Source organism: Myotis myotis, unplaced genomic scaffold, assembly GCF_014108235.1.
Source record: "Myotis myotis isolate mMyoMyo1 unplaced genomic scaffold, mMyoMyo1.p scaffold_m19_p_4, whole genome shotgun sequence".
Classification (NCBI taxonomy): domain Eukaryota; kingdom Metazoa; phylum Chordata; class Mammalia; order Chiroptera; family Vespertilionidae; genus Myotis; species Myotis myotis.
In genome coordinates this window covers 100,153,398-100,225,486 of record NW_023416346.1, presented here as the reverse complement: position 1 = coordinate 100,225,486, position 72,089 = coordinate 100,153,398, and the positions used below count along the sequence as shown (strand labels likewise).

Below are 72,089 nucleotides of genomic sequence, written 5' to 3'. Positions count from 1 at the left end.
TGGAGTGTCTTCCCCCTGGTTGTCAGTGTACATCATAGCGATTAGTTGACCAGCCAACTGTCTGCCCCTGGTGGTCAATGCACATCATAAGGACTGGTCAACCAATCAACTGTCTGGTCATAGCAAGCAGTTGAGTGGCCTTAGAATATCATTAGAATATTACCTCTTGATTGGTTGAACAGCTGACTGGACACTTAGCATATTAGGTTTTTATTATATAGGATAATAAACAAATACAGTAGAGTTGCAAGATATAAAATCAATATCCAAAAATGTTGCACTTCTAATAACAATGAACTATAAGAAAGAGAAATGAAAATAAGTGTTTCATTTAAAATTGCAACAAAAAATTAAAATACCAAGGAATAAACTTAACAAGGAATGTGAAATACCTGTACATTAAAAACTATAAGACATTGTTAGGAAATTATGGAATACATACAAAAATGGAATGATATTCCATTCTTCTGGATTGGAAGAATTAACACTGTTAAAATGCTCATATTACCTAAGGCAATGTATCGATTAAATGAAATTTCTATGAAAATCCTCATGGAATTTTTCACAGGAACAGGGCAAAAAATTCTGAAATGTGTATAGGATCACAAAAAACCTTGAATATTCAAAGTAACCCTGAGAAAAAAAGACCAAAGCAGGATATATTATACTCTCTGATTTCAAACTATGCTACATAGTTTCAAAACAGTATGTGTTGGTAGAATAATAGACACACAGACCAATGAAACAGAATTAAGAGCTCAGAAGAAATGCACACATGTATGGGCAATTAATTTATGACAAAGGAGCCAAGAATATACGATGGAGAAAGAGTAGTCTCTTCAATAAATGGTGATAGGAAAACTGGACAGCCATATGCAAAAGAATGAAACTAGACCACTATCTTCCACCATTCACAAAAATGAACCCCAAATGGAATAAGATACATAAAAGAAAACCTAGGCAATAAGCTTCTGAACATGGGTCTCAGAGGTATTTTTTTTTTTTATATTTGACTCCAAAAGCAAAGGAAACAAAATAAATAAACAAATTGGGAATGCATCAAAGCAAAAAGGGTCTGCATAACAAAGGAAATCATCAACCAAACAATAAGGCAGCCAACCAAGTAAAAAAAGATATTTGCAAATAATGCTATTGACAGAGGGTTAATATCCAAAATATATAAAGAATTCATATATCTCATTAATACATTGCATAAAAACTGGTTAAAATGTAGACAGAGGTTCTTATTAGACATTTTTCCAAGGAAGATATATAGATGGCCAAAAGACAAATGAAAATCTATTTAATATCACTAATTATTAGAGTAATAAAAATCAAATCCAAAATGAGATATCACATCATATCTGTTAGAATGGCTATTATAAAAGACACATACACACTCAAACAAGAAATAACAAGTGTTATGAAGATGTGGAGAAAGGGGAACTCTCATACAGTGCTAGCGGGATTGTAAATTTGTGTAGCCACTATGTAAATCAATATGAGAGTAAATCTGCATGGCAATTATTAAAAATTTAAGATTAAAACTACCTACCAGGGAATTCAGGAACATGACAAGCAGCAGGATAGCAGGGAGGGAGAGAATGTGAGTGAATAAAGGAGTGATAGAGGAGTTTGTGGACATGTGGTGTATGTGTGGGTGGGTGAGTGAGGGACAGTTAGATCTCCCAGGAGTCTTGGGGACTGGCAGATCAGGCTCTCCCAGACATGGAGCCCCTGCTACTCCCACAGGCACTCCCAGGCTGGGACTGGCTTTGACAAGGAGCCTATGACATCTTGTAGAGGGGAGCAGTGAAAGCAAGGAGCACAGCCACACCAACACCCAGACTGGCCTCAAACACCACTGCAGATCCACTAGCCAGCCATAACCCATGTGTGACCACCACTGTTCCCCAGTAGTAATTACCATGGTACCTCAAGTGAGCTCCCAGAAGTCTTCAGGGAGTGCTCACCAGACAGACCTCCCACACTGTGCCTCTTTGCCAGCCTGAAAGGACCCAGCATCACAGGATCCTGTTCCAGGACCCCACTGTGAGTGCAAGCCAGAGGGACCCCCACACCCTGTCTCCACCTCAGGCCCCAGAAATGTGCTGCCAGTCTGACCAAGAGCCACCTGGAGCCTGCTCTACCCCAGGGCCAGGAAAGTCTGTAGAGGATACTTGTAGAAACATAGTGTGTTCCCCTCTTGGGGCCACAGTTGAGCAGTCCCTTTGCAACCCAGGACAATCTGGCACCCATTCCACCCCAAGAGGTGAGATGGTGCTTCTGGGGTGACCCAGAGCAACCCAGCATGCTCCCACTCAGACCACAGGAGAGCAGTGACTTTGCAACCCAGAGCAACCTGTGTCCGCTCTACCACAACCCTAGAACAGTGCTTTCAAGACAACTCAGAGCAACTTGGCATGTTCCCCACTCCAGGCCACAGGACAGCACTGCTGGAATGACCCTGAGCAATCCAGTGCACCCAACCAGGGGCCACAGGACTGCATTGCAAGTACACTGCAAGAGGGACATAACACACCACCCTGCTGTGGGTGCTGGGGCTACACATCAAATTACATGCCACAGGACTCTGGGTCCTCACAGAAATTTGCACACCAGAGGAACTGTACATGCACTCCAGCCACCACAAGCATCTGAAGCAGACAACTGAGGGACTAGATCTGTGAGAAAAGGGGATACAACTCAAAACACAGACAATAAAAGCATGAGACTGAAGGCAGACCTAGCCTCTGGGCTAAATATTTCCATACCACTGGACTGCTAGGAGCTTCAAACTCTCAGACCAGATGCAGGATGCCCAGTGTCAAAAAGGAACAGCAAAAATGGGGAGACAAAGAAACAACTCCCTAAGGAAAGAAAAGGAGGAATCACCAGAAAAGGAACTAAATGAAATTAAGGCAAGCGATATGCCAGAGAAAGAATTCATGGTAATGGTTATCAGGATGCACAATCATCTGGATGATAAATTCACCAACATGTGTGAGAATCAAGAAAAAATGAAGAATAACATAACTGCAATAAGGAAAATACTGGAAGGTTTCAAAAGTAGACTAGAAGAAGCTGAAAACCAACTCAGCAAGTTGGAAAACAGGGTGGAAAATACACATTCTAAATAGCAATTGGAGAAAAAAAACTAGAAAGCAGGAGGAGAGCCCAAGGGAAATTTGGGACAACATGAAATGAAGCAACAGCCACATAATAGGAGTGCCAGAAGGTGAAGAAAAGGAGCAAGAAATAGAAACCTCTTTGAAGAAATAATGAAATAAAACTGATCTGACTCAGGGAAAAGAAAAAGGCACATAAGCACAGAGAGTCTCAGAAAAGATGAACAAAAAAAGAACCAAAAAAAGATGTGTCATAATTACAATGGCAAATGTTAATGACAAAGAAAGAATCACAAGGGCTGAAACAGAGAGCCAGAAAATTGCCACAAAGGATCTCCCATTAGACTGAGCTGATCTCTCAACATAAACATATAAGGCCAGGAGAGAGTGGAATGAATTATACAAGGGACTGAATCCAAGAATAATCTATCTAACAAGGTGATCATTCGAAATTAAAAGTGAAATCGGGGGCTTAAAAGAAAAAAAAAGAAAAAAGCTAAGGGATTTTATTACCACCAAGCCAGCAATGCAAGAAATGCTAAACGGACTGTTGTAAAAAGAAGAAATAGAAAGGAAAGAAGTAACACAGGCATAAAGAATTAAAATGGCTACAAACAAGTACCTATCAAGAAAAACCTTAAATGTAAATGGATTTAATGCTCCAATCAAAAGTAGAAATGAAAGAGGTAAAGTAACAACCAACAACACAGAAATACAAAGGATTGTAAAAAAAAAAAAAAAATACTATGAACAATTCTAATCCAACAAACTGGACAACCTAGGCTAAATGAACACATTCCTATAAAAACAAAATCTTCCAAAACTCAATCAGGAAGAATCAGAAAATCTGAATAGGCTGGTACTTACTGAGGAAATTGAAGCAGTAATAAAAAAAATTCCAGGAAACAAAAGACCTAGTCTGGACAGCATAACAGGGTAATTTTACCAAACATTCAAAGAACTAAAACCTATCCTCCTCAGACTATTCCAAAAACTTCAAGAGGAAGGAACACTTCCAAATTCCTTCTATGAAGCCAGCATTACCCTAATCCCCCAAACAGATAAGGATGCTACAAAGAAAGAGAATTGCAGGCCATTATTCCTGATGAACATAGATATTAAAATCCTCAATGAAATATTAGCAAAAAGGACACAAAAATACATTAAAAAGATCATACACCATGACCAAGGGGATTTTATTTCAGGGATGTAATGCTGGTACAATATCTGAAAAACAGTAAAGGTAATACATCACATAAATAAATTGAAATACAGAAATCTCATGGTCATATCAGTAGATGCAGAAAAAGCGTTCAAAAAAAGCCAACACCCTTTCCTGATAAAGACTCTCAGCAAAGTGGGAATAGAGGGACCATACCTCAACATAATAAAAGCCTTATATGACAAACCTACAGCCAACATCATACTCAATGGGCAAAAACTAAAACCATTTCCCCTAAGAACAAGCACAAGACAGGGATGCCCAATTTCAGCATTCCTGTTTGACATAGTACTGGAAGTGCTAACTGTAGCGATCAGATGAGGAGAAGAAATAAAAGGCATCTATATTAGAAGAGAAGTAAGACGGTCATTATATGTTGATGACATGATATTATACATAGAAAACCCTAAAGACTCCTTAAAATATCTACTAGACTTGAGGATCCAAGATGGTGGCCCACAGGACTGCAGGCTGCAAGATAGTGTGTGAGTAACAGAGTGAAAGGAGAGTGTGTGGACATTTGGGGAGTGTCTGTATTTGTGAGTGAGAGACAGCTATATTCCACAGGACTGTTGGGGACTAGTGAAGCAGGCTCCCCTGGCCAGGCAGCCTCTACTACTGCTGAAATCTCTTCTGGAGTGGCCAGCTCTGCCACAGAGACTGCACCATCTTCAAGGAGAGAATGGCTGTGATCGGAAGCCCAGCCATACCTTCAACCCGGGAGACCTTGGGTACATCCTGGGACCCTACACACACATTACCCAGGAACCAGATGCCTCAGTTGTGAAACCACAAACACGAAGACTCAAGCCTTCCTGGCCGTGGGTGCTTAAAAAGTTTTTCCAGGGGGAGACAAAGTGGATGGGCCCTGGGCCTTCTCACAGAGCAGATAGAAGGAACAGCAGAATCGAACAATTCACCCGGAATTGGTTAATTAAACACAGCTGGTGAGACACTTCATGGATGGAAAGGTCAGATATTGCCTAGAGAGAGCTCTGCCTCTTCAGATTCAGCTGGGAGTTTTTTTATTTTTATTTTTTTATTTTGTTTTGTTCTGGGAAGTTTGTTGTTTGCATTTTTTGGATTAGCTGTGGGGTTTTGGGAGTTTTTTCCCATATACATATATTTCCCTCCTTCTTTTTTCTTCTCTTTCTTTTCTCTCTTACATTTTTCCTTTTCTCAATATCATTTTTACACTCTTTTCTCTCCCCTAATTCTCTTTTCTCTGGTGGTGACCTTTATTTGGGGTTATAGGTATAGGTAGGTATCATGAATACATTTGTGTTTGGTGCCCTGTGCATTGTGTCTTGCAGTGTTGTATTTTGTGCCCTTAAGTCAATGCAGGAGAGAGAGCTACATAACCAGACACCCTGCGAGGAGCGAATCAATGGAGGAATCATGAGAAAAGGCAGTAAAAGAAATGGAGGAAAGCAATATGTGAGAGAAAGAATTCAGAGCAATGGTCATAAGGACTCTCAAAAGGATGGAAGACAAATTCAACAGTATGTGTAAATACCAAGAGGAAATTAAGAAGACCCAAGAAGAAATGAAAAATGATATTGCTGCAATAAAGAACACTATAGAAAGCATCAACAGTAGACTAGAAGAAGCAGAGGACCACATCAGTGAGATAGAAGACAAGGTAGGAAAAAATACCCAAGCAGCGCAGCAACTGGAAAAAAAATTAAAAAAACACGAGGAGAGCCTAAGGGAATTTTGGGACAAAACGAAATGAAAAAACATCCGCATAATAGTGGAAGCAGAAGAAGTGGAAACTGAGCAAAGAATAGAAAGCCTGTTTGAAGAAATAATCACAGAAAAATTCCCTGCTATTGGGAAGAAGAAAAAACTCACACAAGTCCAAGAAGCTCACAGAGTTAAAAACAAGATGAACCCCAAAAGACCCACACCAACATGCATTATAATTAAATTGGCAAACACCAACAACAAAGTAAGAATCTTAAAGGCTGCCAGAGAGAGACAGAAAGTTAACTACAAGGGATCCCCCATCAGACTATCAACGGATTTCTCAACAGAAACACACCAGGCCAGAAGGGAATGGAATGAAATATACAAAGTCATGCAAAGCAAGGATCTGTATCTAAGAATACTGTACCCAGCAAGGCTATCAATCAAAGTTGAGGGTGAAATTAGGATCTTCATAGACAAAAAAGGACTAAGGGAGTTTATTACCACCAAGCCAGCAATGCAAGAAATGCTGAAGGGACTGCTGTAAAAAGAAGAAATAGGAAGGAAATAAAAAAACACAGGCATAAAGAATAAAAATGGTGACAAACAAGTACCTATCAATAATAACTTTAAATGTAAATGGACTAAATGCTCCAATCAAAAGGCATAGGGTAGCTGAGTGGATAAACAAACATGACCCATATATCTGCTGTCTACAGGAGACCCACCTCAGAGCAAAGGATTTACACAGACTGATGGGGAAGGGATGGAAAAAAGGTTTTCAGTCAAAAGGAAATGAAAAAAAAAAAAAACTGGGGTAGCAATACTTATGTCTGACAAATTAGACCTCAAAGTGACGGCCATAACAAGAGATAAGGAAGGCCACTTCATAATACTAAAGGGAGCAATCCAACAAGAAGTTATAACCCTGGTAAACATATCTGCACCCAATAGAGGAGCCCCCAAATACATAAAAAAGACTTCTGGAGGATATCAAGGAAGATGTTGACAGCAATACAGTCATAGTAGGAGACTTTGATACCCCACTAACACCACTGGATATATCCTCAAAATCAGCAAGGAAACAGCAATCCTAAATGACTCACTAGATCAGATGAAATTAATTGACATCTTCTGAACATTTCACCCTAAAGCCACAGAATACATATTCTCAAGTACAAATGGGTCATTTTCAAAGATAGACCACATATTGGGACACAGGCAACATCTCTTCAAATTCAATAAGATAGAAATCATATTAAGCATCTCAGATCACAATGACATAAAATTAGAAATCAACTAAAATAAAAACAATGAAAAAAATCAATCACCTGGAGGCTAAATAGCATGCTACTAAACAATGATTGTGTTACCAAAGAGATCAAAGAAGAAATAAAAAAGCATCATGGCAAGAAACGACAATGAAAACACAACAATCCAACATCTAAGGGACACAGTGAAAGCAGTCTTGAGAGGGAAGCTCATATCTCTACAGGCCTACCTCAAAAAATAAGAAAAAAATGGTAAAAAATTATCTAACCATACAACTCAAAGAGTTAGAAAGATAACAACAAGAAAAGCCCAGCCTAAGCAGAAGGAAGGAAATGATAAAGATCCAAACAGAAATAAATCACATACAGATTTATTTCTGTACAAAACCAAGAGTTGGTTCTTTGAAAGGATAAACAAGATTGATGAACCTCTAGGCAGGCTCACCAAGAAGCAAAGAGAGAGAACCCAAATAAACAAAATCTCAAGTGAAAGAGGTGAAGTAACAACTGATCCCATAGAAATACAAATGATTATGAAAATATACTATGAAGAACTCTATTCCAATAAAATGGACATCCTAGGCAAAATGAACATATTCTTTAAAAAGTACAAACTCCCATTACTCAATAAAGAAGAATAAAAAAACCTGAATAGGCAGATAACTACTAAAGAAATTGAAGCAGTGATCAAAAATCTTCCAGCAAACAAAGCCCCTGGTCTGTATGGCTTTAAAGGGGAGTTCTACCAAGCATTCAAAGAAGAACTAAAGCTTATCCTCATCAGACTATTCCAAAACATTCAAGAGAAAGCAACATTTCCAGGTTTTTTCTATGAAGCCAGCATTACACTAATTCCAAAACCAGATAAAGACACCACAAAAAAGAGAACTACAGGCCAATATCCTTGATGAACATAGATGCTAAAATCCTCAACAAAATTCTAGCACATAGGATTCAACATCATATTAAAAAGTTCATACAGCTTGACCAGGTGGGATTTATTCCAGGGATGCAAGGATGGTACACTATCCATAAATCAATAAATGTGATACATCACATAAACAAACAGAGAGATAAAGATCACATAATTATATCAATTAATGCAGAACAAGCATTTGACAAAATCCAACACCGTTTCTTTATAAAAACTCACAGCGAAGTGGGAATAGAGGAATCAAACCTCAAAATAATAAAAGCTTTATATGACAAACCTACAGACAACATCATACTCAATGGGCAAAAACTAAACTCATTTCACCTGAGAACGGGAACAAGACAGTGATGCCCACTTTCACCACTCCTGTTCTATATAGTATTGCAAGTGCTAGCCATAGTGATCAGATGAGAAGAAATAAAAGGCATCCAAATTGGAAAAGAAAAAATAAAATTGTCCTTATTCACAGATGAGATAATACTATACATAGAAAACACTAAAGACTCCATAAAAAAACTACTAGACATAATAAATGAATTTGGCAATTTAGCAGGATTCAAAATTAACACCCAGAAATCTATGGCCTTTTTATACACCAATAATGAACTCACAGAAAGAGAAATGAAACAAAATCCCATTTATCATTATACCAAGAAAATTAAGATACCTAGGAATAAACTTAGCTAAGGAGGTAAAAGACCTGTACTTGGAAAACTACAAGACATTGAAAAAACAGATAGAGAGAGATATAAAAAAATGGAAGAACATACCATGTCCATGGATTGGTAGAATCAACATCATTAAAATATCCATACTACCCAAAGCAATCTACAGATTCAATGCAATTCCCATTAAAATACCTATGACATACTTCAAAGATCTAGAACAAACTCTCCAAAAATTCATCTGGAATGAAAAAAGACCCCAAATAGCCACAGCAATCCTGAGAAAGAAGAACAAAGTTGAAGGGAATAACAATACCAGATATCAAGCTATATTACCAAGCCACATTTCTCAAAACTGCCTGGTACTGGCACCAGAACAGACATATAGACCAATGGAACAGAACATAGAACCCCAAAATCAACCCAAGCCATTACGCTCAATTAATATTTAAGAAACGAGGCAATAGCATACCACGTTAAGATAGTCTCTTCAATAAATGGTGTTGGGAAATTTGGTCAGATACATGCAAAAAAATGAAAATAGATCACCAACCTACACCATACACAAAAACAAACTCAAAATGGCTAAAGGTCTTAAATGTAAGACAGGAAACCATAAAAATCCAGGAAACTCCATAGGCAGGCAGCAAAATAGCAGACATATGTCATAGCAATATCTTTACAGAAACAGCGCCTAGGGCAATGGAGACTAAGGAGAAAATGAACAAATGGGATTACATCAAAATAAAAAGCTTCTGCACTGCAAAAGAAAACATCAACAAAACAACAAGAAAGCCCACTGCATGGGAGAATATATTTGCCAATGATATTTCAGATAAGGGTTTAATCTCGAACATTTACAGAGAACTCATACAACCTAACAAAAGGAAGATAAATGATCCAATCCAAAAATGGGCATAAGACCTAAATAGACACTTTTCAAAAAAGAACATACAGAAGGCCAAGAGACATATGAAAAGATGCTCAAAGTCACTAATCATCCAAGAGGTGCAAATCAGAACAGCAGTGAGATATCCTCACACACTTGTCAGAATGGCTACCATCAACAAATCAGCAAACAACAAGTGCTGGAGAGGATATGGAGAATAAAGGAACCCTCCTGCACTGCTGGTGGTAATGTAGACTGGTGCAGCCACTGTGGAAGACAGTGTGGAGTTTCCTCAAAAAGTTAAAAATGGAACTTTCATTTGACCCAGTAATCCCACTTCTAGGACTATATCCCAAGAAACCAGAAACACTAATCAGAAAGGATATATGCTCCCCTATGTTCATAGCAGCACAATTTACAATAGCTAAAATGTAGAAGCAACATAAGTCCCTATCAGCAGATGAGTGGATTAAAAACCTGTGGTATGCCCTAACTGGTTTGGCTCAGTAGATAGAGCATCAGTCTTCAGACTGAAGGGTCCCAGGTTCGATTCCAGTCAAGAGCATGTACCTGGGTTGTGGGCACATCCCCAGTGGAGGGTGTGCAGGAGGCAGCTGATCGATGTTTCTCTCTCATCGATGTTTCTAACTATCTCTCTCCCTTCCTCTCTGTAAAAAATCAATAAAATATATTAAAAATAATTGGACTTGATAATTTCTGGGAGAATTGTGGGTCCCCAGAGTAACAGAGATCAGGTGTTGGCATTTAGCTGCCAGAAGCCATCAGTGTTGGAGGGGCATTAATCTCGGCTTAACCCCAGGAGAACTGTTGAAATGGTTCCTAAAACATAGTGCTCCAAGGGGAAAAATATGTGAACAAGGGATGAGAGTGCTACTTAACATGTTGAATCAGAAAAAAAAGACAAGAATGAGAGAGAAGAATCTGAGGACTGTTGCTACCACAAAAAGTCATGATTCTTTGTACAATACTTCGATCTGAGCCAATATTCAAATCCACAATCCATTGAAAATAAGGCCATATCCATATGGCGAAAAACCCTGCAACACTGCAGGAAGTATATATTGTAAACCTTCCTTCAGTCCTTTCTCAATAAGACCTAGAGCCATTTACTTGGGTGACTGTACACTGGGAAAGAGTAATACCCACATGTTTTGAATACTATATGACACAAGATCTAGCAGGACATTGATATCAGAAAACTGACACATCAACATTCTACTATCTTTTTTAGTAAGAACTTGGAGGTGTGTTATGTTTTGAATTACATCCCCTCCAAATTCATATGTTGAATTCCTAACTGCCAATACCACAGAACATGACCTCATTTGAAGATAAGTTCTTTACCAAGTTAAAATGCAATCAGGTCTTAATGTAATATGACTTATGTTGGCATAAAAAAATTAAAAGTAGGACACAGGCCTTAACCGGTTTGGCTCAATGGATAGAGTGTCGGCCTGCGGACTCAAGGGTCCTAGGTTTGATTCCAGTCAAGGGCATGTACCTTGGTTGCGGGCACATCCCCAGGGGGGGGTGTGCAGGAGGCAGCTGATCGATGTTTCTCTCTCATCGATGTTTCTAATTCTCTATTCCTCTCCCTTCCGCTCTGTAAAAAATCAATAAAATATATATTTAAAAGTAGGACACAGAGAAATGAATAGAGGGAGAATATTATATGAACATGAAAACAACCATCTATAAGCTAAAGAAGGAACCTACTCTGTCATTACCTTGATTTTGGACTTCTGGCCTCCATGATGGTGAGAAAATAAATGTATACCATTTAAATCACTCAATTTGTGGTGGCTTAGTCACCTGCTATTTTGCTAGGCAGCCCTACAAAGTAATGAATGTGGACAAGTAATAAACAGAGTACTGGTTATAGTTCGGTTTGCAGTGGATCTAAGTAGTTTGCAATCCCACCCAGTGGTCATTTTCTCAACTCCTAGGTGTACAGATGCCAATTCCATACTTTGCAGTTAGATTAACCCTCTATTTGGTTGGTGGACTGTGGAGTAGGAGCTACTATAGCAGGGAGTTGCTATACAAATCCAAGTGTAAACTTTTGAAACTTTCCCTCTCTTCTCCAGGAAAGAAATAGAGAAAGAAATACAGCTTTCCTAGGTCGAGTAGAGAATGATTTGTATCACTTCTAAAGATATAAGTGATGCATGGGTAACAGTCCAACTCATATATCTGCTTACTTTGCTAGTCTGGCCACTGAGAAAACTGGACAGATTATTGAGAATTACTATAGACTACCACAAAGTCAACTGTATAGTATTCCTTATTGCAGCCATTCTGCTGGATGTAATATTATTGCTTGATCAGTTTAGTAAGTCCGCAGTTGCATTGGTTTAGGCAATGAATTATTTTATACCCAATACTCTTTCACATTGATAGTATCATGCTAATGAAGCAGGATAATTTTAAAAAGTATCCCAGCTGTGCTGGCATTGCTCAGTGGTTGAACATCGACCAGGAGGTCATGGTTTCATTACCAGTCAGGGAAGATGTGGGTTGAGGGCTCAATTCCCAGTGTGGGGCATCAGGAGGCAGCTGACAGTGATTCTCTCTCATCATTGATGTTTGCATTTCTCTCTCTCTCTCCCCCTTCATCTCTGAAATCAATAAAAATTTATTTTAAAAAAGTAAGTAGTGTGGTGAAAGGCTTCATAATGCACATCAATTTTAAAGAATGGAGAATAAATCCTAAAAAAATATTCAGAAATGTGAACCTTGAATAAAATGCTTACAAATCCAGTGGTCAAGGGCATGCAGAGAGAATGCCCCCTCTAAAAAAAAAAAAGAAAAATTGCATTGCTGCAGCTTGAATTCACTATTACATAGAAAGAAGCACAGTTCCTGGTAGCCTTACTTGGATTCTGAAGCAACACATTCTACACCTCAGAATATTGCTCCATTTTATTTACTGGGTAACACTAGACTGTCAGATTTCAATGAGACCTGGAAACAGAAAAGTGCTTGGCAACAAGTTCAGGTTGTGGCATCAGTACTTCTGCTGCTTGTTCCATATAATCAAGAAGACACTGTGGTTTTGGGAGTGCCAGTGGTGGGAAAAGAAGCAAGGAGGGGCTTAGGACAGGCTCCAGTGCAAGGATGTTAAAGTTGATCCCTGGAATTCTAGAGCAAGGCCAGGGCATCTATAGCAAAGAATGATTTGTCCTTTGAGAGACAGCTCCTGATTTATAACAGTGACAAAATTCTATACTGTAGGGCACCAAATGACCATGCATCCAGAATTGCCAATTATAAGACAGGGCTGTTGGATTTACCAAGTCAAAAATTCAGACAGATGCAACAGCTGTCCATCATAAAATGGAAATTATCATTTTGAAGTCAAGTCTGAGCAGAACCAGAGGGTATACATAAGCTGAATAAATAGGTAGCACAGACCTCTGTGTTATGCAATGTACTTGTATCAGCACCTTTCCTCAACTTGTATCTATCTATCTATCTATCTATCTATCTATCTATCTATCTATCTATCTAATAATAGACAAACATGGTAATTAACTGTACCTCCGACACGCTTCCCATTGGCTAATCAGGGCAATATGCAAATTAACTGCCAACCAAGATGGCGGCCAGAAGCCAGGCAGCTGAAGCAAACAGGAGGCTTGCTTGCTCTAGTGATGGAGGAAGCCAAGGTTCCCCGCTTGCCACTGCCGGCCTCTGAGCTGCAGTCTAAGAAACAATGTTGCAATTATAGAAGCTAAACAAACCCCAGAAACCTGCTTTCAGCCAGCTGGGCCTCAGAGCTGGAGTTGCAACAGTATTTCAATTATAGAAGCCAAACAAACCGAGGTCTCAGAGCTAGAGCAGAGCCTCAGAGCTAAAGCCGGCTCTCAGCTCCAGTGACAGCCATAGAAGGTAAATAAATCCAAGAATAAAAAAAAAGAAAAAAAAGGAGAGGTTGGGAGTTTCAGTCACCCACCAGCCTGAAAACGGCCCTCAGCCCCTCACCCAGACTGGCCAGGAACCCCAGTGGGGACCCCCACTCTGAAGGGGATGTGACCAGCTGCAAACAGCCATCAGCCCGTCATCCAGGCTGGCCAGGCACTCCAGTGGGGACCCCCACCCTGACGGGGGTGTGACCAGCTGCAAACAGCCATCATCCCCTCATCCAGGCTGGCCAGGCACCCAAGCAGGATCCCCATCCTGATCCGGGGCACCCTTCAGGGCAAACCAGCCAGCCCCCACCCATTCACCAGGCCTCTATCCTATATAGTAAAAGTGTAACGCGCAAACTGACCCTAACAGCAGAAGGACTGGGAATGACTGGTCACTATGCCACACACTGACCACCAGGGGGCAGATGCTCAATGCAGGAGCTGCCCTCTAGTGGTCAGGGCGCTCTCACATGGGAAGAGCTCTGTTCAGCCACAAGCCAGGCTGATGGCTGCCAGTACAGCGGTGGTGGTGGGAGCCTCTCCTGCCTCCTCAGCAGCACTAAGGATGTCCAACTGCAGTTTAGGCCTGCTCCCCGCTGGCAAGTGGACATCCCCCGAGGGCTGCCGGGCTGCCAGAGGGATGTCTGATTGCCATCTTAGGCCCAATCCCCCGAGGAGTGGGCCTAAGCCAGCAGGTAGTCATCCCCTGAGGGGTCTTAGACTGCGAGAGGGCACAGGCAGGGCTGAGGGACCCCCCTCGCCCCCCCTAGTGCACAAATTTTTGTGCACTGGGCCTCTAGTCTACACTAATAAAAGAGAAACATGGTAATTGGCATACGACCGCTACCCTTTTTATTAGCTAATCAGGGAGATATGCAAATTAACTGCCAACTAAGATGGCGGTTAATTTGCATATGTAGGCACAATGCAGGGAGGCGAAAGGGAAAGCAGGAAGAAGCCCCCTGCCACTGTCAGTGATCTGAAACTCAGGGGGGAGCTAAGAGCCAGGGGGCAGGGCAAAGGCGGCCCTGGGGGCTGCCTTTGCCCTGCCCCCCGGCCATGATCGGAGAATCGGGCGCCTTTGCTGCCCTGGCCAGTGATTGCAGGAAGTAGGGGTGGAGCCAGCGATGGGAGCTGGGCACGGTCAAAGCTGGCAGTCCCGGGAGCTAGGGGTCCCTTGCTTGGGCCTAAAGCGGAGCCCGCGATCGCGGGCCACTGCAGCTGCGGGTCCCTGCTGCCCGGGCCGGACGCCTCAGCTAGAGGCGTCCTGAGGGGGCAGGGGTGGAGCCTGCAACTGCAGGGAGCTGGGGGTCCCCTGCCCAGGCCTAATGCCTCAGCCACAGGCGTTAGGCCTGGGCAGGGGCAGAGCCTGCAACTGCGGGGAGCTGGGGGTCCCCTGCCCAGGCCTGACACCTCTGCCGGAGGCCTCAGGCCTGGGCAATCGGAGGGTGATGAGAGTCAACTCCTCTGGCCGAGGCATCAGGCCTGGACAGGGGGCAAAGCCAGCAATCGGAGAGGCGCCGGGATTGGTGGGATATGATGGTCGCCTTGCCCAGGCCTGAAGACTGGGTCAGAGGTGTCAGGCTTGGGCGCGGGGGGCGGGGGGTGGAGCAAGCGATCAGAGGGAGATGGGGGTCCCCTGCCCAGGCATGATTCCTGGGCCAGAGGCATCAGGCCTGGGCGGGGGTCAGAGCCAGTGATCAGGGGTAGATGGGGGTCCCCTGTCCAAGCCTGACACCTCTGGCGGAGGTGTCAGGCCTGGGCAAGGGGCTGATCAGGTGATCGGAGGGTGATGGGGGTCGACGCCTCTGGCCGAGGCATCAGGCCTGGGCAAGGTCAGAGCCGGTGATGGGGGGGGAGGGGGGTCCCCTGCCAAGGCCTGAATCCTGGGCCAGAGGCATTAGGCCTGGGCCAGGGGCAGAGCCAGCAATCGGAGGGGTCTGCGGGTCCCCTGCCCAGGCCTGACACCTCTGTCAGAGGCATCAGGCCTGGACAAGGGGCCGATCCTGCGATTGGAGGGTGATGGGGGTCAATGCCTGAGGGCTCCCAGTATGTGAGAGGGGGCAGGCTGGGCTGAGGGACACCCCCCCCACCCAGTGCACGAATTTTGTGCACCGGGTCCCTAGTATATATATAAAAGCCTAATAACCATTACAACCAAACAACAGGAATGGTCAACCAGTTGCTATGACATGCACTGACCACCAGGGGGAAGACACTCAACACAGGAGCTCCCCGAGGGTGGTCAGTGTGCTCCCACTGCCAACCTCCCATGCTCCCCCCACACCCTCCTGGCTGCCTGGCCAACCTCCCATGGCCCCTCCCCCCCACCTAGTCAGCCTTCCCAATCAGCCCCAATTGGGGGGCAAGCCAGCCAACCTTCTGTGGTTCCTATTCCCACCTAGCCAGGCCCCCATGACCCAATTCAGGGGCCAGCCAGCTTCCCAGGACCCCCCTGCCGGCTGGCCAACCTTCCACAGTCCCTGCCCCTGTTCGGCCAAACTCCTACAGCCCCCTGCCCCTACTGGCCAGCCAACTTCCCAGGGTTCCTCCCCTCTGCTGGCTGGTCCCCCAATAGGCCTTGATCGCTGTCCAGGCCAAGGGACCCCACCTGTGCACAAATCTGTGCACTGGGCCTCTAGTGAATATATGAAGGAGGAGAGAAAAAACAGCCTTGATTTATAAATAGGTTGGCTTGGTGGGTTCAAGCCAAAAGTGAATTGCACTTACATTACAGCAGCACATGGGTTACCTTGATGAGTGTAGTATCTGACCAGTGTATCCACTTCACAGTAAAGGATGTGTGGGAGTGGGCAGCACCTGATCATACAATTTGCTGGATATATTGCATATTGCACTCTCCAGAAGCAGTGGCCTTAAAGAAAGCTTAAATGGACATTAAATGTATGATGAGTTGCTTGGATTCAATACAGGGCAAGATTGGTTCTATCTTTTTAGATGCAATATATGCTTTAAATCAAGAGTCTTCTACAGGAAAAAAAAAAAAAAACAAAACAAACAAAAAAACAAAAAAAAAAAACCCACTTGTACCCAGAAACCTAGGGGTATGCTCAGGAGTGGCTTCACTTACCATCACTTCGAATGATTAACTGGTGGCTTGTGTTCTTATAGAATCAGTTCTGGTCACTGCAGAGATTAGATCTTGAGCCCCACAAATGGACATATTCTTGCCAGGAGATCAAGCAATAGTCCCAATGAGTATAAGTTTTGGCTACTGTCAGGACACTTTGAATTTCTAAGCCTAGAGGCTAGCTGTTATGAAGAAGAGTCACCGTCTTGAAAGGGTAATTTAACCTGATGAACAGGAGGTAGAGTTGCTTTTCACAATATGACATGGAAGGAATATCTGTGGAAGTAAAAGTAACATGATCCATGTGGGCATCTCTTGGGCACCTCTTGGTGAATGGAGTTTGAGGAGGGTATGCTTACTAAAAGATCTGACCCTTCAGAAATGAAGTTTGGAATCATACTTTCAGATAAGGCATCAACACCTGTAGATGTCAGAATGGACAGTGTAGAAGGCTGACCAATTGTGGCCCTAAAGTCAACTTCAGTAATGGAAGATAAGTTTTTTTCATTATCCTTTCTCTTTTAATTTTCTTCTAAGGAGGAGAAGTCCTTGGGAAATTTGGAGGAGTGAATATGGATAGAGAAATGGATCTGTGTAGTGACAACCATGGGAGCTTGCTGCTTAGCTCTCACTTAAAAAGAGATCCTAATGTGAGGAAAGTAATCACCTGACAGCCTCTGTATTCTGAAAATTTGAGATCCACCAGCATACAAGCTGGGGACACACTCACACTAGATTGCTCCAGGTCAATGATTGAGCATTATGCAGTACTAAGGCCAGGTTATCCCTATACAATACAGACTCCTCTAAAGAGCAATGTTTGTTCATGGCTCCTCATTGGCCTGATTGAGACTTTCTCTGAGCTGTAACATGTCTGAGGCTCTTCTTACCCAACTTTCCATTATCCTTTTTTCTTCTTTCACAGGGGTCAGAATTGCTTGGGAGTCTCAAAGCTCACCCCACGACTCTTGCTCCCGTCCTCTTTCACCCTTCACCCATGTTTTCTTTAAAAAAAGTCTTTTATATTTCTCATTATGTTTTATCTTTTGATACCTAGAGGATCCCTGGTGTTCTAGGGGAGAAAACCAGAGTGACACTTAAGACGGAGGGTGAATTGTATAGTTGCCATTTACCAACTGTTTGGGAAGTACAATTAACCATTGAACAACACAGGGGTTAGGAGACCCAAAATCCCATGCAGTTGGAAATCCACATATAACTTTTGACTCTTCCAAATCTTAACTACTAATAGCTTACTGCTGACTGGAAGCCTTACTGATAACATAAACTGTCAATTAATACATTTTTGTTATATGTATTATATATTGTATTCTTTAAAAAGTACAATAGAGAAATGAAAAAGTTATTAAGAAAATTGTAAGGAAGAGAAAGTACATTTAAATTACTGTACATATTTATTGAAAAAATCCATGTATAAGTGGACCCATGCAGTTCAAACTCATGCTGTTCAAGGATCAAGTGTATTTTATCAACCAGTACAGCTCTATCAATTCATATTGGATAAATATCAGTATCCTTCCAGAGCTTCTTTAAACAAAGACAGGATATGTGTATATATATATATATATATATATATATATATATATATATATATATGTATCCTATATAATAAAAGCACAATATGCAAATGCAAATTGACCGACAGTGGAATGACCGGTCGCTATGATGCACACTGACCACCAGGGGGCAGACGCTCAACACAGGAGCTTCCTCCTAGTGGTCTGTGCACTCCCACAAGGGGAGCACCACTCATCCTGAAGCCAGGCTTACAACTGGTGAGCCCAACAGTGGTGGAGGGAGCCTCTGCCCGCTCTGCTGCAGGTGGGTGGTAAGGAGTGAGGGGTCCCGGACTGTGAGATCCCCAGACTGCGAGAGGGGTCAGGCCTAAGCTGGCAGGCAGACATCCCCCGAGGGGTCCCAGACTGTGAGAGGGTGCAGGCCGAGCTGAGGTACTCCCCATCCAGTGCACAAATCTCATGCATAGGGCCTCTAATATATATATTATATAATAAAAGGTTAATATGCACATAGACTAGACCTAATGGAACAACTGAACAACTGGTAGCTATTACGTGTGCTGACCACCAGGGGGCATATGCGAAACATGGCAGCTGTTGGCTGTGGCAGGATGGTGGGGCAGGTGAGCAGGGGCGCCAGGCCAAGGCGGGGTGCCGGTCGCTGTCATCAGGGCAAGCCTCTGGTGGTTACTGAAAATTATTTGCTCCCATGTGCCACGGTCGTGCCTGGCTCTCTCACCTGCTGCTGGCACTGGCCCCAAGCGTTCTGTGCTGTCAATGGGTGCAAGCGTGGCCAGTGCCAACAGCACATGGGAGCGACAGCGATGGGAGCAGGGCTGCTGACAGACAGGGGACCAGGAGCTGTGGCGGGAGGGACTGGGCAGGGGTGTGGAGGATGGGCCGAGACCTGCTCCTTTTTCTACTGCAGCCTTTCAGCCCACAGTTTCTTTCAAGGTGCACAATTCATGCACTGGGCCTCTAGTCTACACTAATAAAAGAGAAACATGGTAATTGGCATACGACCGCTATCCTTTTCATTGGCTAATCAGCGAGATATGCAAATTAACTGTCAGCCAAGATGGCGGCCGGCAGCCAGGCAGCTTGAAACTAACATGAGGCTTGCTTGCCTCAGTGACGGAGGATCGTTGGAGGAAACCAACGTTCCCCGCCTCCGGCTGCAGGCCTCTGAGCGGGCAGTTTAAGAAACATTGTAACAAATACCGCTGGACTTCAGCCAGCAGATTCGCAACATTGTAAGCAAAGGCCAGAAACCAACTTTCAGCCTGGAGACCTAAGAGCTGGAGCCAAGCCTCAAGGTAAAGATGGCCCAGAATAAAAAAAAAAGAAAAAGAAAAAAAGGAGCGGTTGGGAACTTCAGTCACTCCCAGCCTGAAAACAGCCCTCAGTCCCTCACCCAGACTGGCCAGGCACCCCAGTGGGGACCCCCATCCTGATCCAGGACACCCTTCAGGGCAAACCAGCCGGCCCCACCCATGCACCAGGCCTCTACCCTATATAGTAAAAGGGTAATATGCCTCCCGGCACTGGGATCAGCATGACAGGGGGCAGTGCCCAAACCCCCTGATCACCCTGCGGCTCTGTGTGTGACAGGGGGAGGGGTCCCAACCCCCTGAGCAGCCCTGCTCTGTGCCTGATAGGGGGGAGCTCCCCAACCCCCTCCCCCCCAAGGGCCCTGCTCTGTGTGTGATGGGGTAGGGCCATAACCTCCCCATCGGCCCTGCCCTGAGTGTGAGAGTGGCACTGCCCCAAACCCCTGATGGGCCCTGCTATGTGTGTGACAGGGGGCAGCGCCCCAACCCCCTGATTGTCCCTGCTTTGCGCATGACAGGGGGTGGCACCGCAACCTCCCCATCGACCCTGCCTTGAGTGTGACAGGGAACGGTGCCCCAAACCCCAATTGGCCCTACCCTGGTCGTGACTGAGGGTGGCATCACAACCTCCCAATCTGCCCTGCTCTGTGCATGACGGGGCAGTGCCCCAACTCCCCAATCGGCCCTGCTCTAAGCCCGACCAGGGGCTGCACCTAGGGATTGGGCCTGCCCTCTGCCACCCGGGAGCAGGCCTAAGCCAGCAGGTTGTTATCTCCCCAGGGGTCCCGGACTGCGAGAGGGCACAGGCCAGGCTGAGGGACCCCCCCCCTCTCCCGAGTGCACAAATTTTTGTGCATCGGGCCTCTAGTCCTATATAATAAAAGCCTAATATGTTAAGTGTCCGGTCGTCCAGTTATCCGTTCAACCAATCAAAGTGTAATATGCCAATGATATGCTAAGGCCACTCAGCTGCTTACTATGATATGCACTGACCACCAGGGGGCAGATGCTTCGACCAGTAAGTTAACTTGCTGCTGGGGTCTGGCCAATCGGGATTGAGACAGGCCAGACACACCCTGGAGCCCTCCTGCAGTCCCTCCTGTGCTGGCCAGCCTCCTGCATCCCTCCCTGGCCCCAATTGTGCAATCTGGGACTCCTCAGGGGATATCAGAGAGCCAGTTTTGGCCTGATCCCACAGGCCAGGCTGAGGGACACCACTGGTGCACAAATTCGTTCACCAGGCTTCTAGTATATACAGTATATAAAAGTCTATGCGACTGTTACAACCAAATGACTGGAATGACAGGAACGACTGATCACTATGATGCACACTGACCACAAGGAGGCAGACGCTCAACTCAGGAGCTTCCCCCTGGTGGTCAGTGCACTCCCACAGCAAACCTCTGCCAGCCGGCCAACCTCCTGTGGTCCCTAACCCCTGGCTGGCCAATCTCTCACGGTTCCTCCCCCTGGTTGGCAGGCTCTGATCACCCAATTGGACCATGAGCTGGGATGGAGAACTGGGGGTGGGTGGTGGCAGACACAGCCCCTTTCCCAGGGGTGGTCGAGGGTCAGCTCTCTCCTCAAGGCTGGTGACCAACCTTCCATGCCCTATCTCTCCCCATGGCCAGCAGGCCCCTATTGATGCCCACCCACTGTGGTGGTGGCATGGTGGTGAGAGAAGGAGTAGAGTGGGAGGCAGGGTACCACGATGGTGGCATCGGCATCGGGCGTCCGTTCCTTCCTTGCCCAGACCATTGCCTCCTCTCTCGACCCCACTGGGGCCTTCGGGCCCCAGACTGGGTCGGGGAACCGGGGATGGGTGGTGGTGGACACAGCCCCTTTCCCAGGGGTCCAGGGCCAGCTCCCTCCTGGGGCCAGTGGCCAACCTCCCGTGGTCCCTTCCCCCATCTCTCCAGAATATATATGTTCTTCACCACCTTCATTTTTTTTAGTTAAATTTATAATGGAGGTCTTTTCATCTCACCACATAGAGAGCTTCCTTATTGTTTTTCACATTCACATGGCATTCCATTGTGGAGAATTACTATTATGTTTTCAATCAGTCACTTATTGACAGACAATTGGATTATTTTTAAACCTTTTCTACTTATAATGTTGCAATGAAAAACATTTTATTTGTAAATTAGGACATGTGTATGTGATCAAATGGGCTAGAAAAATGACACCTCTTTAAAATTGTTTCAGAAATGTAGTCATTTCTGAGAGTAATTAGATTATACCAAAAAGGCAGAAAACAGACTTGGTGAACTGAGAGGTTTTCATATTTATATCTAGCTTTGTCTCTGTATATATTATTGCTATAGATTAAATATTTATGCCCCCCCCAAATTCATATGTTAAAATCCTAATGCCCAATATGTTGGTATTAGGGCATTTGGCAAATGCTTTGAGAGGGTGCAGCCCTCATGAATTAGATTAGTGTTTCTATAAAAGAATATCCACTGAGCTCACTAGTACTTTTCTACCATGTGAGGAAACAGTGAGAAGGGCTGTGTATGAACCATGAGGTGGGTTGTCATGAGGCATTAAATCTCCTGGCTCCTTGATCTTAGAAACCCCAGGCTCCAGAATTGTGTGAAATAAATTTTTATGTTTACAAGCTATCCAGTTTATAGTACTTAGACAATAATCTATGATCTTTCTTTCTTTCCTTTTTTTTTTTAATATATTTTATTGATTTTTTACAGAGAGGAAGGGAGAGAGATAGAGAGTTAGAAACATCGATGAGAGAGAGACATCGATCAGCCGCCTCCTGCACATCTCCTACTGGGGATGTGCCCGCAACCCAGGTACATGCCCTTGACCGGAATCGAACCTAGGACCTTTCAGTCCGCAGGCCGACGCTCTATCCACTGAGCCAAACCGGTTTCGGCTCTTTCTTTCTTTCTTTCTTTCTTTCTTTCTTTCTTTCTTTCTTTCTATCTAGCTATCATCTATCTATTTATCTATCATCTATCTATCGTCTATCTATCATCTATCTATCATCATCACCTGTTATTTATCTTTCCTTCCAAAGTGCTTTCCTGATCTCAGGAAAGAATATGTCAAGCATAATCATGGAAATATGTAAAATAATTGACAAATGTCTATTATTATTTTAGGGACACTTTTAGGTTATTATTTTAAAAAGTAATAAACTAAAGGGAAATTGTCTAAATGTAAATTATTACATTGAAAACTCTGTATGTGCATATAGGAAGTGAGAACTGCTATATACATAAAACTCTATTTCTTTTTTTAATATATTTTTATTGATTTCAGAGAGAGGAAGGGAGAAAAGAGAGATAGAAACATCAGTAATGAGTGAGAATCATTGATCGGCTGCCTCCTGCATGCCCCCTATTGGAGATTGAGCCCACAACCTAGGCATGTGCCCTTGACTGGAATCGAACCTGGGACCCTTCAGTTTGCAGGCCAATGCTCAATCCATTGAGCCAAACCAGGCAGTGGTTCTCAACCTTCTGGCCCTTTAAATACAGTTCCTCATGTTGTGACCCAACCATAAAATTATTTTCGTTGCTACTTCATAACTGTAATGTTGCTACTGTTATGAATCGTAATGTAAATATCTGATATGCAGGATGGTCTTAGGCTACCCCTGTGAAAGGGTCATTCGACCGCCAAAGGGGTCGCGACCCACAGGTTGAGAACCGCTGACTAGGGCAAAAAACTCTATTTCTTTAAAGGGTATGAAAAATATGTTCACTTCCATTCTATTTACTCTTTTTTAATTGTTGTTAATCCTCACCCAAGGATATATATTTTCCATTGAATTTTAGACAGAATGGAAGGGAAGGAGGGAGGGAGGAAGGAAGGGAGGGAGGGAGGGAGGGAGGGAGGGAGGGAGGGAGGGAGGGAGGGAAAGAAGGAGGGAGGAAGAGAAGGAGAAGGAGAGAGAAACATCAATATGAGACACATTGATAGGTTGCTTCCCACAGTTACCACGACCAGGGCTGGGATCAAACCTGCAACCCTTCCGTGCATATGAGGATGCTCCACTTAGAAAAACTGTGTAGGGCTCTATTTACTCTTTTTAATAATAAATAGAAGAGAAATTTAACACAATATAAAAGGAAAATCACTAAGTTTTAACCTAAACTGAGAAACTGCTTCCAACTGGAGTTTCAGAGCATGGGGTAAAATACTGCAGTACTTTAGTTCAGATATTTAATGAATAAAGTACACACCTCTACAAAGACTTCTATAAATTACACGCAAAAAATCAGATCCTGGTACTCACAGAAGACTTGTTTTTATTTATTACAGTCCCACAGAAGTATAAATGCCCATTTGAGAGTAGCTGGGGTTTACTGTGGTAAGGTCATTCTGTGAAACCAAGCGCTCAGTTGTTTTTTAAAGCAGCTTATGAATCCACTTTGCTTCAGGCTAAGAAATAAAGTAAAAGAAAAAAAAAAGAAATGGAAAAGATAAAATGTTATTTATCTATTCATTATAGAGAGTTTCTGGTGTGTTAAGCACTTCATTAAAAAACAGAGTACCATAGGTGGAAGAGAACTTGGATATAAATTTTAGTTATTCCTAATTAAATATACAGGTCCATGGACTCCACCTCAGACCTAGCAAATTAAATTCTGAGATGGAGTTAGCAATGTGCATTTCCAACAACTTTCCTGGGTGAATCTAAAATCCACTGAAAGCAGAGAAGTACTGAAGTCTAGTCCCACCACCAGCATTTGTGTAAGAATCCAGGCCCTAGCAATATTACATTATAAATCTGAGGTCTCATAATTATTTTAATATATTAAAACTTTTGAAATTGATAGTGAACAAAACACAAAAAATACATTAAAAATAGCTGATAGTCACTCTAAATTACACCACACTAGTACAAATATGTCTATATTTGCATGCTTTTGTCTATTTTCTCCACAAATAGGCAGATTTTTGTTTAGTTGCAACATCATAGTATGAACTTTCCCCTCAAATTATCAAGGATTCATAATTATTGTTTCAATGAATACATACTACTCTGTCTTATGTTTTACTAAACCATTCTCTTAATTTTATACATTTAGTTTAAATTCAAAGATTTTTCTTATCATTTTTATGCCTAGAATTTGTTTTTCCTTCTGCTGATTTTTTCATTATATCTACATTTCTAGTAATGAGATTACTGAGTCAAATAGTACTGATCAAATTAGGACCCTTCTTACATAGTCCCATATAGGCCCAGAGGAAAGTTAAGCCAATTTATGTCATTCCTCTTCCACAGTCAGCAGTGAATAAATGTACCACTGACCCCAGAGTCTCAACAACTCTACATAAAATCTATCTATCCATCTTTATACAATATATCTTATATACTTAATACATATAAAAATTATATACACAATTTTTATATACATATTTACTGCATTATTAGATGAAAAATGATCTCATGGGTTTTATTTGATTACTGATACTACATAGTAAATATTTTTCATTATTTTCTTTTTATATTTATCTCATCCTGCATAAATTCCCTATTCTTATTTCTTTATCATTTATTATAAGGATCTTGATTTTATTCTAATATATGTGTTTTATCACTAACATTCTTGGTTCACAGTTCAATGTTCTTTCTTTTTAGATGACACTTAACAAATATTTGGATATATGGAACAAACTGACAGCTATCATAGAGAACTGATTATTACAGAAGACCATTAAAAGAGCACTTTTAAAGAAGACTATTGTATATATGAACCATTCTTTTTAACAAACCTAAAGGTAACCACACACATAAAAACACCCTGAGATACATAACTTAAAAAAAGAGGAAACAGAGGAAAATGATAGAATAGCGCCAAAAACAACAGAGAAACACAAAGGAAAAGAACCAATGGAGGCACAGAACTAGCAGAAGTAAAAAAGAGAAATGACTATTGGAAATCCTCATATACTGAATAATAACCTTAAATATAAATGGGCTGAATTCACCAATGAAGAGGCACAGAGTAGCAGATTGGATAAAAAACAAAACCCAGCCATATGTTGTCTTTAGGAGAAATATCTAAGCTGCAAATGAAAAGATAGACTCAAAATAAAAAGGTAGAAGATGATTCTCCAAGTAAATAGAATCCACAGAAATGCAGGTGTAGCCATACTTATATCTGACAAAATAGATTTCAAGAGAACAAAAGACTAGCAAATCATACACAACAATATATTAAAAAATATATCACTGTCAAGTGGATTTATTCCACGGGCACAGGGATGGTTCAATATACCCAAATCAATCAATGTGATATATCACACTAACAAAACAAAGGGTAAAATAATCTTATCAATAGATGTAGGGAAAACATTTAATAAGATATAATGTCCATTTACGATTAAAGCACTCAATAAAATGGGTATAGGAGGAAAGTACCTCCACATAATAAAAGCTATATATGACAAACCTTCAACTAATATCATACTCAATGGTGAAAACCTGAAATCTTTTCCTCTAAAATCAGGAACAAGGCCAGGATGCCCACTTTCACCACTCATTCAACATAGAACTGAAAATTCTATCCAGAGAAATCAGACAAGAAAAAGAAATACAAGGCCTCCAAATTAAGAATGAAAAAGAAAAAGTGCCACTTTTTGCAGTTGACATGATTCTTTATATAGAAAACCCGACGCCCTAACCGGTTTGGCTCAGTGGATAGAGCATCAGCCTGCGGAATGAAGGGTCCCAGGTTCGATTCCGGTCAAGAGCATGTACCTTGGTTGTGGGCACATCCCCAGTAGGGGGTGTGCAGGAGGCAGCTGATTGATGTTTCTCTCTCATTGATGTTTCTAACTCTACCCTCTCCCTTCCTCTCTATAAAAAAATAAATAAAAACATATTAAAAAATAAAAAAACCCAAAAGACTCCACCAAAAAAAAAAAAAAAAACTATTAGAAGCAATGTACAAATACAATAAAGTTGCAGGATACAAAATCAGTTTATGAAAACCCACTGCATTCCTATATTAACAATGAAATTTCAGGAAAAATAAATGAAGAAAAAGAGTTCCTTTTGAAATTGAAACAAAAAGAATAAAACACATAGGAATAAACTTAACAAAGAATGCGAAATATCTATATACTGAAAACTACAAAGCATTATTAAAAGATATTTAAAAGGACACAATGAAATAAGAAGATATTCCATGTTTATGGATTGAAAGAATCAACATAGTTAAAATGTCCATGTTACCCCAAGTGATACACAGATTTAGTGCAGTCCCCATCAAATTCCCAATGACATTATAAAAATAGTGTAAAAAAAATCATCAGATTTGTATGGAACTACAAAATACCCCAAATTGCCAAAGCAATCCTGAGCAAAAAGAACAAAATTGGAGGTATCACACTATCTGATTTCCAATTATACTACAGAGCAATGATAAACAAAACAGCATGGTATTGGCAGAAAAACAGACACACAGATTAATGGAACTGAATTGAGAGCCCAGAAATAAATTCACATGTATATGTACAAAAAATTTTTGAACAAAGGAGCAAAAACATACAATGTAGTAAGGAAAGCCTCTTCAATAAATGGTGCTAAGAAAATTGGCAGGCCACATGCAAAAGAACAAAACTAGACCACAGTTTTTTCCCCATGGAAAAATTAATTCAAAATGGATCAAAGACCTAAATATTAGATCTGAAACAATATATTATATAGAAAAAAAAACTTAAGTACTAAATGTATGGGTATTGTTCTTAGAGAAGATTTTATGAATTTGACCCCAAAGGCAAGGGAAGTAAAGATGTGGGAAACTGTTTATTGCCTTCACTATCTGATAAACATAGACAGAGAAACGCGCCCCCACCCCGCCAAGGCTGGGTGCCTTTGAAGCCCTACCAAAGGTCGGAGCTAGGCACCACCTCTGTTTGTCCAGACAGTGGTGGCTGAAACTACTCCCCCATTTATTATTATGTAAATCCTTGCTGATGGGCTAGTCTGCCTGTTGCAGGGGGTCACCTGCCTAAGGGTTATGCTATGGGTGCATCCCAGATCAATAAAAGCTTGGTGAGGCCTGAGCACGGGAGGAAGTCCTTTGGGACTTGCCGCCTGGTCCCCCAATATTGCAAAATTATCTCGTGTCTTTTTCTCTCATTTGTTGTGCAGCTCCTCTTTCAGATACCGAACCCTACTCCACGCAGAACGTGGAGGGAGTCTTAATCGACAAAAGGCAAAAATAAATGAATGAGTCTATAGCAGCCTACAAAGTTTCTGAACAAAAGAAATTGCTAACAAAACAAAAAGGCAATCAATTAAAGGGGAGAAGATATCTGCAAACAAAAGCTGCAACAAGGGGTGAATATCCAAAATATATAAAGAACTCATACAAGTCAAAACCAAACAAACATTTATCCCAAGAAGACATAAAAATGGCCTACAGATATATAATATGAAAGATACTCAAATTCACTAGCTACTAGGGAAATGCAAATCAAACTACACCTCTTAGAATGGCTATTATAAACAAGACAAGTAATATCAAGTTTTAAAGAGGTTGTGGAGAAAAAGGAACCCTTATTCACTGCTAGTGGGAATGTAAATTGGTATAGCCACTATAGAAAACAGTAAGGAGAGTTCTTAAATTTCGAGCATAAATTTACCATATGACTCAGCAATCCTTCCTGTGGGTATCCACCCAAAAATTTGAAAACATTTCTCAATGATATATATGCACCCCTATGTACATTGCAGCATTATTCATGGTGGCATCCATGAAAATGCATAACACATACAATGCCAGATACTATCCAAAGCACTATACATGCTTCAATTTCCTATAAGAAAGGTTTTATCGATGTCTTATTTTATACTTGACAAAATTAATGTCTAAATAATTTAGAAAATTCCCCAAAGATATCTGGTTGTTAAATGGTAGATTAAAAATTTAAATCAAAGTTGTCTGATTCCAAAATTGTAGATAGAAGCTACTCGATTATACAACATACATGAGGCTTTCCATTTTCAAACAAGTTATTTAGTTCTTTTGGAAGACGTTATGGGATCTCTTTTTTAAAAGAGTACAGTACAATAAAACCTTGATTATCACAATACTTGGAGTTGGGGAGTTGATTAGAGTTTATTTTTTTCTAAGGACTAGGGTTTTTTTAGGCCCTGTTGAAAACTCCACCATTCGGAATATAACTTTCACCACTGTAGAAAGCCAAGAATAAATAAAATGAATTATATGCATACTATTTAGTTATATACATTTTAAAAAATCATTGCACAACAAAGTAAATCCTGAAAAAGCCAATAGACACATGAGACTTGAAAATACAACAAAGAATATAGATGAAGTGATATCTATAATATGAAGATAATATTTTATAAATTGACAAAATATATAAATAACTCATTAGAAAAATGGATAAAAAATATAAAGACATAATTCTCAAGCAATCAAAACCAAGTGACCAAAATATTTCATAGGATATTCAAAATCACTAGTAGTAAGGGAAATGCAAATTAAAGCCTGAATGAAGTACCATTTTGCATTCATGAATAGCAAAAGGGAGATATTTAACATCTATTGCTGGCTGTGATGCATAGAAGTATGTATTATTTCATGGTCTTTAAATAACACAGTAACACAACTTCATTCTCTCTCCTGTTTTCTGCACCACTCTCGTGTGTGTGTGTGTGTGTGTGTGTGTATTTAAGGGTTTAATATGGTAAAGAAAATCTTGGAGAAAAGTATAGAATAATAAAAAGTATGTTTTTAAAAAGTGTTATGTGGGGCGAAGATAAGAGATAGCAATGGTGAGTATAGAAATGAGGAATGTTCGTTACATGTATGAGTCTATTTCTATTTTGTTTGTTATTTACCAATGTCACCCCAATAAATGTAATCCTTAAAAAAAACACAACAGGAAATGAGGAGTGGAGATACAAGCAAAAATAAAAAATAAAGTACTTATGTAAAACTAATCTAGAATGTATGGTGTCCTGTTATATGAAATTATGTGTGTGTTTTCATAAATGAGTTGGCAATAAGAACAATAGCATTAATTATATATGTACTGACTTATAAGGATGAACAGGATATTGTCAAGTGAAAAGACAAGATATAAAATACCGTCACCATGTCACAAAATGCATTTTAATTTTTTTCAAAACAAATTATCTATATGTCTATCTGCTTACATATTTTGTATGTAAGACATTATAAAAGAAAAATAGACAGCAAGCTGTTAACATTGCTTACCTCCAAAGGATAGATTTTTAGGGAAGTATGGAGAGAAGGAGTGGGTACAAGGATCTAAATAATTTTATTTACATTTTTGTATTGGTTCAGTTGTTATAAAAATTGTAACATTTGTTAGTAAAAACTACATATAGAAGTTAATTGTATAGACAAAAAAAAACTATAAGGAATCATTGTCCTTAAATTACACATTAAACCTTATAGACTTATCAAATATATACAGAAAATTCCACACACAAAAAACAAAATGCACATTACTCTCAAATGCACGTGGAACATTCTCCAAAACAAGTCATATGTTAGGCCGTAAAATAAGTGTTAGTAAATCTAAAAAGATTGAACTCATATAAAGCATCATTTCCAACCACAATAGTATGAAGATAGACATCAATTACAAGATAAAATCTGGGAAACCTAAAATTGTGTTGAGATTAAATATGCTACTGAATAACCAATGTGTCAAATAAAGAATCAAAAGGAAAATTAAACTATCACTTGAAACAAATCAAAATAGAAATACAACTTACCAAAACTTATGAAATGCAGTAAAAGCAGTTCTAAGAGAGGTTTATAGCAATAAATGTTAGCCTCAAGAAGCAACGAAATCTCAAATAAAAAAAATTAATTTTATACCATAAGGAATTATTAAAAAAAGAAGATATAAAGCTCAAAGTTTGTATAAAAGGGAAATAACAAATATCAGAGCATAAATAAATGAAATAGAGACTAAAAGGTAATAGGAAGAATAAATAAAACTACATTGAAAAAATAAAAACTGTACACTTTTGGCTACCAGTGGTTCTCAACCTTCCTAATGCCATGACCCTTTAATACAGTTCCTCATGTTGTGAGCCCCAACCATAAAATTATTTTCATTGCTACTTCATAACTGTAATTTTGCTACTGTTATGAATTATAATGTAAATATCTGATATGCAGGATGTATTATCATTGTTCGCGACCCACAAGTTGACAACCACTGGGCTAGACAGTCCAAAAAAGGAAGAAATGAAACAAATAAAAATAGAAATAAAAGAGAAAATGTTACAACTGATGCAACAGAAATACAAAGATGATAAGACAACTATGAACAATTACACAAAAACAAATTGCACATCCTGGAAGAAGTAGAAAATCTTAGAAACATACAACACAGCAAGACTGAATTGTGAAAATATAAAAAATCTGAACAAGCTGATTACTAGTAAGTAAATTGAATTAGTAACAAAAAAACACCCAACAATCAAAATTCCAGGAAAACAGGGCTGTCATATAATTTAAAATTAATAGAACAGAATAGAGAGTCCATAATTCTAGCAAACAAAAATTACTACTAATCCTTCTCAAACTCTTACAACATATTGAAGAAGAGAGAACACTTCTAAACTCATATCATGAGGCCAACATTAACCTGATAAGAAAATCAGAAAAAGACACCACACAAAAAAAACGTAGGCCAATATACCTGATAAACATAGACATAAAAATCCTCAATAAAATATTACCAAACCAGGGAGAACCAAGATGGTGGCATAGGTAAACACCTGTACTTGCTGCCTCTCACAACCACATCAAAATTACAACTAAAATACAGAACAGCTATCATCCAGAACCACGGGAAAGCTGGCTGAGTGGAAGTACTACAACCAGAGAGATGAAAAAAGTGCAATGAGACTGGTAGGAGGTGCAGAGGCGCAGAAAGGGCTGGCACCTGCGTGAGCTGCTTTTTTAATCAGGAGGTAGATACAAGCTCCCGCTTGCTCTGAACTCCAGTTCTGGGTGAGACTCTGGGGGACCCAGACACATATGGGAAGAAACTGGACTGTCTGACACTGGGGCAGGAACACGAGGGTGGCTTTCTTTCAGACAAAGGTGCTCACAGCAGTCATTGTTCCTGTGCTGGGACCTCTCCAGTGCAAGGCTGACTGACAGCCACTGTTGTTTGCTTCGCCCTGGTGATTCCCTTAGACCTCACCCATCCAATTTACAACCCCACTCAAGCTGTGTGCAGTGGCATTTGCATATGACTGGCCTGTCCTTTCTCAGCCTAAAACCTGTCAAATAGGCAGCAGCTGGGTCAGGGAGCCCCAAACCTATTAAAAGAAGGCCCAAGGCCAGCAACAGCAGCCTGCCTTGCTTAACAGCTGGGCCTCATTTGGGCACTTCCAAACCCCAAACAAAGAGGAGGAATCCACAGATCTCTCTGTAGCTCCTGCTGGGTGGTCCCAGGGAGTGGCTGACTTTGCAACTCCTTGGAGATCCAAGAGTCAGAGTACCCAGTGGTCAATATGAGACCATACCAGATCACAACTCTTCACATCCATAAGTGACACACTCAAGGGGCAGACTCAGTGAGCACCAAAGCCCCACTGAAGCAAGTCCTGCTGCATAAGTTTGTCTCCTTCACAGCAGCTCTTCCATTGTAGACAAGGCTGGTCCTCACAGCCAAGTGGCCTGGAGGTCAATTCCTCCTAGTGATACCAAAAGCAATCAAGGCTTAACTACAACAAGACTGTGGACACAGCCCACAAAGGGGTGCACCAAGAGTGTCCACCTCAAGTGATTGGGGAGGCTTAGCCACTGGACCCTATAGGACACCTACTACACAGGCCACTCTATCAACTCAAGGAGACCTAGCAGCTACCCAGTACATAGAAACAAACACAGGGAAGCAGCCAAACTGTGGAGACAAAGAAACATGTCACAAATGAAAGAAATGGAATAAAACAAAATACTGGATAAAGAGTTCAAAACCACAGTTATAAGGTTACTCAAGAATCTTCTAGAAACCTCCAAGGAACTTAGTGAGACCTTCAAGGATCTTAGTGAGAATGCCAAAAAATAGAAAAGGACCAGTCAGAAATTAAGCATACACTGACGGAAATAAAGAATAATATACGGATATTCAATAGTAGACCAGAGGATCCCAAGAATCAAGTCGAAGATTTGAAATACGAGGAAGCAAAAAACACTCAACTGAAAGAGAAAAAAGAATAAAAAAATATGAATATAGTGTAAGGAGCCTCTGGGACAACTTCAAGTGTACCAACATCCGAATTATGGGGGTGCCAGAAGAAGAGAGAGAGCAAGATATTGAAAACCTATTTGAAGAAATAATGACAGAAGACTTCCCCTACTTGGTGAAAAAAATAAAATAGACTTACAAGTTCAGGAAGTGCAGAGAACCCCAAACAAGAGGAATCTAAAGAGGACCATTCCAAGACACATCATAATGAAAATGTCAACGGCAAAGACAAAGAGAGAATCTTAAAAGCACCAAGTGAAACACAGATAGTCACCTACAAAGGAGTACCCTTATGTCTGTTAGCTTATTTCTCAACAGAAACTATGCAGACCAGAAGGGAGTGGCATGAAATATTCAGAGTGATGAATAGCAAGAACCTACAACCAAGAATACTCTACCCAGCAAAGCTATCATTTAGAATTGAAGGTCAGATAAAGAGCTTCACAGATAAGAAAAAGCTAAAGGAATTCATCACCATCAAAGGAGTTCATCATCACCATCAGTATATGAAATGCTGAAGGGTATTCTTTAAGAAGAGAAGGAAGAAGAAAAAGGTAAAGATAAAAAATTATGAACAACAAAGTGATAACAAATACATATCTATCAACAAGTGAATCTAAAAATCAAATGAATAAAAAATCTGATGAACCGAATAAACTGGTGAATGTAATAGAATTAGGGGTGTGGAAAGGGAGCAGGCTGACAATTCTTGGGGAGAAGGGGGTGTGGATGGTTTGGGAAGAAATTAGAAAAGATCTTACACCTATGGACGAAGACAGTGGGGGGAAAGGGCCTAAGATGGGGTGGGAACAGGGTGGAGGGGAGCTATGGAGGGAAAAAGAGGAACATCTGTAATAATCTGCAAAATAAAGATTAAAAAAAATTACCAAACCAAATGCAACAGTACAATAAAAGGATCAAACACTATGATCAGGTGGCATTTATTCAAGAGATGTAAAGATGGTTTAACATTTGTAAATCAATCCATTAGATACACCATATTAACAAAATGAAGGATAAAAATAATCTCTTTAAATTCAGAAAATGGATTTGACAAAATTCAACATTAATTTATGAATAAAAATATTTCAATAATGTGTATAAAAGGAATGTACCTTAACATAATAAAGGCCATATATAACAAACCCACAGTTAAAATAATACTTAATGGTGATAAGCTTTTTCTCCAAGATCAGGAACAAGACAAAATACTACTCTCACCAATTTTATTTAATATAGAATTGGAAATTCTAGCCAGAGCAATTGGGCAAGAAATAGAAATAAAAGGCATCTAAATCAGAAAAGAAGTAAAACTGTTACTATTTGCAGATGACATGACATTATATGTAGAAAACCCTAAAGACTCCCCCCAAAATTGTTAGAACTAATGATCACATTCAATAAAGTTGCAGGATACAAAATAAATATACAAAATATGTTGTATTTTTATACACTAAGAACAAATTAGCGAAAAGGAAAATTAAAAAAAAACTATTTGCAATTGCATAAAAAATGATAAAATACATAGGAATAAATTTAACCAAGGAGCTAAGAGACCTGTACACTAAAATCTATGACATTGATAAATAATTGAAGACACAAATAAATACAAATATAGATTGTGTTCATGGTTTGAAAAAATTAATATTGTTAAACAGTCCATACTACCCAGGAAAAACTGCACATTCAATGCATTCATATAAAAATGCCAATGGCGTTTTCATAGAAATATAACTAGCAAACTTACAATTTATATAGAATCATAATAGATCTCAAGTAGCCCAAGTAATCTTAAGAGAACAAAGCTGAAAGCACCACACTCCTTGATTTTAAATTAAATTCTAAAGCAATAATCATCTAAATAGTATATTAAGAGCATTAAAAACAGACATGTAAATTAGTGAAACAGAATGGAGAGCCTAGAAATAAATCCATAAATGTATGCTCAATCAATATTTGACAGAGGAGCCAAGAAAATACAAAGGTGAAAAGACAGTTTTTTCTGGTGTTGAGGAAACAGGACAACTACATGTTAAATAATGAAACTGGACCGTTATCTTATACTATACAGAAAAATTAACTCAAAATAGATCAAGGATTTGAAGATATGAAACATAATAGTCTTAGAAGAAAATATAGGCAATAGCTTTTGTCTGGTAAGCTTCTGAGACATCATTGGTCTTGGTAGTGAGTTTTTGGATTTAACACCAAAAGCAAAGATAACACAATCAAAATAAAAATAAATAAGTGGGACTATATCAAACTAAAAAAGTCTTACAGAAGAAGAAACAATTAACAAAATGAAAAAAAAAACACCTAGTAATTGGAAGAAATTATTTGCAAATCATATATAAGATAAGGGGTTAATATCTAAAATATATAAATAATTTGTTCCCTTTTCCAAATGCCTTGTTCATTTTAGTCTGATATTGCTGGAGGAGAAATGATTGGAAAAATGGAAGTCAGAAAGTTTACCAATGTGCTATGATCTGCAGCTATTTAGAGAGACCAAATTCTTATCCAGCCAAATGTAGCCTAGTTGCTGATTTTTGGAACTGGAGATACAGGAAAACAAAACAAAACAAACAAACAAAAACATATACTTTTTATTGCCTGGGTGTAGCCTGAATCTTATTGGTGAATGTAATTAATAAACAAATGAATATATAATCCTATATAATAAAGAGGTAAAATGCAAATTAACCATCACACCCTCACAAGATGTCTGCCTACCATCAGGCTGGCATGGGGATTAGTGAGAGACAACCAAACGGCTGAACAAGCAGGCTGTGTGGGGCAACCAGAATGGCAGGGGGGTTAGTGAGGAACAACCAAATGACTTAACAAGCAAGCCATGTGGGGCTACAAGGCCAGTGGCAGGGGGGCATGGTGAGCGATGACCAGGCCAGTAGGGGGGGCTGTTGGGGGCGACCAGGCTGATGTGGGGGAAGCAGTTAGGGATGACCAGGCCAGCAGGGGTTTAGTGAGGGATGACCAAACAACTGAACACGAGGGTGCATGGGGCAACCAGGCCAGCAAGGGTGTAGTGGGGACAACCAGGCTGGCAGAGGGGGGCAGTTAGAGGTGACCAGGCCAGCAGAAGGGGGCAGAAGGGGGTGACCAAGCTGTCAGGGGAGGCAGTAAGAGGTGACCAGGCTGGTGGGGAAGCAGTTAGGTGTGACCAGGCCACACCTGGTCACACCTGGGGCGGGGGGGGGGGTGCAGTTGGAAGTTACCAGGCCTGCGTGGGGGGGCAGTTGGGGGCAATTAGGTTGACAGGGGGGCAGTGAGGAGCAACTAGGCCAGCACAGGGGCAGTTGGGGGTGACCAGGTTGGTGGGGGTCAGTTAAGGGTGATCAGGCCAGCATGCAGAGGCAGTGAGGGGCGATCAGGCTGGCAGGCAGGTGAGCAATTAGGAGCCAGCGGTCCAGGATTGTGAGAGGGATGTCCCACTGCTGGTTTATGCCCAATCCCTGGCAGTCAGAAAACCCAAGGGGTCTCGGATTAGAGAGCATGAAGACTGGGCCAAGGGGACCTCACCCGTGCACCGGGCCTCTAGTCCTATCTAATAATAGACAAACATGGTAATTGACCGTACCTTCGCTATGACTCCCATTGGCTAATCAGTGAGATACGCAAATTAACCCAACCAAGATGGTGGCCTGCAGCCACGCAGCTGAAGCGAGCAGGAGGCTTGCTTGCTCCAGTGATGGAGGAAGCCAAGGTTCCCCGCCTGCTGCTGCCCTGCTCTGAGCTCCGAAAGCAACAAAGTTACCATTATAGAAGCTAAATAAACCCCAGATACCTGCTTTCAGCCAGCAGTGGCCTCAGAGCTACAGCAAGCAGGAGCCTAGCTCTCAGTTCCAGTGACGGCAACAAAGTTTTAATTATAGAAGGTAAATAAATCCCAGAATAAAAAAAAGAAAGAAAAAAAGGAGAGGCTGGGAGCTTCAGGTGCCGGCCAGCCTGAAAACGGCCCTCAGTCCCTCACCCAGACTGGCCAGGCACCCCAGTGGGGACCCCCACTCTAAAGGGGGTGTGGCCAGACTGAAAACAGCCATCAGCCCCTCATCCAGACTGGCCAGGAACCCCAGTGGGGACCCCCACCCTAAAGGGGGTGTGACCAGCTGCAAACACCCATTAGCCCCTCACCCAGGCTGGCCAGGACCTCAGCGGGACCCCCACCCTGATCTGGGACACCCTTCAGGGAAAACCAGCTGGGCCCCACCTATGCACCAGGCCTCTATCCTATATAATAAAAGGGTAATATGCAAACTGACCCTAACAGCAGAAAGACTGGGAATGACTGGTCACTATGACACACACTGACTACCAGGGGGCAGACGCTCAATGCAGGAGCTGCCCTCTGGTGGTCAGTGTGCTCCCACATGGGGGAGCTCTGCTCAGCCACAAGCCAGGCTGATGGCTGCCAGTACAGCGGTGGTGGTGGGAGCCTCTTCTGCCTCCTCAGCAGCGCTATGGATGTCCGACTGCAGCTTAGGCCTGCTCCCTGCTGGCAAGTGGACAACCCCCGAGGGCTGCCGGGCTGCCAGAGGGATGTCTGATTGCCAGCTTAGGCCCAGTCCCCTGGGGAGCAGGCCTAAGCCAGCAGGTGGTCATCCCCTGAGGGGTCGAAGACTGTGAGAGGGCACAGGCTGGGCTGAGGGGACCCCCCCCCCCCCCGAGTGCACAAATTTTTGTGCACCTGGCCTCTAGTTTTAGATAAAGATACATTCTATGAAGAGAAACAAAATAGCATTCAGGGTCTGGAGAATGACTGGACAGTTGTTGGGGGAGGAGATTGCATAAGATATGGAAATCAATGAAAGCTTTTCTAAAGAGATAATATTTAAGGTTAAAAAGCAAAAGACAAGAAGGACTAGTAATGCAAAGATCTGAGGAGGAGCATTCCAAGCAGAGGAAACAGCCTATGCAATGACTTTGTAAGAAAACAATCTTGGCATGTATGAGAAACACAAAGGATGCAAGTTTAGCTAGATCAGTGATGGCGACCCTATGACACACATGTCAGAGGTGACACACAAACTCATTTTTTTTTGTTAAATTGCATTTAAATATATAAAATAAATATCAAAAATATAAATCTTTGTTTTACTATGGTTGCAAATATCAAAAAAATTTCTATATGTGACACGATGCCAGAGTTAAGTTAGGGTTTTTCAAAATGCTGACACGCCGAGCTCAAAAGGTTCCCCATCACTGAGCTAGATCTTAAAAGAAATGGGGGGAAGTGGTACAGATGAGGTGGAAAACAGATAGGCATTGAAAGATTGGAAAAGAAGTTTTAGTTTCTTTCTGAATGTAATAGGAAACTTCTATAATGCTTTAAGCATAGAAGAGTAGAGATAGCAAGTCTACTTAGTAACTTGCAGAATTTTCAGGAAAAATGATGGTGATTGGGACCATAAGGTAGTAGTTGTGATTGAATTGGAGGAAAGTGGGTTGATTCAGGATAACTTTGGACGTAAGTGATATTAGTCTTACTAAGGAAAAGAGAAATATATATTACTAGAGGCACAGTGCACAAAAATTTGTGCACTTGGGTGTTCCCTAAGCATGGCTTATGCCCTCTGGCAGTCTGGGACCCCTTGCAGGATGTCCACCTGCTGGCTTAGGCCTGCTCCCTGGGGGATCAAGCCCAAACTGGCAGTCAGACATCACTCTGACAGCTCAGCAGCCCTCAGGGTATGTCCACTAACCAGCAGAGAGCAGACCTAAACTGCAGTCAGACATCCTTAGTGCTTCTGAGGAGGCAGGAGAGGCTCCCGCCACCACTGCTGTGCTGGCAGCCATCAGCCTGGCTTGTGGCTGAGCAGAGCTCCCCCATGTGGGAGCACACTGACCATCAGGGGGCAGCTCCTGGATTGAGCATCTGCCCCCTGGTGGTCAGTGTGTGTCATAGTGACCAGTCATTCCCAGTCGTTCTACTGTTAGGGTCAATTTGCATATTACCCTTTTATTATGTAGGATAGAGGCCTGGTGCACGGGTGGGGGCCGGCTGGTTTGCCCTGAAGTGTGTCTCGGATCAGCATGGGGGTCCCGCTTGGGTGCCTGGCCAGCCTGGGTGAGGGGCTGATGGGTGTTTGCATGCTGGTCACACCCCCTTCAGGGTGAGGGTCCCAGCTGGGGTTCCTGGCCAGCCTGGATGAGGTGCTGATGGCTGTTTGAAGGCTGTCAACCCCCCCCCCCCAAGTGGGGACCCTCACCCCATGGAGGTTTGGCCAGCCTGGGTGAGAGGCTGATGGCTGTTTTCAGGCTGGCCGCACCCCCTTTAGGGTGGGGGGGGTCCCCACTGGGTTTTCTGGCAAGTCTGGGTGAGGGGCTGAGGGTTGTTTTCAGGCTGGCCAAGCCCCCCAGAGACAGAAGCTCCCAGCCTCTTCTTTTTTTCTTTTTTCTTTTTTTATTCTGGGTTTTATTTACCTTCTATAATTGAAACTTTGTAGCCTTGAGTTGGAGCTAAGAGCCAGCCAGGGCGGGTGGGAAGTTTGGCTTCCTCCATCGCCAGGGGCAAGCCAAGCCTCCTGTTCACTCCAGCTTCGGGGCCATGGCTGGCTGAAAGCAGGTGTCTGGGGTTTATTTATCTTCTATAATTGAAACTTTGTTGCCTTGAGTGGAGCTCAGAGCCAGCCACGGCAGGCGGGAATCTTGCCTTCCTCCATCACTGGGGCAACCAAGCCTCCTGTTTGCTCCAGCTCTGTGGCTTCCGGCCGCCCTCTTGGTTGGATTAATTGCACATAGTCGCTCTGATTGGCTGGTGAGCATCGCTTAAGGCATAGCGAAGGTACAGTCGATTTGCATGCTTGTCTTTCATTAGAGTAGATATCCAGGTTTTAAAAGATCAAATAGGTGAATGGTAGTGTCATTTACTAAGGTGGGGAATTTTGGTGAGGAATACATTAGGGAATGGGTGAAGAGTATTATTAGATATGTTAAGTTTGAGATGCTTCCTAGGACCTTCAATAAACTTTTAAGTAGGTGGTTATGAAAAGGAAAATGGGAGTAGGGGGCTTCCAACCTAGTTCAGTATCTGGTTAAAACTACAGTCTTACTTCCCCACTCTGACTGACGTGGGTGGAACTGCAGAGCATGCCCCCAAGGCCCTGCAAAGGTTGACTTAGGCAGAGCTGCAGGGACCCTCAGGAGCCCACCACAGGAGGAGATATATAGGTCAGAGCCTCCTCACAAGTTCAGTTCAGGCTTTGGATCTGGAATTTCCCTGGACTAGCAGATCTGCGAAACAAAGTTTAAATTTTCCTCCCTCAGAGTGCTGGCTGATCATTCTCCCATATATTCTGACACAACATTTTGTGAGTTGGCCGAGAAACATCAGTTGATCTGGCTCTTAGGGCACTGCTGACAAAAGTGAGCTTCGGGGCACTTACTTCGGGCTCTGGTAGGCAAAGAAGGCAAGCCACTGGCACATTCTCCAGTTCCTGAACTCGCGGGACCCAGGGGGCTGCTGTGACTCTGTGCTCCAGCAAACCCAAAAGAGGCAGGAAACATATTTTTGGGACTTCCTGGGACGGAAGTCGAAACTTTGACTGGCTAAGGGTCTGAGTCTGGTCTGCCTTTGAAAAAGGTAGAAGAGAAGCATACCTAGGTAATTTTCTACTGCCTCTGTTCAGGGACTTGTTCTGTATCTCTGCGCAATTGAAACTGATTTGGTGAAGGCAGGGTATTCTGTGTTGTAAATATGGCATGCACTGGTGTAAAAGTGTTTATTTTTATGTTTGTTTGTTTCTGTTTTGTTTTTAAAAAACCCTTCTAAACCTCTCCCACATTTCCGTGGTGATTCAAAGTTTTTAGTGGGGAATGTTATCTGTCTTTATTGTTTAAATATGTCTCTTTGTTGTTTGTTTAAATTGTTTGGCTACTAAAATTTCTGTTTGTGTCTCTTAAAAATATGACATGTCACCTAAAAATTAAGGCTTAAGAGTTCTAACTGGAAAGAAAGTATGGCTTTGGTGTAATGGAGAAAGGTAAAGAGAAATGTTGAAAGAAAGTTGAATGGATGACAGGCCAGTAAGCCAGGACAAGTAGAATAGGGAAACTAAGGAGAAATCCTGTCTTCCCTAAATCTTGTAAACCATGTCTTCCCTAAATCAAGGCATCTTGTGTACCCTGTCTTCTCTAAATCAAAGAGCCATATTGTAAATCCTGTCTTCCCTAAACCAAGCACACTTGGGAGTAAATTATTTGCATTTTGCCTCCTTAAACAGAGGTTAAATAGTTTATGTTAATGTACTCAGGGAGACTGATAGCAGAAATCTGATTAGTGCTATTTTCTGTCCACACCGAGAACAAATGAAGTTAGAAAATAAGTCTTATTTTGATTAATTCTTTTATTTAGCTATTTTTTTTTTTAAGAGGAGGCAACCCGGTCCCTCCCTGCAACATGGGTAATAGCTCCTCCTCAAACTCTACTGTCATAGAATGTATGTTAAGAAATTATAAAAAGGGGTTTATTGGGGACTATGGGTTAAAACTAGTCCCCTGGGAGTTAAAAAGGATGTGTGAAATAGACTGGACATTTTTTAGGGTAGGATGGTCACCGGAGGGCACATTGGATGTCCCCACTATCAGGAATGTTCACAGAATTATCACAGGAGACCCGAGTCATCCCAAACAGTTCCCTTATATTGACCAGTGGCTAGAAATAGCAGAGCTTAAGCCACTTTGGATTCGGTTTTGTATATATAAGGAAAAAGGGAAGGCCCCTCAGAAGGAGAATAAGCCTCTTATTCTGCAAACGACCCTTTCACAGGGGTTGCCTAAGACCATCCTGCATATCAGATATTTACATTACGATTCATAACAGTAGCAACATTACAGTTATGAAGTAGCAACGAAAATAATTTTATGGTTGGGTCACAACATGAGGAACTGTTTAAAGGGCCAGAAGGTTGAGAACCACTGCTCTAGAGCCAGTTGGATGATGTTTGTGATCAGCTGATCAGGGACCCAAACCACTCCTAGCTTTCCAGATGCCTCTCTGAGAAATGTGGAGTCCTCATATAATTGGAGAAAATAGGACGCCACAAGAAGGAAGGATCAGTCTTTTAGTATGCAGCCTTTCACTATGACTGACCTCTTAAATTGGAAGCATCACACTCCTGCTTATTCTGAGAAACCTCAAGCTATAGTTGACATTCTGGAGTCAAGTTTTCAGACCCATAAGCCCACATGGGTCAACTGGAAGCAACTCCTTCTCATGCTTTTTAACACTGAGAAGCTCAGAAATGTCTCCAGAGCCAGGCCCCACCAGAGACAGACAGATGGGCCAGGGAGGCTCTCCCAGATGTGGAACCCAAATGGAACCTGAATTCAGAAGGCAAGAGGGCCAGTTTAGAGAGATATTGCCTGGCCTTCCTCCAGGGGCTCTGAGCCCACTAATATGGCCAAGACCTCTGAGGTTTTCCAGAGGCCTGATGAAAGTCCAGAAGCCTTTTATGAGAGACTCTGTAAACCATATCAAGTTTACACTCCCTTTGACCCAGAGGCCTCAGAGAATCAAACTATGGACAATGCAGCCTCCGTTAGTCAGGCTCAGCCAGACATAAGGATAAAGCTACAGAAGCTTGAAGGTTTTGTGGGAAAGAATGCAACCGAACTACTAGAAATAAATAGCAAATAAGGTTTTCATTAATCAGGACAATGCAGCTAAAAAGGAGGCTGAGGATAAACTAAAAAGGAAAGTGACTCTGATTGCTGTGGTTGTTATAGAAGCTAGCTCCCAGAACAGGAAAGGGAGACAGCAAGGAGCCAAGTTAGGAAAAGGGAGGATGGATCTTAAATGGGACCAGTGTGCCTATTGTAAAGAATTATGACACTGGAGGAATGAGTGTCTGAGCTGCCAGAAGAAGCAGGCAAGGCCATCCAAATCACTCAGTCGATGTCAGCCAGAGCCACCTAAGGCAGACTGAATCGGACTGGTGGCAGTGACTCAGACTAGGACAGATGGGGCTCCTTCAAACTGGGCCCCCATGAGCCCATGGTCAAAATGAAAATTGGGGGGCAGACTGTGAACTTTATGGTTGATACAAGGGCAGAGGACTCGGTAGTTACTCAGATAGTAGCTCTCCTCTCAGGACAGGACGTCACCATTATCAGAGCTACTGGGGACCACACCTGCAGACCATTCTACCACCCCCACCAATGTCAGTTAGGCAGCCACCAGGTGGTTCATGAATTCCTGTACTTGCAAGATTGTCCAATCTCTCTAGTGGGCAGAGACCTTTTAGCCAAAATGGGACCAAAAATCACCTTTGCCCCAGATGGCTCAGCACAACTGTGCTTAGGTGAGGAGACCTCTCCAATGATCCTGTCCATAGCAGTGCCCAGGGAGGAGGAATGGAGACTTTATACCTCCCAGTAAAAGGGCTCACCATTAAAGCCTGAACTAGAGAAGAAATTCCTGCTGGTCTGGGCAGAAGAAAATCCCCTGGGTCTGGCTAAGAACCATGCCCCAGTGCTAATTGACTTGAAGCCTGGAGCACAGCCTGTAAAACTTTGCCAGTATCCAATTCCAAGGAATATATGCCTAGGTATCTAGGGCCAGTAATAACTGCTTCAATGGGGACTTCTTAAGCAGTGTCAGTCTCCATGGCACACCCCTCTCTTACTGTCAAGAAGCCTGGGACCAATGACTACCACCCAGTACAAGACCTGTGGGCTATTAATGAGGCTGTTATAATCCTGCATTCGGTGCTGCCAAATCCATACACCCTCCTGAGACTCCTTCCATCAGAAGTGGAATGGTTTACATGTCTAGATATAAAATATGACTTTTTCTGCCTTCACCTGGCACTCTCCAGTCAATCCCTGTTTGCCTTCGAGTGGGAAAACCAACCATAGGGACTAAGGAATAGTTCACCTGTACCAGACTGCCATAAGGGTTCAAGAACTCCCCAACTTTTTTAGTGGAGAATTAGCAGCAGATTTGTCCAAATTTCCAGAACAGGACACATGTAGATGACCTCCTACTGGCTAGCTCCACGTGAACTCAGTGTTGGTAAGAAACATGAACCCTTCTTAGATTCTTAACTGAAACAGGTTACTGGGTGTCCAAAAGGAAGGTTCAAATCTGTCAGAGGGATTTCTGAATTACCCAAGGGAAATGAAGACTAGGGACTGAAAGAAAACAGGCAGTATGTGCCATACCAGTCCCCAGCACCCGGCAACAGATTCGGGAATTCCTAGGGGCAGCAGAGTTATGTCAAATTTGGATCCCATGATTCTCAGATCTAGCTAAGCCCCTCTATGAAGCCTTAAAAGGAGAGGGAAAGGCACCCATTAACTGGGGTTCTGAACAGGAAAAAGCCTTCGCGACCATAAAGATAAAGCTCACCGAGGTGCAGCCCTAAGGCTCCCAGATATGACATGGGACTTCAAACTTTTCATTCACGAGAACAACAGGGTAGCCCTAGGAGTTCTGACTCAGGAGTTGGGACCTTGGCAAAGGCCAGTAGCCTACCTCTCCAAACAGATTGGCCCAGTTGCCTCTGGGTGGCCCCCATGCCTCAGGGCCTTTGCAGCCATGGCTTTATTAGTGAAAGAGGTAGACAAGCTCATTCTGGGACAGAACTTAAATGTTAAAGTGCCTCATGCTGTTGTCACCCTAATGGAAGCTAAGGGGCAACATTGGCTGACTCATGCTCGAATGACTCAATACCAAGGGCTCCTATGTGAAAATCCACAAATAAGATTGGAGGCAATAAGAACTCTTAATCCTGTCACTTTCCTACCCATCGCAGAGGGACACAATCCCTAAGCATGATTGTTTAGAAGTCCTACAGGTTTACACAAGCCAGCCAGATCTAACAGATAGGCCTCTACAGAATCCAGACTTAGTATTATTCACGGACCGCAGTAGCTTCCTAGATGAAGGAAAAAGATGAGCCGGGTATACAGTGGTATCAAACTTTGAGATAATAGAGGCACAGACTCTGCCTGAAGGTTAGTCAGTGCAGAGGGCAGAACTTTGGGCCCTAGTCAGAGCCTTAAATCTCAGTGAGGATAAGTGTGCCAACATCTACACTGACTTGTGCTAAGCCTTCACTACCCTGCATATCCATGGGGCCATATACAAGGAAAGGGGGCTCCTGATGGCTGGAGGAAAAGGAATAAAAAATCAGAATGAGATCTTGAAGTTACTAGAAGTAGTCTGGGACCCCAAGGAAGTAGCAGTCATCCATTTTGGAGGACACCAAAAAGGAAAAGACTCAGTGTCAGAAGGCAGCCGTCAAACAGACACAGTGGCAAGGCTAGCTGCTAAGGAGTTGGCAGCGCCATCGCGGATCATGCTGGTTCCTGAATTACCTGAACCTACGAAATACACCCCTCAAGAAGAAAAATGGACCAAAAAGAAGGGGGTAAAAGAATGAAGGAAGGTTGGTGGATATTCCCAGATCATAGGGTCTATGTTCCAGAACAGATAGCTCATAGAGTAGTCCTCCAGCAGCATTAACTTAGTCATTTAGGGAAGATGGCTCTAGAATCTTTGTTAAGCAGATACTATCTAATTGCCTGTCTCCCCCTCCTTATGCACCTCAGTCTCTCAGGGCTGCCTCCTCTGTGCGCAGAACAATGCAAGGCAGGGTCCTGTAGGACAGATAGGAATTCAGCACTGTGGGCAGGCTCCCTTTGAAGATCTAGAGGTAGGCATTACATAATTAGGGCCTAGTAGAGGAAATAAATATCTTTTAGTTTTTGTTTGCACCTTTTCAGGCTGGATTGAGGCATATCCTATCCACATGGAGAAGGTGAGAGAAATCACTAAGGACATAATTCCACAGTATAGAATGCCATTAACCATAGAGTCAGATAATGGCCCAGCCTTTATAGCTGAGGCAGTATAGCAGGTAGCTAAGGCCTTAGGAATTAAGTGGAATTTATATACAGCCTACAGGCTTCAGAGTTCAAGGAAAGTAAAACACATGAACCGGACTCTTGCAGGCTATGGCTAAGCTATTCCAGGAGACGAACTTATCCTGGACAGATATCTTACCACTTGTGCTCCTATGGGTGCACTGTGCCCCGAGAACCAGGGTAGGGTTCTTTCCATTTCAAATTCCATACGGCAAACCCCCTCCCTTAATTCAGCCAAAGGGAGATTTGGGGAAAATAAGGAACTTAGAAATTCAGAAACAGCTACAAGGATTTTGGAAAACTATTCTTGAAGTCCACAGATGGGTTACTGATCGATTGCCCATCTCTCTAGGAGCAGCTGTGCACCCTCACAAGCCTTGGGACCAGGTTTGGGTAAAAGATTGGGAAAAGGAACCCCTTAAGCCAACCTGGAAGGGACCTTATCCAGTCAGTACTAACCACCCTCTCAGCTCTCAAAGTTGCAGGACTAAACACCTGGATCCGCCACTCCCAGGTAAAAGCATCCCACCAGCTAGACAATCAGCATCCAGAGTGGAAGGGGACCTCTGACCTGAACCACCCCCTGCAGATCATCTTCAAGACGGTGGATCCAGCTGACCGACCTGAATCTTCTTATCCCTTCCTATCTGGATAATTATTGGTGTGTGTTTTTTTCTAACAGTTTTATTCTGTCTTCATACAACTGCTGCCAGAACCTCAGACTGGTATAGGGAGGAGAACTTCTCTGCCCTTGCTACTCCAACGAACCCCTTGGGGAAGATAGTGAATACTTGGGATACTGAACCCCCTTTTTCATCACCCCCCTTCAGCAGAAAGTAGCTAGAGTGGTCGTTGACCTTATCCCCAATTCCTGAGTCTTTTGTAATCCCCAGGGCTAAGAATAGCTTGTGGAACAAGAGAGGGGAATGAAAAGGAAAATAGGGAGGGGGCTTGCAACCTAGTTCAGTATCTGATTAAAACTGTAGTCTTACTTCCCCACTCTGACTGACTTGGGCAGAGTTGCAAAGTCTTAACCCCAGGGCCCTGCCACAGCTGACTTGGGCAGAATTGCGGGGACCCTCAGGAGCCCACCACAGGAGGAGATATATAGGTCAGAGCCTCCCCACGAGTTCAGTTCAGGCTTTGGATCTGGAATTTCTCTGGACTAGCAGATCTGTGAAATAAAGGTCAAACTTTCCTCCCTCAGAGTGTTGGCTGATCATTCTCCCATGCATTCTGTCACAACAGTTAGATATAAGAATTTAAAACTCAATGGGAAGATCGGAGCTACATGTAATAATTTTGTACTCCTCATGAGTAGACAGATGGTATATGGAATCATTGCATTTAATGAACTCACCAAGGAAGGATTGTAGATAGAGAAAATCAAGACTGTGTTAGGTCATTCCATCATTAAATGTTAGGTAGAGGAGGATACAATAAAGATAGTGAAAAGCTATAAATAAGCAGGAAGAAAAACAGGAGAGCATGGAGTCAAGTAAAGTAAGTGCTTTATAAAAAGGGAGAAACAAGAATAAATGCTACCAGATTGTAGAATAAGATGTGATGAAGGCCTGAGGTAGGGCAGGGGCTGGGTGGAGGTGGGTAAAGGGGGAAAGGGGAGCATCTCTAATACTGTAACAATAAAAAAGGATGAGGAGAGAGGAGAGACCAGTTGATGTGGTCCCAAGAAGATATTTGACAAACTTGAAAAGTGGTAAGGATGGAAAAGTCTGACTAGATGGTAGCTAAGCATATGGAAGTTTTTAAAGACATTTGATGGTGAACGGGTACAAGCCCAGAATGTATCCGGAAGTTGTTTTCCATAAATAAAACTTATCTTTGGCACCAACTTGTTTCCTTACTTTTACTCATTTTTTTTTATAATATCTGCTTGTGGGCAATAATACAGCTATTTGAGGTTACTTTTTTCATTTACCTTAAAATTATCCAGCAATATATATTCATTCTTGTAGTCCCAATATATATTCATTTTAACTACCCACCCATTGATTCAACCTCTATGATTGACTTCTAAACAAGGGCATTATTATTTCAGCTTCCAGTCTCAAAGCTGACTTTTTGAATCCAGTAGGACAAAATGGACGTAAAATTCCACACTTTCTGAAAGAAATAAAAGAAATGTGTAAATTCCAAAATAATGGATGAAAAGCAAATGGAGATTCCACCATGATTAGAAGAGGAAATTGAAGGCCTTTGAGAAAGAAGAAAAAGAAGAATAGGAAGACAGTGAAGAAGTAGAGAAAGGGGAGGAGGAAATTAAAATTAGAAGCTCAAGGTCAAGACCCATCCATATCTACAGATTCTCTCATTTTAGCAGATTTAGCCATACCATACTGAAAATAGACCAAAAACAAAACAAAACACTGTGTGAGAAAGCAGAGAAACACAGGCTGATACACTGTAATAATGCATATGTGCCACACCTCAACCAATGACCAGAGAAAAGTATAAAGGGAGGACAACATGGGATTCAGAAGCAGCTCTAAGAGAGATGTCTACTTAAGCTTCACCTTACAGACAGATTTTGGGTGAAGGAGGATGAAAGAGGTGGGCAGAAATGGAAAATTTAAATTTATAGAATATTTATCCCAAGAGACTGAGCTAACTTGAAAGAAACATTTATAAACCAGAGGAGATCGAATTACTTCTTGCAAGTTAACTTTTTTTCTGATCATCGGTAAGAATAATGTCTCATGAAGAAGTTTAGTTCAGCTATGGATTAAATAAGTAATATTTTGCCTATCTGAATTCTGGTATGTTTTAGTTCCAACAAGCTCTGTCTGGCTATTGGTTATGTTTTTTACTATATTCAGCAATTTCCTAGAAAATGTATTTATATCTTACTCAAATCTGCCTCTGTACAAGTTTTAGTCAACTTTCATTTTTGTTTTTTCTTAAGTAATGACCAGTTAACTACTTTTACAATGTGACTCCCCTTACAATTAATTTTAAGTACTTTTTTCAAATCACAAACAAGTTCTCTATGCTCCAGTCTATTATTCTTAACTTTTGACAATGGTTTTGCAACTATTTTTAGTGTTTTTGAAGTATTCTTTGTCTTTCTTACCTGAGAGTCCCAAACTTGTCAATATTCTAGTAAAAGAAGACTATTCTTTAGAGAAAATAGGAATCCAAATCTTTAAAATACCTTTCATTTATAATATGTGTCTCTAAAATAAAATGAGTAAACATACCAAAGGAGCATATCTTGGTTTTGGTTGTGGAGGATCCATCTTGCACTGACAGAGATGTTTGATCTTAGGTGATAGTTGGAAAGGCTCACAAAAAGATGGTAGTGAACTTTCTCTTGATGGAGGAACTCTACCTGTAACTGTGCTTGTGCCTCTTCCTTTAAACGTGGTCTTTCTGGGTGACATTTTAAGACTTCTTTTTGTTTCCAGTGCTTCCTTCTTTGATTCTGTAGATGTTGCATCTGATTCATCAACTTCTTTCTTTTTAGCCCCAGCTTTATACATTGACTCTTCAGATTCAGCATCTGAACTTTTGCTTATTCCAGGCTTTTTGGTGTCTTTCTTAAAAGGCACATTAGATTCAGCACCAGTATATTCTACGTTTTTCACTGCATCCTTTCTCTTGGGATCTTTCTTTGAAGTTTTCTGAGCTTTCTTTGAATATTTCTTATCCTTTTTTGATTCCCAATCAGATTCAGTTTCAGTAGACTCTTCAGCCTTCATTGAAGACTTCTTTTTGTCACTTTTCTTTGACCCTTTCTTATTAATTTTTTCATCTTTTTCACCCTTTTTTAAAATCCCTTCAGATTCAGGATCATTGTCAGTTGACAATGCTTCCTTCTTGCTATCCTTTTTCTTATCATCTTTCTTTGAAGATTTCTTACTTTTCTTTGACTCTTTCTTACTTTTTTTTGACTCCAATTCAGACCCAGATTCCACATCAGTAGACTCTGTATCCTTTGCATTCTTCTTCTTCTTGTCTTTCTTGGCACCTTTTTTATCCTTCTTTGAAACTTTTGAATCTGAAGATTCAGCATCAGAGCTTTTTGCTTCCTTCTTTGAAGACTTCTTTGAATTATTCTGTGAGTAATTCTTTAACCACATATCAAATTCCTTAGATTCAGTGCTAGACTTCTGTAAATATAGCATTAAATCCATATTGGAACTATTTTTTGAGCAAGCCTCAGATTTGGCATTAGAATTGTTCTTTGAGCTCTTAGAACCCTTTTTTGTACATATGGGTTCAATATCTGTATCCTTGGAATTTTTGAGAGCTCTACTATTTTTTGGAGGCATCATTAAGACTGTCTGAGAATCTTTGGATTTTGGATTTGTTCCAGATTTGTACTTTGACTTCTTAGATATTTCACTTTCATGTGATGATTTTGATGGAGTTTTATCTTCTTTGTCTCCTATTTTAGATTTTTTATCATTTCCTGTTTCCTTGGATTCTATAATTGTCTCATGTGGGCGAGTATTTTTCTTGGAATCTCTCTTAAATGTTATTTTTTTGTCATCTTCCAATTTTTCAGGATGGTCTTTAAGAGTACAGGGATGTCTAAATGGAGCCTGTTTCCTGAGAGTGAAGTAATTAGATGGCCTTTGGAATTTTTTTCTTAAAAAATGCCACATCCATAGATGAGCTGGCTTATGGACTTCCTCTGATTTTCTTTTATTATATCTCTAAAAAGATTGGTTAGAATAACAACAAGAATTTTTGACAGTGCAATATACAGATAATGTATCATAGAATTGTATACTTGAAACCTATATACTTTTATTAACCAATGTCAACCCAATAAATTTCATTTAAAATTTTTCATGAAATAAAAAACAATTATATATTAAAATTGAAAATAAGTCTGGCTTCTTATTAACCATCCATTTAAAACTTATTTTTGGTGTTTTTTTTCCAATGTCTTGTATGTGTTTATATGAGCTAACTCTACTTTGCAAATAAAATTACTTTAGGAGAAATGTTATTCATATATTGATTTATGTTGGGATTGAAGCAGATCAACAATGATCCATGATATTTCAGGGCCTATATTTACAATTGATAGTGGGATCATTTTGGACCCCAATATGGGAAATACCTTTTGGAACATTTTGTGTACCTTTTTCCCTCAAGTTAGTTAATAAATAAGTTTATGCCCATCAAGATTGCCATGCCAATTCTTGTGATAGCTGTAGGCTTCAGGCTAAGCATCATTTCTACTCCTGCTTTCAAGGTCTCTGATCAACTTAAAAGCCCATGAGCCCCACTGTGAAGTATTGTCAAAAGCAAAGACATAGAATAAAACAAATCTTTGATTCACATTAATTTGTGTAGCAGCAGTGTAATTTTTTTTTACCTCCCACCCAACATGTGTCATAGTGGATTCATAGATTAATTTTACATTTAATTCTTATATTCTTTCAACTATTCAGTAGAGTCATCACCAGTCAATGAACTGGTCATAAGTAATTAAAGGAAGATGATAAAGAAAAGCATACACTTAAATCACGACAGATGTAATGAATAGCTCTTGAATAAACATATTGGATGTAATGTTGCTTTTTGGATATGTTTTTAAAACATATTTTGATAACAGCATGGATTGACCTCTGAGAACTAACTAGTCCTTCTTATGGCTGCTGATAACTCCACTTTATACAAGCAGTAAACAACTTGATTCTCCCAGTAGCTAGTATCCTTAGCTCCAGATTAAGGTAAATGGAGAGGCTCTGAAACCTCATCAAGAGAGCAGCTCCTGTTCTAAGTTTCAAAATTTTTGTTTTTGCAGCTGGTAAAAATTTTCTGAGATATCCCACCATTTGCAACATTTGATTATCTAGCTTGCCTGTTTCTTTAGCTATAGAATGCTGTTGAAATGGAGAGCCATATATAAATAAAAGTTTGATCTGAAACAGATGAGGGGGACCTGATTTATGGAGAATTATACATTTTAAAATATCTACCACCAATAGTTAGTAAACTTCAAATTACATATGTTTATCTATATTTAAGTAATGTATTATCTTAGATTTAGTTTTAAAATACCCTTTTCAGTACTTACAGGAACTGTGATTTGTAATTCTGAAGGTCTTGATCTCTTTTTTCTACCTGGCTGAGGTGGTTTGGGAAATGTTAAAGTGAAGCATTCTTGATTCCATAATTTTCTGTTTGATTCTCTGACTAACATAAGAGAAGGCAATAGATAATTTACAATTAGCAGGCATACTTTCATAAACACTGAGATATTCATGAGTAAAAAATAGTTTAAATTAAACTACGTTATAACTAAAAATATCCCTTTTCTTTCTGGAGTTTGTAGTTGCTTTGAATATCAATTAGGGACTTCAATGAGATTTTTCCATAAAAGATTATGTCCCTATGTGCAATAACTATGTTTAAAAATGGCATTTGTAATTTAAAGAATAATTAAATTTATTAGGGTGACAATGGTTAATAAGATTATATGGTTTTCAAGTGTACAATTTTATGATACATCATCTGTATATTGCATTGTGTGCCCACCACATCATTTAATCCTCAAATCTTCTTCCATCACCACATATAATTTAATTTTCTAGATTAAACCCATTTTACAGATACATATTTAAATAATAGTTAAAATAGTACAACAGTAGGAATGGAAAATAGAGGAAGATTCACTATTTTCAAACATCTTCATAATAGTCTCTATTTTGGTTTACTTCTTTTGTGTCTTTTTGGTTAAGTTGCAGACAATATGACTACTTGTATAGTTCCCATAATAGCTATCACAAGGCTGAACATAAAGTAAATAGTAAAAATCTCAATTGATTAAATCTAAGTGTTTATTTCAGCACTCCTCTGACCTCAGTGTTATTCCAAGGCACAAAAATTAGGGCAACAGACCAAAATACTCCATTCAGTTCTGTGAACTCTATTTTCAAAAAAGGAGATTTGACATTGTGCGGTGAATACACAATGTAATATAGAGAAGATGTATTATAGAACTGTGTACTTGAAATCTATATAATTCTATTAACTATTGTTGCCCAAAAAAATTTAATTCAATTTATTAAAGGAACATATACACATTTTAGGGTATCCCAAATAGAGTGATCAGGAGGATCACATTATGGGGTAGCTCTGCGAAAAGAAGCACTGGTAAGGTAACTAAGGACAGTTTTGAAGATGAGGACACTGTGCTCCCTATTTTTCAATATTTAAGGAGACGTTATATAGAAGAATAAAGCATTTATAGAATAGTTGTACTGCTAACTTAAAATAGTACTTACTATGTATCAGACAGTGTTTTAAGCACTTTATACAGATCGCCTCATTTAATCCTCAAACAACACTTTGTATTAGATAATCCTATATAATAAAAGGGCAATATGCAAACTGACCCTAACAGCAGAACGACTGGGAATGACTGGTCACTATGACGACACACACTGACCACCAGGAGGCAGATGCTCAATGCAGGAGCTGCCCCCTGATAGTCAGTGTGCTCCCAAAGGGGGAGCTCTGCTCAGCCACAAGCCAGGCTGATGGCTGCCAGTACAGCGGTGGTGGTGGGAGCCTTTCCTGCCTCCTCAGCAGCGCTAAGGATATCCAACTGCAGCTTAGGTTTGCTCCCCGCTGACAAGTGGACATTCCCCGAGGGCTCCCGGGTTGCCAGAGGGATGTCTGACTGCCAGCTTAGGCCCAATCCCCCGTGGAGCGGGCCTAAGCCAGCAGGTAGTCATTCCCCGAGGAGTCCCAGACTGCAAGAGGGCACAGGCCGGGCTGAGAGACCCTCCCGAGTGCACAAATTTTTGTGCACCAGGCCTCTAACATAATTTATAATTGCCTCTGTTTTACAGATGCAGAAAAATAAAGCACTGAGGGAGTTTAAATTATTTGATCAAAATCATAGAGTATAAGATTTAAAATTCAAACAGATATTTTGGGTCCAGTGTTTATTCTCTTAATGACAAAGTTAGAGACTTATTTTATGCATTTCTTGAAGGAAGAACTAGAACAAATGGGTAAACATTGTAGCAATGAAGATAGATTTAAACTCAGTTTACTAAGAACTTTCCTAAAGTTGTATTTGTATAACAAATGGATCATCCATTTTCACCTTTCTAACTGTATTTTCCTTTTCTATTTTTCATTTTGTTATAATGAATTTTAAACACAAAGGAGCCTTATGAAACTAAGTTTGTTTTTTTATAATGAAGAAGAGCATATTAAATATTAAATTTTAAAATAATGTGTACAAACTCACATCAAGGCCTGAAATATTTTACACATATACACATACCAGCATGGACATACACATTCACACATATGATTTTCCTAAATTTTAACAAAAATTCAAGACATTTTATACTTTATCATATTGAATGCAAGATACTAGCAATTTATCCATAAATTTGTTTTCAAATATAATCTAAAATATATTGAACTCCAAAGACTAAAATTTCTTACTTGGCATGGAATTATCATATGCTTTGATGTTTACTTTTTGTCTGTTAAAAAAAAGAAAATGCTTTAATTGAATTTTTACTATGGATGATAATAGTACTAATTACTATTAGTAATTATTAATACGCTCTCAATAATAAAACAAAAATTTTACGAATTATCTTATTTCTATTATCTAAAAATGTATACTTAAAATTCATATCACATTTTTCTTCTAAATCAAGTTATACATGAATAAAAGTATATTTTTACCAGAAACTTCAACAAAAATAATGGAACAAAACATAAATAAAAACACTAATTTCACATATTCTAAAATATATAAAACATTTTATGTAATTACATAGAACAGTAAATCCAACCAGTATACCTCCAATTTTTCAGTGAAAAAGTCTAAAATGGTAAGAAACCCACATATTTTCTACATTCACTAAATAAGTTTTGAAAAAAATCTTCATTTTGTAGTTTTCTCAGTACTTACATAAAATCAAGCCACTAATGATGTGTGATAGTGGCATATGTAACAGTTTATCAGTATTTTGAATTATTCTTACACACAGAAGAAGTCGATCCATGATATGTTCCATTTGGAAAGTGCCAATTTGATCTGGTAATAATTATGTTGTCTACTAAGGATATACATTATAAAATTTATTTTAAAAATAATACTTTTTTATTAATTAGCAAGGATAGTGAGTTGTGAAAATTCCTTAATCTGATATTATATTTATATACATGTATGCTCCCAAGCTTTTTTAATTTACTTTTCTACACCATAATATTAGTAAACAAAAAAGAAGCAAAATTAGTCAAATATATTTATGTTTGAGTCAAACATATTTTCATTTCCTAAGTAAAGCTATAGTCTCCAGTACAAAGCTTGGTCTATACTCATCATTAAATAACTACTGACTTACTTAGGAAAGATTTTGGAGACACTGAGTAATTAATATATGCAGTCCAGTTGTTCTCAACTGAAGGTTGATGTCAGAATTAACTTAGAAATTTTTAAAATGTAAACATTCTTGAGAACTACTGTATTCATGAAGCAGATTCTCTGGGTGTGCTTAATCAAGTGTGCATTTACATTTTTTCTCTGTTAATTTGGATACTCAGTTCTGGTTAAGAATCACAGCTCTAAATGGTCTTGGGGGGAAAAAGCTTCATAGATTTGTGAATGTTCAAAGATCTAGTGTGTTAAATCACTTTAATGCAATAGTGTAGCTAGAAGATATTATAGACTGTGATCCTGGGAATTTAAGTTTGGAAGTCTGGCATGCTAACTAATCAATGCTTTCATATTCTTGGAAAAAGACATTGCACTGACATTGATTTTTCACTTACTTTCTACAGTGTAAAGTAGTGTTTACAACACTTTCTTTTGAGTACAATTCATGTATAATTTATATTCTACTATAATAATATAGTTTATATAAATCATACATTAAGATAGACAAATTTTAAAGATGAAATAAAACATAAATTGAAATTATAGTATTTTATTCACACACTTCAATGGATTAATTGCACATGTACCTCAATTTGGAGAACACTAGAAAAAATAATCAAGGAAGAGAGAGAAAAGGGATGATTTTGCCATATTTTATGGCATGATTGTTTTACATAGATGTGGACTTTGCATCAGGTAATTAGAAGATCAAATGTAATTAAACCTCTAAATAGTTTTCTTTCTTTAAAACAGATTAGGTTTTTAAATTTTATAAATTATTCTGTGAATATTTTTGGTACATGACCCAAAACTATATCATGACATAAGGAAGAAAATGAGTGATAGATGCCAGAAGATAATGGAATAATATTTTTAAAGTTATAAAAGAAAAAAAATGTCAATTTAGGACTTTTTCCACAGCAACATATATATATATATATATATATATATATATATATATATATATATATATATATATATATATATATATTGGATATATATCCTATCTAATAAAAGAGAAACATGGCTAATCAGCAAGATACGCAAATTAACTGCCAGCCAAGATGGCGGCCGGCAGCCAGGCAGCTTGAAGCTAACATGAGGCTTCCTTTCTTCAGTGACGGAGGAAACCAACGTTCCCCGCCTGCCTTGCCGGCCTCTGAGCTTGCAGTTTGAAACATTGTTACAAATATAGAAGCTAAACAAAACCCCAGAAGCCTGTTTCAGCTGGCCCGGGATCTCAGAGCTGGAGTTGATACAGTGTTTCAATTATAGAACCCAAACAAACCAGATACCTGCTTTCAGCAGCGGAGGCCTCAGAGCTGGAGCCAGAGCTAAAGCTGGCCCAGAATAAAAAAAAGAAAAAAAGGAGCAGTTGGGGGCTTCAGTCACCCGCCAGCCTGAAAACAGCCCTCAGCCCCTCACCCAGACTGGCCAGGCACCCTAGTGGGGACCCCCACCCTGAAGGGTGTGTGACCAGCTGCAAACAGCCATCATCCCCTCACCCAGGCTGGCCAGGCACCCCAGTGAGGACCCCCACCCTGATCCAGGACACCCTTCAGGGCAAACCAGCCGGCCCCCACCCATGCACCAGGCCTCTATCCTATATAGTAAAAGGGTAATATGCCTCCCAGCACCAGGATCAGCGTGACAGGGGGCAGCACCCAAACCCCCTGATCGCCCTGTGGCTCTGTGTGTGACAGGGGGTGGGGCCACAACCTCCCTATCCGCCCTGCTCTGTTCGTGACAGGGGAAGGCGCCCCAACCCTGTGATGAGCCCTGCTCTGTGCCTGATATGGGGGAGCTCCCCAACCCCCTGATCGCCCTGCAGCTCTGTGTGTGACAGGGTGCGGCACCCCAACCCCCTGATCGCCCTGCTCTGTGTGTGACAGGGTGCGGCGCCCCAACCCCCCCCCCCACTGGCCCTGCTCTGTGTGTGACGGGGTAGAGCCATAACCTCCCCATTGGCCCTTCCCTGAGTGTGACAGTGGCGGCGCCCCAACCCCCTGATCGGCCCTGCTCTGTGGGTGACGGGGGGAGCTCCCCAACCCCCTGATTGGCCCTGCTCTGTGCGTGACAGGGGGTGGCGCTGCAACCTCCCCATTGACCCTGCCTTGAGTGTGACAGGGGGCGGTGCCCCAACCCACCAATTGGCCCTACCCTGAGCGTGACAGGGTGGCATCACAACCTCCCAATCCGCCCCGCTCTGTGCATGACAGCAGCGGCGCCCCAACTCCCCAATCGTCCCTGCTCTGAGCCCGACCAGGGGCTGAACCTAGGGATTGGGCCTGCCCTCTGCCACCCGGGAGCAGGCCTAAGCCAGCAGGTCGTTATCTCCAGAGGGATCCCAGACTGCGAGAGGGCACAGGCCGGGCTGAGGGACGCCCCCCTCCCCCCTGGAGTGCACAATTTTTTGTGCACTGGGCCTCTAGTATATATATATATATATATATATATATATATATATATATATATATATGCAGTGAGCTGAACAGTAAGGAGTGAGCAAGCAGGCAGTAAGGAGCAAGCAGGAGGGCGGTTAGTAGAAAGCAGTCAGGTGGTTAGGAGCGAAGGTTCCCGGATTGTGAGAGTGATGCCCGACTGCTAGATGTCCGACTGCAGGGATTGGGCATAAACTGGCAGTCGGACATCTCTCTTGCAATCCAAGACCTCTCAGGATTGTGACAGGGTGCAGGCCAGGCTGAGGGACCCCCACCCCAGTGCATGAATGTCATGCACTGGGCCTCTAGTCTATATATATAAAAGGCTAATATGCAAAGTGTACCCTTGGGAGTTTGGGAGACCGGGGTTCGATCACTCACTATGAGATGTGCTGACCACCAGGGGGCAGCGCCCACAGACTAAAGGAAGGCCCCAGCCAGTAACAAGCAGGTAAGGGAAGAAAGGCCCCGATTGACACTGATTGCCAGCCAGGCTTAGGGATCCTACCTGTGCATGAATTTTGTGCACTGGGCCTCTAGTCAATAATAACCATAAATGTAAATGGATTAAATACTCCAATCAAAAGATATAGTGGAAGAATAAATAAGAAAACATGACAGATATATATGCTTCCTACAAGAGACCCACCTCAGAACAAGATTCACACAAGCTGCAAGTAAAGGATTTGAAATAATATTCCAAGCAAATGGAAATGAAATAAAAGCTTGGGTAGCAATACCTGTATCTGACATAATACATTTCAAAACAAAGATCATAAAAAATACAAAGAAGGCCACTATATAATACTAAAGTTATTGATCCAACAGGAGGACACAATCTTGATAAACATATATGCACCCAATATAAGAGAATATATATATATATATATATATATATATAAATAAATGTGTATATATATGCATATATATATAAATGTGTATATATATGTATATATGTGTGTGTATAATAATAAAAGCAAAATATGCTAATTAGACCGGGCAGTCAAAAGACCTTCCACACATCCTTCCAGATGACCTTCTTGATGAAGTCGAGGCTGTGAGGGCCGAGGGCAGCTGCTGCATCTGCCAGGGCCAAGTCCCTCGCACAAATTTCGTGCATCAGGCTTCTAGTATATATATGTATACACACACATATATATGCTTATACATATATACAGCAAAATATACATTATTTGCAAGTTCATATGGAAGATTCTAAAAAATATACAAGATGTTAAGAAACAATATAAGTCTTAGCTTATTCAATATTGAAATCATAGAAAGCAGTTTCTCAGATCACAATGGCATGGAACTAGAAAGGAACTACAATAAAATACCTAAAATACATTCAAACACATGAAGGGAAATGGCATGTAATTTAAAAATGAATGGATTAACACTGAGATCAAAGAAGAAATAAAAAAATACCTGATACAAATGATAATGGACATACAAAAATCCAAAATTTATGGGACACAGCAAAAGCAGTCTTGAGAATAATGTTAATAGTGTTACAGTCCTACCTATAGAAGCATGAAGAATCTCAAATAAACAAGCTAACCCTACACCTGCATGATCTAGAAAATGAATGACAAAATAAAAAAGCCCACAGTAAATAGAAAGAAGAAAATAATAAAGATGAGAGTGGAAATAACTGTCATGGAGACTATACAAAAGAGCAATTAAACAGAGTGGTTTCTTTGAAATGATAAATTAATTGAAAAAACTTTATCCAGACTCATCAAGAGGACCCAAATAAATAAAATCAGAAATGAACTCAGTGAAGTAACAGCTAACACCAGAAAAAGAGAAAGGATTATAAGAAAATGCTATGAACAACCATATGCCAACAAATTGGACAACCTGGGCAAAATGGAAAGATTACTAGAAACATACAAACTGAATCAGGAAGAATCAGAAAACTGAATAGACCAATAACAACAAATGAAATTGAAGCAGTAGTAAAAGAAGAAGGAGGAGGAGGAGGAGGAGGAGGAGGAGGAGGAGGAGGAGGAGGAGGAGGAGGAGGAGGAGGAGGAGGAGGAGAAGAAGAAGCCCTCACAAACAAAAGAACTGAATCAGATGGAAAATTTTTACAAAATATTCAAAGAACTACCACCTATTCTTCTCAAGCTATTCCAAAAAATTCTAGAAGAAAGCCAACTTTCATGTTCTTTTTATGAGGCCAGCACTATCCTAATTCCAAAATCAGATAAAGACATTACAAGGAAACAAAATTACAGGCCAATACCCCTAATAAATGTAGATGCTAAGAACTCCAAAAAATATTACAAATATGATCCAGCAATACCATTAAAAAGATCATACACAATGACCAAGTGAGATTTATTCCAGTGATGCAAGTTTGGTACAATATTCACAAATCAATAAATGTGATACATCATATAAGCTAAATGAAATATAAAAATCACATGATGCTATCAATTGATTCAGAAAAAGGCATTTGAAAAATATAGCTCCCAGTGTAGAAGAAAAAAAATGGTGGCTGGCAGGAGGGAGGAGAAGGATAGGAAGTGATTGAGTGAGGGGATGAAAGAAGAGTGAGTGGATGTGTGTGGTGTGTGTGTGAGTGAGTGAGGGATAGTTAAATCCGGCAGGAGCAACAGAGGCTGGCAGACCAGGCTCTCTGGGACAGGGAGAGAATACCACCGCTGTAGGCACTCCCCGAGACTGCGGGACTCCGGCAAGGAGCCCACGCCATCTTAAAGGGGAGAGCGGCCTCTTCTAGGAACTCATCAGCACCACCACCCAGACAGGCCTGGGATACTGCCCGCCCGCGACCCAGCAGCCACTCCAGCCAAAATCCTGCAGCCACACGGGCAGTCTCGCAGACCCTGGGATCTCCACCACCAAAGGAGGACTGCGCCCGCAGCAGTAAGTGCAGGCTCCTCCACCCCAGCAGCAGACCTCCAACATCGCATTTGCCCCTCTCCAGCATGCAGGTCTCCTAGGCACACCACTCCATAGACTTCTCTTAGCAGTCACTGTGAGCTTCAGCTGGGTGTGATTTTGTACAGACACAGGCGCACTGCCCCCCAGTAGAAATTCTGAATTCCTTCTGCCTGAATAACTGCCCACACATACCCAGCTGCGCAATTTCAGCACCAGGGCCCTTCAGCGCCAGGGCCCTTCAGAGTGCCTCAGAGCTCAGCATTGGCAAACTAGACTGCCACAGTTGCTCACTCCCCCTGAGCCCATCTATCCACAGGGCACTTTGGAAAGCCGCAGGGAGCCTCTGCTGAGTCCGATCTTGGACTCATAGGGATGCACTCCCCTGGACAGTAGAAATTCTGAATTCACCCATCCTGGATACCTGCCCAAAGACACCTCCATTAAGTTTGAAAGGGCCCTTCAGATTGCTTCAGTACACCTGCACTAGCAAACTCACAGCAGGTGCTCCTGTTTGCTGCCACTGGGAACACCAGCCTATCCACCACAGGTGCATCAGCAAAAACTGAGTTTTCCCACCCCACAGCTGCAGAACTCTGGGCACTACATTTGCATGCTTTTCCAGTGTGCAGGTCTCCCAAGACCAACGCTCCACAGGCAGTCCTGGGGCTCCCCTGCAAGCCCTGCTGGTCACACACTTAAACAAACAGAGGTGCACTTCTGGGCTGTAGAAACACTGAATTCTCTCTTCTGGGACAACTGCACACAGACACTGCAATCCAGTGGCTTCAGTGCCAGGGCCCTTCAGAGTGTGTCAGTACACTCTGCTGGCAAACACACCACAGGTGCCTTGTGAGCTGCCACTGAGATCGCATGTATCCAATCATGGAGGCAGCAGCAACAGCTGAGTCTGCCCACCCCACAACTACAGAACTCTTGACACCACAGTCACGCTTTGCAAGAACGCAGGTTTCCTGAGCCCCACCACCCCAATAGACGGCTCCTGGGTGCCACTGTGAGTCCCCAATGCGCACGCGTGATTTCAACCAAAAGCATAAGACTGCAAAAATTGGAACACCCCCTCCATGGCTGCTGACTTCTAGATACCACACTTGTGCCTTTCCAGCTCGCAGGCCTACATCAAGAAAACCCAAATAGCTCAAATAGAGAGCTACACTAGACTACCAAGCCCAGAGAGGTCACAGCAGTAGCACCATTCCCTAAAGAAACTGGGTAGCAAAGCAAATGGAACTACAATTAAAACATTACAGCAAAACATGGGAAGACAAAAAGCAACCCATAAAGGAAAGAAAAATAGGAATCACCAGAAAGGGAGTTAAGTGAAATTGAGGCTACTAACTTATCAGAGAAAGAATTCAGAGTAATGGTTATAAGGATGCTCAAATGGCTGGATGACAAATACACACAACTCAATGATAATTATAAGGAGCTGAATGAGAATGTCACCAACATGAAAAGGAACCAAGAGGGAATGAAGAACTACATAGCTGCAATAAAGAACACAATGGAAGGCTTAAACAGCAGACTAGAAGAGGCTGAGGACCGCATCAGTGAATTAGAAGACAAGGTAGGAAAAAACACACAAACACAGGAGCAACTGGAAAAAAAAAAAAAACTTAAAAAGCAAGGGACAACGCAAAAGGAAACAATATTTGCTTAATAGGGGTACCAGAAGGAGAGGAGGAGAAGCAAGGAATAGAAAACCTGTTTGAAAAAATAATGACAGAAAACTTCCCTGATAATGGCAGGAAAAAAACTACACAAGTCCAAGAAGCACATAGAGTGCCAAACAAGATGAACCGCAAAAGACCAACACCAAGACACATCATAATTAAATTGGCAAACACCAATGACAAAGGAAGAATCTTAAAGGCTGCCAGAGAGAGACAGAAAGTTACCTATAAGGAATCTCCTAATAGAATATCAGCTGACTTCTCAACAGAAGCACACCAGGCAAGATGGTAATGAAATGAAATATACAAAGTGATGCAAAGCAAAGGAATTAATCCAAGAATGCTATACCCAGCATGACTATCTTTCAAAATTGAAGGTGGAATCAGGAGCTTTTTGGACAAAAAAGGGCTAAGAGAGTTTATTACCACCAAGCCAGCAATGCAAGAAATGCTAAAGGGACTTCTGTAAAAAGAAGAAACAGACAAGAAGAAACACAAACATTAAGAATAAAAATGACCACAAACAAGTACTTTTCAATAATAACATTAAATGTAAATGGATTAAATGCTCCAATCAAAAGACACAGGGTAGTTGAATGGATAAGAAAACATGACCCATATATTTGCTGCCTACAAGAGACCCACCTCAGAACAAAGGATTCACACAGACTGAGAGTGAAGGGATGGAAAAAGAATTTTTCAGGCAAACGGAAATGAGAAAAAAGCTGGGGTTGCAATACTTATATCTGACAAACTGGACCTCAAAGTAAAGGTGATAACAAAAGATAAGGAAGGCCACAACATAATACTAAAGGGAGCAATTCAACAAGAAGATATAACTCTGGTAAACATATATTCACCCAATACAGGAGCACCCAAATACACAAAACAACCTTTGGAAGATATCAAGGGAGAGATCGATAGCAATACAGTCATAGTAGGGGACTTTAATACTCCACTGACACCACTGGATAAATGTTCTAAACAAAAAATCAGCAAAGAAATAGCAATCCTAAATGACTCACTAGGTCAGATGGACTTAATTGACATCTTCAGAACATTTCATTCCAAAGCTACAGAATATACATTCTTCTCCAGTGCACATGGGACATTTTCAAAGCTAGACCATATATTAGGACACGGGCAAAGTCTCTTCAAATTTAAGAGGATAGCAATCATAAAAAGCATCTTCTCAAATCACAATGGCATGAAAGTAGAAATTAAATACAATAAAAACAATGAAAAATAATCAAACACTTGGAGGCTAAATAGCATGCTATTGAGCAATGACTGGGTTACCAGAGAGATCAAAGAAGAAATAAAAACATCCTGGAAACAAATGACAATGAAAGCACAACAATCCAAAATCTATGGGACACAATGAAAGCAATCCTAGGAGGGAAGTTCATAGATCTATAGGCCTACTTCAAAAAACCAGAAAAACTGGTAATAAATGATCTAAACCTACAACTCAAAGAGTTATAAAGAGAGCAATAAAACAATACAAAAGATCAATGAAACCAAGAGCTGGTTCTTTGAAAGGATTAACAAGATTGATGAACCTCTCACCAGGTTCACCAAGAAACAAAGAGAGAGGACCCAAATAAACAAAATCGGATATGAAAGAGGTGAAGTAACAACTGATCCTAATGATATACAAAGGATCATCAAAAAATACTACGAACTACTCTACTCCAACAAACTGGACAACCTCGACGAAATGGACACATTCCTAGAAAAATACAAGCTTCCAAAACTCAATCAGGAAGAATAAAAAAACCTGAATAAGCCAATCACTACTGATTAAATTGAAACAGTAATCAAAAAGTTTCCAACAAACAAAAGCCCTGGACCAGATGGCTTCACAGGGGAGTTTTACCGAACATTCAAAGAAGAACTAAAGCCAATCCTTCTCAGACTATTCCAACAATTTCAAGAGGAAGGTACACTTCCAAGCTCTTTCTATGAAGCCAGCATTATCCTAATCTGAAAACCAGATAAAGACACCAAAAAGAAAGAGAATTACAGGCCAATATCCCCGATGAAAATAGATGCTAAAATCCTCAACAAAATTCTAGCAAACCGGATCCAGCATTACATTAGAAAGATCATACACCATGATCAAGTGGGATTTATTCCAGGAATGCAAGGCTGGTACAATATCTGCAAATCAATAAACGTGATACATCACATAAACAAACTAAGAGACAAAAATCACATAATCATATAAATTGATGTAGAAAAGGTGTTTGACAAAGTCCAACACTCTTTTCTGATAAAAACGCTCAGCAAAGTGGTAATAGAGGGAACATACCTCAACATAGTAAAAGCCTTATATGACAAACCTACAGCCAACATCATACTCAATGGGCAAAAACGAAAACCATTTCACTTAAGAACAGGAACCAGACAGGGATGCCCACTTTCACCACTCCTGTTCGACATAGTACCGGAAGTGCTATCCAAAGCAATCAGACAAGAAGAAATAAAAGGCATCCAAATAGGAAAGGAAGAAGTAAAATTGTCATTATTTTCAGATGACATGATACTGTACTTAGAAAACCCTAAAGATTCCATCTAAAAACTATTAGATCTAATAAATGAATTTGGCAATGTAGCAGGATACAAATTTAACACCAAGAAATCTATGGCATTTTTATACGTCAATAGTGAACTTACAGAAAGAGAAATTAAAAAAAAAAAAAAAACATTTACCATTGCACCAAAAAAATAAGATACCGAAGAATAAACTTAACCAAGGAGGTAAAAGACCTCTACCCAGAAAACTACAGGACATTGAAAAAAGAGATAGAGGAAGACATAAACAGATGGCAGAACATACCGTGTTCATGGACTGGTAGAATCAACATAATTAAAATGTCCATACTACACAAAGCAATCTATAGATTCAATGCACTCCCCATTAAAATGCCAAGAGCATATTTCACAGATCTAGAAAGAACTCTCCAAAAATTCTTCTGGAATAAAAAACAAAGACAAAAACAAAAACAAAAAAACACTGAATAGCTGCTGCGATCCCGAGAAAGAAGAAGAACAAAGTAGGAGGGATCTCAATACCAGATATCAAGTTGTATTTCAAAGCCACTTTTCTAAAAACTGCCTGGTACTGGAAAAAGAACAGACATATAGACCAATAGAATAGAATAGAGAACCCAGAAGTAGACTCAAACCACTATGCTCAATTAATATTTGACAAAGGAGGCAAGAACATACAATGGAGTCAAGACAGTCTCTTCAATAAATGGTGCTGGGAAATTTGGTCAGACACATGCAAAAAAATTAAACTAGACCACCAACTTACACCATACACAAAAATAATCTGAAAATGGATAAAAGACTTAAATGTAAGATGGGAAACCATAAGATTATTAGATGAATCCTCAGGTAGCAAAATCTCAGATATATGCCAAAGAATTTCTTCACTGACACAGCTCCTAGGGCAATGGAAACTAAAGGGAAAATAAACAAATGGGATTATATCAAAATAAAAAGCTTCTGCACAGCAAAAGAAACCATCAACAAAACAACAAGAAAGGCCACTGCATGGGAGAACATATTTGCCAATGATATCTCCATTGAAGGTTTAATCTCCAACATTTATAAGGAACTCATACAACTTAGCAAAAGGAAGATAAATAACCCAATAAAAAATGGGCAATGGACCTAAATAGACATTTTTTGAAAGAGGACATACATAAGGCTGAGAGACATATTGAAACATGCTCAAAGTCACTAATCATCTGAGAGATGCAAATCAAAACGACAATGAGGTACCATCTCACACATGTCAGAATGGCTATCATCAACAAATCAACAAATGACAAATGTTGGCGAGGATGCGGAGAAAAAGCAACCCTCATTCACTGCTGGTGGGAATGCAAACTGGTGCAGCCACTGTGGAGAACAGTATGGAGTTTCCTCAAAAAACTAAAAATGGAACTTCCATTTGACCCAGTGATCCCACTTCTAGGAATATATCCCAAGAAACCAGAAACACCAATCAGAAAGGATATATGCATCCCTATGTTCATAGCAGCACAATTTACAATAGCTAAGATTTGGAATCAGCTTAAGTGCCCATCAGCAGATGAGTGGATTAAAAAACTTTGGCACATCTACACAATGGAATACTATGCAGCTTTAAAAAGGAAGGAACTCCTACCATTTACAATAGCATGGATGGAGCTGGAGAGAATTATGCTAAGTGAAATAAGTCAGTCAGAGAAAGATAACTATCACATGCTCTCACTCATTTGTGGATTATAATGAACAACACAAACCGATGAACAAAAACAGATGTAGAGACAGAGAAGCATCGATCAGATACTCAAAACTCAGAGGTAAAGCAGGGGAGGGTGGGGGTAAGGGGGTAAAATCAACCAAAGGACTTGTATGCATGCATATAAGCATAAGTGATGGATGTGGACAACAGGGCGTGAGGGTGAGGGCAGGATTGGGCCAATGAGGGGACATTGGTGGGGGGATAAGGTCACATTTGTAATATCTTATTCAATAAAGGGAAAAATATTTTTAAAAAAGGAAAATATAGCACCTATTTATGATAAAAACTCTCAGTAAAGTGGGAATTGAGTTGTGATACCTCAACATATTACAGGGAATACATGAAAAACCTACAGCCAATATCATACTCAATGGGCAAAAACTAAAATTGTTTCCCTAAAGATTAGGAAAAAGACAGGAATGTCTGCTTTCACCACTCTTATTCAACATAGTAACTGAAGTCCTAGCCACAATGATCTGATTAGAAGAAGAAATAATAGGCATCCATATTAATTGGAAGAAGTAAAAATGTCATTATTCACAGATGACTTAATATTGTACATAGAAAACCCTAATGACTACACACACACACACACACACACACACACACAAATAAAAAAATAAAAAAATAAAAAATAAACACCTAAATCTGATAAATGAATTTGGAAAAGTAGCAGGATACAAAATTAATATCCAGAAATTTAAGGCATTTTTATATACCAATAATGAACTATCAGAAAGAGCAACTAAGGAAACAATCCCATTTATTATTGCAACCAACAAAAAATAAGTTACCCAAGAATAAAGTTAACCAAGGAGGTAAAAGACATGTACTCAGAAAACTATAGAACATTAGAGAAAGTATCTGAGGAAGACAAAAATAAGTGGAAGCATATACCATGTGCATGGATTGGATGACTTGACATTAAAATGTCCATACAACCCAAAACCAACTATAAACTCAACATGATTCCTATTAACACACCAATGGCATTTTTCACAGATCAAATACTCTAAAAATTTAAATGGAACCAAAATAGACCACAATTAGCCTCAGCAATCTTGAGAAAGAAGAACAAAGTTAGAGAGTTCACAATATCGGATATGAAACTATATTAGAAAGCTACCGTAATTAAAACATCATGATACTGGCACTAGAAGAGGCAAGTAAATAATGAAACAGAACAGAGAGCCCAGAAATCAACCCACATCCATCTGGTCAATTAATATTTGACAAAGTGTGCAAAAAAGTACAATGAAGTAAAAAAGAGTCTATTCAATAAACGATGTTGGGAAAGTTAGATAGGTGCACGCAAAAAAATAAAACTAGACAAGCAAATTATACTACGCACAAGAATAAATGCAAAATCATTACATGATTTAAATGTAAGTCGCAAAACCATAAAAGCCCTAGAAAAAAACATAGACAATAAAATCTCTCACATTTGTGTAGTAATATTTTTACCGATATTTCTCCTAGGGCAAGGAAATTAAAGGAAAATATAAACAAATGGAACTACATCAAACTGAAAAACTTATGCACAGCAAATGAATTCATCAACAAAATGAAAATGGAACCCACTGTATGGGAGAATGTATTTATCAATGATACATCTGATATGAGGTTAATTTCTAAAACATATAAACAACTTATACAACTCAGCACCAGCAAGACAAACAATCCTATTAAAAATGGGCAAAAAGAATTGACTTCAAGATGGTGACTGGCAAGAAGGCAGGGAGGGAGAATGTGTGAGAGAGTGAGGGAATGATAGAGGAGTGTGTGGATGTGGTGTGTGTGTGTGTGTGTGTGTGTGTGTGTGTGTGTGTGTGCGTGTGTGTGTGTGTGAGAGAGCTAGGGACAGATCCTGCAGATCTTCTGGGGGGCTGTCTTAGATTGCAAAAACCCGCTGCCACCACAAACACTCCAGGGTGGTCAGCGCGGGCACAGAAACCATGCCATCTTGAGAACAGAACTGCTTGTGACTAGGATCCTAGCCTCACCACCTCCAATCTGGTCTCAGACACAAACTGGGACTCTACAGCCACTCAGGACAAAGACCTGTGACCACAGCTGCAGACCCATGAACACCAAGACTTCTGTGAGTCACAGAGCCCAACTCCCTCCCCTATGGCCTGCTGCATTGGCATAGGAACTGTACTAGCAGGCCTCCTGCTGACACAGGGTGGCTATGCAACTTAACTTTGACTCTGGGCGCGCGCACACAGGTGTCTGTTTCCTGCAGCACAAGAGTGGGCCTCCCACCGACACAGGACCAGTGAGCTACCTGACTTTGACTCTGGGCGTGTGCACATGGGAGTCTGTTTCCCGCAGCACAGGAGTGGGCCTCCTACCTACACAGGGTGGCTGTGCAACCAAGCTCCCCAAGCAGACCAGGGACCCTGATTCTCCACACGGGAGGCAGCACTGAGCACCAGTGACTTGACTCTCAGCATGCACATGCAAGGACTCTGTTTCTCATCGCATGTGCATGGGATCCCTGATTCTCAGTGCACACACACTAAGTGCCAGTGACTCAAATTCTTAACACATGTGCACACAGGGACCCTGATTCTCAGCGAGAGGCCACACCAAGTGACAGAGATTCCTATACTTGATTCTCAGCGTGTACACATGGGCACTCTGACTCTTTGCTCATGCTAGGGAACTCTGATTTTCAGCGCACATCCGCAGAGACTTTTTTTCAGAGTGACACATGCAAGGTCACTGATTATAGGTGTGCACATGAGGCCACACTGAGCGCTGGTGATTCTGATTCTTGGCATGCATGGCTCCCACTGACCCACGGCTGCCACACGTCTTGGTGTTGGAGCTCTTCAGTGACACTCGGGTGGCACAATGCTCCCATTGCACATGGCTCAGGCCCCCACAATTCAGCATTGGGACCTCCTGGTGATAGTTAGAATGGGGAGAAAATGAAAAAATCCCCAGAAGAAAGAAAAATAGGAATAACTAAGAAAGGAAATAAGTGAAACAGGGGTATGCAATACAAAAGAAAAGGAATTCAGAGTAATGGTCATACAGTTCATAAACAGGATGGATGAGAAAATTGGCAACTTATGTAAAAATCAGGAAGAAATCAAAAGTGATATAGCTACACTCAAAAACACTATGGAAGGTTTCAACAGTAGACTAGAAGAAGCAGAGGACCAAATTAGTGAGTTAGATCATAAGGTAGAGAAACAAGCCCAATATGAACACCAACTAGAGAAAAAAATTAAAAAGCAGGAGGAGAGCCTAAGGGAGCTTTGGGACAACATGAAACAAAGTAACATACATATAATAGGGGTGCCAGAAGGACAAGAAGAGCAGCAAGGATTAGAGAATTTATTTGAAGAATAATGACAGAAAACTTCCCTGATGTAGGGGGGCAAAAAGTCACACAAGTACAGAGAATCCCAAGCAAAATGAATCCCAAAAGACCTACACCAAGACACGTCATAATTATAATGGCAAATGTTGATGACAAAGAGAGAATCTTAAAAGCTGCAAGAGAGAGACAGAGAGTTACCTACAAATAATCCCCCATCAGACTATCAGAAGATTTCTCAACAGAAACACACCAAACTAGAAGGGAATGGTATGAAGTATACAAAGTGATGCAAAGCAAATGACTGGTCCAAGAATACTACATCCAGCAAGACTATCAATCAAAATTGAAGGCAAAAATCAAGAGTTACACAGACAAAAAAAAAAAAAAAAAAAAAACAACTAAGGGAGTTTATCACTACCAAGCCAGCAATGCAAGAAATGCTAAAGGGAATGCTGTAAAAAGAAGAAATAGAAAAGGAGTAAAGAACACAGTCATAAAATACAGAAATGGCTACAAACAAGCACCTATCAATAATAACATTAAACGTAAATGGATTAAATGCTCCAACCAAAAGACATTGAGTGACTGAATAAATAAGAAAACATGGCCCATATATATGCTGTTTATAGGAGACCCACATCAGAACAAGGGACTCACACAGACTGAAAGTGAAGGGATGAAAAAATATCAGGCAAATGGAAATGAAAAAAAGCTGGGGTAGCAATACCTATATCTGACAAAAGAGACCTCAAACTGAAGGCCATAACAAGAAATAAGGAAGGCCACTTCGTAATTCTAAAGAAATTGATAAAACAAGAAGATGTAACTCTGATGAACATACATGCACCCAAAGCAGGAGCACCGAAATACATTAAAAAAAAACTTCTGGAAGATATTAGGGATGAGATTGACAGGAATACAATCCTAGTAGGAGACTTTAATACCCCATTAACATCACTGGATAAATCCTCTAGACATAAAATTACCAAAGAAACAGCAATTCTGAATGACTCACTAAATCAGATGGACTTAATTGACATCTTTAGAACATTCCACCCCAAAACAACAGAATATGCATTCTTTTCAAGCACACATTGGAAATTTTCAAAGATGGACCACATATTGGGACACAGGCAAAGTCTCCCCAAATTCAAGAAGATTGAAATCATATCAAGCATCTTCTCAGATCACAATGGCATAATATTAGAAATAAACTACAATAAAAACAATCACAAAAATTAAAACACTTGGAGGCTAAATAGCATGGTATTAAATAGTGATTGGGTTACCAAAGAGATCAGAGAAGAAATAGAAAACATCCTGGAAAAAAACAACAATGAAAACACAACAATCCAAAATCTTTGGGACACAGTGAAAGCAGTCCTGAGAGGGAAGTTCATAGCATTACAGGCCTACCTCAAAAAAAACAAAACAAAACAAAACAACAACAACAACAAAAAACAACTGGTAATAAACCATCTAACTCTGCAACTTGAAGAATTATAAAGAGAGCAACAAGAAAAAGCTCAGAGTGAGCAGAAGGAAGGAAATAATAAAGATCAGAGTGGAAATAAATGACATCGAGACCCCCCACCAAAAAAAAAAATACAAAAGATTAATGAAACCAAGAGCTGGTTCTTTGAAAGAATAAACAAGATTGATGAACCTCTAGCCAGGTTCACCAAGAAGCAAAGAGAGAGGACCCAAATAAACAAAATCAGAAACGAAAGAGGCAAAATAACAGCAGACCCCACAGAAATACAAATAAACATAAAAAAAAAATATTATGAGCGACTCTACTCCAACAAACTGGTCAACCTAGAAGAAATGGACATATTCCTAGAAAAATACGACCTTCCAAAACTCAACCAGGAGGAATAAAAAAATCTGAATAAGCCGATAACTATGGAGGAAATTGAATCAGTAATCAAAAAACTTTCAACAAACAAAAGCCCTGGACCAGACAGCTTCACAGGGAGTTTTATCAAACAGTCAAAGAAAAAATAAAACCTATCTTCCTCAGACTATTCCAAAAAATTCAAGAGGAAGGAACACTTCAAAGCTCTTTCTACGAAGCTGGTATTATCCTTAAAGAAAAAACACCCTCAAATTTGATGAAGATATTATGATATATTTTTACAAATTTAAAATAAGTCAGACAGAAAAAGTAAAAAAACTGTG

General features: G+C 40.8%; 1 protein-coding gene across 1 annotated transcript; it reads right to left on the bottom strand.

Annotated features, from left to right (window-relative positions):
• Positions 1-47,890: 47,890 nt before the first annotated feature.
• CYLC1 (cylicin 1) lies at positions 47,891-60,604 on the bottom strand. Its single transcript, XM_036304193.1, has 5 exons — positions 60,456-60,604; positions 54,281-54,321; positions 51,875-52,009; positions 49,054-50,369; positions 47,891-47,959 (listed from the first exon to the last, which is right to left on the bottom strand). Exons 1-5 carry the CDS (start codon positions 60,602-60,604, stop codon positions 47,891-47,893), a joined length of 1,710 nt encoding a protein of 569 aa, XP_036160086.1.
• Between the last annotated feature and the right edge of the window lie 11,485 nt (positions 60,605-72,089).

Bases quoted from the DNA above. Each gene is read 5' to 3' on its own strand.
- CYLC1 (XM_036304193.1), bottom strand. From the start codon at position 60,604: ATGTTGGAGGTCTGCTGCTGGGGTGGAGGAGCCTGCACTTACTGCTGC. The intron at 52,010-54,280 runs GTAAGAAATTTT...CTCTTATGTTAG, and splicing joins ATATGATAATTCCATGCCAA to TCAGAGAATCAAACAGAAAA. The intron at 47,960-49,053 runs GTATGTTTACTC...TATTTCTTTCAG, and splicing joins AACCAAGATATGCTCCTTTG to AAAGTGTGGAATTTTACGTC.